The following is a 71600-nucleotide window of genomic DNA, read 5'->3' as shown; positions in this document are numbered from 1 at the left end:
GCTTGCTGGCAAGCTATTCCTCGTTGTGGCAATTCACTCTGTTGGAGGTTCACGCGCTAATTGGCATCACACGCCAAACCCTCAATAGGATGCCACACAACCAACACAAGATGAGGATCACATAAGCCACGAGTAATCCACTAGAGTACCTTTTGGTGCTCCACCGGGGAAAGGTCAAGAACCCCTCATAATCACCACGGTCGGAGCCGGAGACAATCACCACCCTTTGCTCGACGATCCTCGCTGCTCCAAGCCATCTAGGTGGCGGCAACCACCAAGAGTAACAAGCAAATCCCATAGCGAAACACGAACACCAAGTGCCTCTAGATGCAAACACTCACGCAATGCACTTGGATTCTCTCCCAATCTCACAAAGATGTTTAATCTATGATGGAAATGAGTGGGAGGACTTTTGCTAAGCTCACAAGGTTGCTATATCAATGTAAATGCCCAAGAGAGTGAGCTTGAGCCGGCCATGGGGCTTTAAATAGAAGCCCCCAATGAAATAGAGCCGTTGGCTCAATTATTGGGCTGATTGCGCGTCGACCGGACGTAGCACCGGACGCTGCACCGGACGCTGCGTTCGTGAATACCGAACGTGTCCGGTAGGTCGATCGGACGTGTCTGGTCTCTCCCAGACCACCACGTGTCCAGTTCAAGACAAGGTAGCCATTGTAGCCCACACTTTCATGCGATCGGACGCTCAGACCAGACGCAGAACTACAAATGACCGGACGCTGAGCTGCCGAGCCCGGTTGAGTCCAGTAAGCCACCAGGGCCGACCAGACGCATCTATTAGAAACTGACCAGACGCTGAGCCTCAGCGTCAGGTCGAGTATAGTAAGCATCCACGCTCGACCGGACGCGTCCGGTCACTCTGGACCAGACGCTGCCAGCGTCCGATCAACTGCACTACCAAACACCGACCATGCAGATTCATACCAGATGTGTCCGGTCGCACTGTGCAGTTTAGTCCTGAGCCACATACCGGACGTGTCCGATCTCCATACCGGACACGTCCGGTCACTCTGTGACCAGTGTGACTAACACATTTTCAACTCTATCTTCTTCACCCTTGCTCAAATGTGCCAACCACCAAGTGTATCACCTTATGCACATGTGTTAGCATATTTTCACAAACATTTTCAAGGATGTTAGCACTTCACTAGATCCTAAATGCATATGCAATGAGTTAGAGCATCTAGTGGCACTTTGACAACCGCATTTCGATATGAGTTTCACCCCTCTTAATAGTACGACTATCGATCCTAAATGTGATCACACTCGCTAAGTGTCTCGATCACTTAAAACAAAATGGCTCCTACAATTTATACCTTTGCCTTGAGCCTTTTGGTTTTCTCTTTCTTCTTTTCCATTCCAAGCACTTGATCATTACCATGGCATCGCCATCTTCATGTCATGATCTTCATTTGCTTCACCACTTTGAATGTGCTACCTATCTCATGATCCCTTGATAAACTAGGTTAGCACTTAGGGTTTCATCAATTCACCAAAACCAAACTAGAGCTTTCAATCTCCCCCTTTTTGGTAATTAATGACAACTCTTTCACAAAGATATGAATTGAAATTCAATTGAATCCATATTGCTTGTCCAAGCATATTTACTATGTGTAAAAGGGTATGGACAAGTTTCATGAACCCCAAATGGTAGCAATTGCTCCCTCTACATATGTGCTAAGAGTTTGGATAGTAGCTTGCACATATTCTTAGATAGGAAATATAGGAGACAATGTCTACCAAATGATGCTAAGGTATAAAAGATGGACCTTTGAAGCGTGATACCAATCGGAGTGCCCTAATATACCATCCTTAGCACCATGGTTAGCTCAATACCACTTGGAAATATTTGAAAATGAAATCACTAGATATCCTATGCATGCTAGTTTTCATTTCATCATTCAAACCGACAACTAGCATACACCACATAAGCATAGATATTGAATTTTAAAACTTATGCCATTCAAGCAAACATATGAAATGCACATTCAAATGCACCATACAAGTTTATGAGCTTGCTCCCCCTACTTGTGTGCTCAAAATTTTAGTTGATCCCTTTCCTTTGTTATATTTCTCCCCCTGTCATATATCAAGATATCTTTATGTTTCTCTCCCTTTATGATATTTCTCCCCCTTTTTCACTATCTTTACTACTATCTTTGTTTCTCTCCCCCTTTGTCATCAATGACCACAAAGGTTCAAAATATAGATAGTATTACTTGTAGGGTCGAGATTATCAATGTCAATCAATGGGATGAGGATCAAAGTTCCAAATTTGGTTCAAACTAGAATATATGCCAAAGATATTTAACTCGGTTTGATCCAAGGACAAGCTTCTTCACACCTCCAAATAAGGGTTATCTTGTACCATGTTGAGTTAAACACTTATAGCTCATTTTCTAGATTAAACACTAGGTTTACAAGCCCACAAACATGTCATATGCTACCACTAGATCAAAATAAGCATAGAAGCAATAGTGATACCATATAAACATCAAATTCATTTGATTTTCATGAATGAGCCTAATAAAATGGAGAAATGACTAGATGCACTAAATATGTCCTTAGCAAGGATGTATGCCATGCCAATCAACTTTTACCTTGGATTGCTCGAAGGAGAGGCATGTCATATAAGTGGGGGTGCATCAACACATATTTGAGAAATCCAATATGTTCAACTCATTCCTTAGCTTGCAAAACCTTTTCTCATCCAATGGCTTGGTGAATATATCGGCAAGTTGATCTTCGGTGCCTACACTCTCAATGCAAATGTCCCCTTTTTGTTGGTGATCTCTTATGAAATGGTGGCGGACATCAATGTGCTTTGTTCTTGCATGTTGAACCGGATTGTTGGTTAACTTGATTGCACTCTCATTGTCACATAGCAATGGCACTTTCTTGACTTGATTCCAAAATCACTCAAAGTGGCCTTCATCCAAAGTACTTGTGCACAACAACTACCGGTGGATATGTATTCGGCTTCGGCGGTTGATAATGCAACACTATTTTGCTTCTTTGATGACCATGAAACAAGTGATCTTTCTAACAATTGACATGTGCCTGAGGTGCTCTTCCTTTCAACCTTGCATCCTGCATAATCCGAGTTGGAGTAACCAACTAGCTAAACTTTGCTCCTTTAGGATACCACAAACCAACATTTGGTGTATGCTTCAAGTACCTCAATATTCTCTTTGTAGCCTTCAAATGACTTTCTCTTGGTGAGGCTTAAAATCTTGCACACATGCATACACTAAACATGACATCCAGCCTTGATGCGGTCATACAGAGTAGGCTTCCAATCATAGACCGATACAATTTTTGATCCACCATATTGCCACTTGCATCACTATCCAAGTTGCCATTTGTTCCCATTGGTGTGCTAATGACTTTGCTATCACTCATGCCAAACTTCTTGATCATGTCCTTGATGTACTTGCCTTGACTCACAAATGTACCATTTTTCAATTGCTTGATTTGAAGACCAAGGAAGTAACTTAACTCTCCGATCATGTACATTTCAAACTCATTAGCCATCATCTTTCCAAACTCATCACAAAAGTCTTAGTTGGTTGATCCAAATATGATGTCATCAACATAGATTTGCAATACAAATAGATCTTTTCCAATCTTCTTGATGAAAAGAGTGGTGTCAACCTTGCCCATCATGAACCCTTTAGAGAGGAGGAAGTCCCTCAATCTCTCATACCATGCTCTAGGTGCTTGCTTCAAGCCATACAATGCCTTCTTCAACTTGTATACATGGTTGGGCTTCTTATCATCTTCAAAACCGGGAGGTTGCTCAACATATACTTCTTCATTGATGTAACCATTGAGAAATGCACTTTTAACATCCATTTGATAGAGCTTGATGTTGTGGACACAAGCATAGGCTAGCAAGATTCTAATTGCTTCCAATCTAGCAACTGGGTCATATGTTTCTCCAAAGTCAAGACCTTCAACTTGTGTATAGTCTTATGCTACCAATCTTGCTTTGTTCCTTACTACTATCCCATCTTGATTTTGCCTGTTTCTAAAGACCCATTTGGTTCCAATCACATTGTGTCTCTTTGGTCTCTCTACTAATTCCCATACTTGATTTCTTGTAAAGTTATTCAATTCTTCATGCATAGCATTCACCCAATCGACATCCTTCAATGCTTCATCTATCTTCTTTGGTTCAATGGATGACACAAATGAGAAATACTCACAAAATTATACCAATCTTGATCTAGTTTGCACACCTCTTGAAATATCACTAATGATAGTGTCCAATGGATGATCCCTTGCAACATTGGTTGATTGGAGTATTGGAACTTAATTGCTTGCACTTGCTTAATCATTGGGTTGAGATGATGTACTAGCCAATTGATCTTGTTCATTGTCATGAGATCCACTTGTACTAGCTTGATTTGTATCATCTTGCACATTTGAGTTGGAGAGCACTTGTACTTGATCATCTTCATCATCATTCACTTGCCTAGGCTTCAATTCATCAATATCCATGTTCTTCATGGTATTTGAAAGTTGAATGTCTCTAACATCTTCTAAGTTCTCATTCTCTACTTGTGAACCCTTGGTTTCATCAAATTCAACATCATGAACTTCCTCAAGAGTACCACTATCCAAATTCCAAACTCTATATGCTTTGCTTGTAGTGGAATAACCAAGTAGGAATCCATCATCACATTTCTTGTCAAACTTGCCCAATCTAGTGCATTTCTTTAAGATATAGCATTTGCAACCAAAGACCCGAAAATATGCAATGTTGGGCTTTCTACCATTCAAGAGCTCATATGGTGTCTTCTCTTTCAATGGGTGACAATAGAGGTGGTTGCTACAATAGCAAGACATGTTGATAGCTTCGGCCCAAAAAGATTGACTCACATTGTACTCACTAAGCATAGACCTTGCCATATCAATGAGTGTTCTATTCTTTCTCTCAACAAGGCCATTTGATTGAGGTGTGTACTTGGCCGAGAATTGATGTCTAATTCCAAATTCATCACACAACTCATCAATTCTAGTGTTCTTGAACTCACTACCATTGTCACTTCTAACTCTCTTGATGGTTGTTTCAAACTCATTGTGAATGCCCTTGACAAATGATTTGAATCTTGCAAATACATCACTTTTGTCCACTAGAAAGAATACCCATGTGTATCTAGTGTAGTTATCCACTATCACAAAGCCATATTTATTTCCACCAATGCTAGTGTATTGTGTTGGCCCAAATAAATCCATGTGCAATAACTCAAATGATTTACTAGTGCTCATCATGCTTTTCTTAGGATGGGTGTTTCCAACTTGTTTGCTGGCTTGACAAGAGCTACAAAGCTTATTCTTTTCAAACACAACATCTTTCAAGTCTCTAACCAAGTCATGCTTAACTAATCTATTCAATTGTTTCATTCCAACATGACCAAGCCTTCTATGCCATAACCAACCCATGCTAGACTTAGTGAACAAGCATGTAGATAATCTAGCTTCACTAGCATTGAAATCAACCAAGTATAGATTCTCATATCTAAAGCCTTTCAAGATCAAGTTAGAGCCATCTACACTTATGATCTCTACATCATCTACCCCAAATATGCATTTGAATCCAATATCACACAATTGAGCCACGGATAGCAAATTAAAGTTCAAGCTCTCTACTAGCAACACATTGGATATGCTTATGTCATTGGATATTGCAATCTTACCAAGCCCCTTAACCTTGCCCTTGCCATTGTCACCAAATATGATACTATCATAACCATCATTGCCATTTGGTGTTCATTGAGTTGAACATTCTTGCATCACCGGTCATGTATTGAGTGCACCCACTATCAAGAACCCAATGCCTTTCTCCGGCTTTGTAATTGACCTACAAAAGAATATCAATTCTTTTTAGGTACCCAAACTTGCTTGGGTCCTTTAAGGTTAGTCACTAAGCTCTTTGGTACCCAAATGGCTTTCTTCTTTGAGCCCATCCATGGTTTACCAATGAACTTAGCCTTCACACTATTTGTGCCCTTAGTAAGCATATAGCATGAATCAAGCTTAAGGGAGGATACATTAGCATTTTTGCTCTTGTTTTTGCATTCATGCTCTTTATGACCCACTTGCTTGCAACTAATGCAAAACTGACCATTGTTCTTCACAAAACTAGTCTTGTGAGGAGCAAAGGCCGCCTTGCCTTTCTTGGGGGTATAGTCCAATCCCTCTTTGTAGAGAGACGCTCTTTGGCTACCCAAGCACATAAGCAAGCGGTCCTCACCACCATAGGCCTTAGCCAAAGGGTGAGTGAGCTTAGTGACCTCCTTCTTGAGGTTCTCATTCTCAACCATTAGTGAGGCATCACAAGTGAGACCACTACTAGATGAGGCGGAAGTAGATGTACTACAAGAAAGATTAGTAGGAGCAACAATGATAGGTATAGATAGTGATGTATCAATTAAATCACAAGTTACACCTACATCACAAGTTTCAATATGCTTCTTTTTATCTTGTTCATTAAGCAAAGTGGAATGAGCATTTTCAAGCTTTTTGTGAGCCTTGCCAAGCTTCTCATGGGCTTCCTCTAGCTTCTCATGAGCTGCTTTGAGCTCATCAAGGGCTTGCTTAAGGGCTTTTACCTCCTTATTCAAGCTCTTGCATTCCCTTCTCTTAATGTCAAAGTGTTCTTTAGCATCTTCTAGCATGTCAAATAATTCATCCTTAGTAGGTTCATCATTATCACTATCACTATCATTTTCATTTTTATATTCATTATCATCATCATATTCTTCATCACTTTCATTATCACAAGATTGTACCTTAGTGGCCTTAGCCATGAAGCATGATGAAGATTCAAAGAGAGAAGGCTTCTCATTTATAGCAATGCTTGCAAGAACCTTCTTCTTGGTGATCTTGTTGTCATCACTATCATCATCATCACTTGATGAAGCATCACTATCCCAAGTGACTACATATGAACCACCCTTCTTCTTCTTGAAGGCCATCTTATCCTTCTTCTCTTTCTTTTCCTTTTTGTCCTTCTTCTTGTTCTTCTTGTTGTCATCATCATTGTCGCTATTGTATGGGCATTGGGCGACAAGATGATCTTTGCTTTCACACTTGAAGCACCTTCTTGACTCTTCTTTGTTCTTGGATAAAGATTTCTTTCTTCTTGCACGGTAGCCCTTCTTCACCATGAACTTGCCAAATCTTTTGACAAAGAGAGTCATCTTCTCATCATCATCATCCCATGAATCATCCTCTTCACTTGATGTTTCTTGTTTAGCTTTACCCTTGGATGATGTGGCCTTGAATGCCACACTCTTCTTCTTGTCATCCTTCTTCTCATCTTTCTTCTCCCTCTTTTCTTCCTTCTCATCATCATCTCTATAAGCATCATCGGTCATAATATCTCCCAAGATTTGGTTTGGTGTCATTGTGTTCAAACCGGTCCTCACTAGTAAGGTGACCAACATGCCAAATCTTACGGGAAAACATCTCAAGAACTTATTGGAGAAGTACTTGTCCTCTATCTTTTCACCAAGTGCTTTGAGATCATTGACAATCACTTCCATCCAATGGAACATGTCCGGCACACTCTTATCTTCCTTCATCTTGAAGCTTGCAAACTTCTCTTTGAGAATATATGCCTTTGCACCCTTCACGGCTTGAGTGCCCTCAAATAATTCTTCCAATTTCTTCTAAACTTCATGAGCCATCTCAATATTCTTGATTTGCTCAAATGTTCTCACATCAATTGCATCATGAATGGCACTTAGAGCAATGTCATTATTTTAGAGAAGCACTTCTTCGGCCGTGGTGGGATTTTCCGGATCCTCAATCTCAATTTTGATTTCTACCACCTTCCACACCTTTCTATTGATTGACTTGATATTTGTGGTCATCTTTGACTTCCAATAAGAATAATTTGAGCCATCAAATTGGGGTGGCTTCTTGGTGTTGTTGATTTGAGCCATTTTAACACCGAAGGTTGTTAAGCCTCAAATAACGGTGACCTCGGCTCTGATACCACTTGAAAGGTCCTAATGGCTAGAGGGGGTGAATAGCCTAATAAAAATTTCTACAACAACACTTAACAAAAAGAGTTAGACAATTATGAGGTGAAGCAAGTGTTGCACTAGCCTACTCAAAATGCAAGCCACCTATCACAATTCTAGTTTAGGTAGAATCTATTCACACAATAGCTATGACACTACTCTATGTTAGTGTGCTCTCAAAGGCTAACTAAAGAGCTACACCAAGCAAGCAAGCAAGCTCTCACAACTAACTACACTAAAGAGCTTGACAACTAGTTTGCGGTAATATAAAGAGAGTGATCAAGAAATTTATACCGCCGTGTAGATGAAGGAACCAATCAATCATAAGAGTGAATAACAATGAAGACCAATCACCTTGGAATTAAAGGATAAACACAATGATTTTTTACCGAGGTTCACTTGCTTGCTGGCAAGCTACTCCTCGTTGTGGCGATTCACTCACTTGGAGGTTCACGCGCTAATTGGCATCACATGCCAAACCCTCAATAGGGTGCTGCACAACCAACATAAGATGAGGATCACACAGGCCATGAGCGATCCACTAGAGTACCTTTTGGCGCTCCGTCGGGGAAAGGTCAAGAACCCCTCAGAATCACCACAATCAGAGCCGGAGACAATCACCACCCTCCACTCAACAATCCTCACTGCTACAAGCCATCTAGGTGGTGGCAACCACCAAGAGTAACAAGCAAATCCCACAGCGAAACATGAACACCAAGTGCCTCCAGATGCAAACACTCACGCAATGCACTTGGATTCTCTCCTAATCTCACAAAGATGTTTAATCTATGATGGTAATGAGTGGGAGGACTTTTGCTAAGCTCACAAGGTTTCTATATCAATGTAAATGCCCAAGAGAGTGACCTTGAGCCGGCCATGGGGCTTTAAATAGAAGCCCCCACAAAATAGAGCCGTTGGCTCAATTATTGGGCTCACTACGTGTCGATCAGACACTGCACCAGACGCTCCGTTTGTGAATACCAGACGTGTCCGGTAGGTCGACCGGACATGTCCGGTCTCTCCCAGACCGTCATGTGTCTAGTTCAAGACAAGGTAGTCGTTGCAGCCCACACTTTCATGCGATCGGATGCTTAGACCGGACACAGAACTACAAATGACCAGACACTGAGCCGCCGAGTCCGGTCGAGTCCAGTAAGCCACCAGGGCCGACCGGATGCGTCTGTTAGAAACTGACCGGACGCTGAGCCTCAGCGTCAGGTCGAGTACAGTAAGCATCCACGCTCGACCGGACGCGTCTGGTCACTTCGGACCGGACGCTGCCAGCGTCCAATCAACTGCACTACCGAACACCAACCATGCAGATTCATACCGGACGCGTCCGGTGTGGTGACCGAACATGTCCGGTCGCACTGTACAGTTTAGTCCTGAGCCACATACCGGATGTGTCCGATCTCCATACCGGACGCGTCCGGTCACTTTGTGATCAGCACGACTAACTCGTTTTCAACTATATCTTCTTCACCCTTGCTCAAATGTGCCAACCACCAAGTGTATCACCTTGTGCACATGTGTTAGCATATTTTCATAAACATTTTCAAGGATGTTAGCACTTCACTAGATCCTAAATGCATATGCAATGAGTTAGAGCATCTAGTGGCACTTTGACAACCGCATTTCGATATGAGTTTCACCCCTCTTAATAGTACGGCTATCGATCCTAAATGTGATCACACTCGCTAAGTGTCTCGATCACTTAAAACAAAATGGCTCCTACAATTTATACCTTTGCCTTGAGCCTTTTGTTTTTCTCTTTCTTCTTTTCCTTTCCAAGCACTTGATCATTACCATGGCATCGCCATCTTCATGTCATGATCTTTATTTGCTTCACCACTTGGAATGTGCTACCTATCTCATGATCACTTGATAAACTAGGTTAGCACTTAGGGTTTCATCAATTCACCAAAACCAAACTAGAGCTTTCAACACCGCGGCATGCCCTTGCCCCCTGAAAATGTCCCAAAGCTGACGCTCCTAGGAATCCTAGAGGATGAACCACGCCTTTGATGGGTTCTCAGGGCAGGGCCACTCTAGGTCACCCTTCGACGAACCGCCGGAGGGCCCAGCCTCCAACTGGACCACCGCCAGCTCCCGCGGCGATGCTGCCAGCTCCCGCGACGACACCGCCAGCTCTCGCAGCAACACCACCAGCTCCCGCGGTGACACCGATGGCTCCTCCATGACGTTCGCCTCATCATCAGATGGGATCTCCACCACCTAATCTGTGTGGAGCGCTACCAAGCGTCCCAACTCTGTCCTGGCCACCCTTCCCTCTGGCACCTTCGTCTCTAACGACAAGGATAAGCCGTGCGGTCCTCCACCCGATGAGATAGGGAGCTCTCTCTCCCTCATCTCTTCCACCGTGACCGGCAGAGGAGGGGCCGCGAGGGTTACCTCAGACGCAACCCCACCATCAGCACCGGGATCGCTGCCAACACCGCCGTCGCCGCCTTATCAACAGCCGCCCCGGGGGGTGATGAGGACATCGCCATGCTGGACACACCGACGCCATGGTCTTCCCCAAGTTGCAATTCGTTTCCAACTCAGCTGCCACGTCACCCTCGGATTCAGCAGACACGTCGTCACTGTTTCGGTCATAACTTCCTCATACGACGTCGAAACGGGCCGTTCTTGGATGCGTTGGAAAGGGGACGACGACGCCGTCGTTTTGGATCTGGTCCCAGCTCCAGAAGGTCCGTGGATCATTCTGTGTGACCACGACAAGGTGCTGCGTCACCTGTTTGGGCCAACTTGGCCATGTATCGTGTCGGGCCTTAAGCCCAAGTTGTGGGCGCCCAACCCCTGGCCGTCTCCAACCCTAGGTCGAGTCTTAGACTATAAACACAGCCGCCGCCGCTGCTACACAATTGGGTTTTGTTTAGAGTTTAGTTTTCTATCGAGAAACTGAATCGTTCATTGTAACTGTGGTGACAAATCCTTTTACAGTGATCCAGGGCCCCCGTTCTTGATCTCCTCCACTGTGTCGATTAGTCCTTTGGAACCAAGTTCTTGAACCCTCTATTGAATATTCACGTCATTCATATTTGCAATTTCAGATTGCGTGTTTTACCTTCTTGCTTGTGCTCTTCGATTCGCTTGCAGGAAAAGCCTTCTTGGTGAGGTCAATCAAGTTGTGCTTGGTTGATAACCAACGGAGCGGTGGTGTAACGGTTGCAGGGTTCGAATCGTGTCTGATTTGAAGCCGGATCGCCAACGTCGAGATCTCCACAAATCGAACTTACCGGCTACCTCTCGGAAGATCGGGCCTGTACTCATCAATTGGTATCAGATATTTCAGGTTTACCGCGAGGTATAATCTCGTTTGCCTTAGATTCATATTTGTTCATTACCTAGAGTCCACAAAAAGCCCAAAAATATTTCAATTTCCGCTGTCCTATCGCCCTTTGTGCCTTTGCAATTTCGTTTCAGATTCGTGTTGTTGAGTTTGTGTCCGTGGTCGAGTCTTGTTGCTGGTTTAGGATTGTGTTCGTGGTCGTAGTTCAATCGCCCGTTGCTGTGATTTTGTTTTCCGCCGCTATCCCATCCACCGTTCCCACACAACAAGTCGAAGCCACCACATTACTCGACTTGCCCCGCTAGCCGCCTTGTGTAACTTCTCGCCGCCGCGCAAACCCTAGATAGGTTGCCAGCCGCTCTTATTTTGCCTGCATCGTAGCCCTCCTTACATCATCAGGCGAATACCTACTGCTGTGATCGGTGTTAGAGTTTAGGGACGCTTTGCCCTAACTGCCGCCGCCGTGTTGTGCCTCCCGGAAAACATACCTTGAGATACCTTCGGTAAAACAGGCATAACTTTTCGCTCGTTTATCAGAAAAATCTGAAATTTTTTCAGCAGCTTCTTGACACCATTTGGGGCCGACCCAAACTCGGCTTCGCCCTGTTTGGTTTCGTCAAAATTGCCAAAAAAATTCAGGAAAATATAGAAAAAAAATTGTCAAAGTTTTTGCACGCTTTTCAGAGAACGTGCTGAATTTCTGTAGACCACATCCCACCTCAGTTGTAGGTGCCAATTTTTGTGGTTGCATCTTTTGTGATCCTTGTTCAGAGAAAAGTATAAAAAAAATAGTAAGAAAAAAAAATTTTGTTTCCTACTAGTGCCTTTTGGAAAAATCCGGGGAAAAATTCAGGAAAAAGGCGAAATCCGGGCTATTTGCTTGTTCCGTGAGTTCTTTCGATCGTCCTTTGTTTTCACCTTGTTGCGCTACGTCTCGTCACGTCTTAGCCAGCACCTGTGACTTGTACTTTGGATCCGGATTGAACAATCATTACTCTGCACTCGTTAATTGCTAATCCTTGCTGTCATATTGTGTGCCTACCCATAGCTCCACATATTCTTCTGTCAGCACAGGTTCATCTTGCAACTGTTACCCACGCTCGACAACAGATTGCTTCGCCACTTTGGTTTTGCTCCTGTTTGGCGTTGGTAAGAATACAGGCAAGACGGTGGTAAGCCGCTTGTGATTTTGCATTCCACTTTCACCACCATCACCACCACTTGTTTCCTTTTAGTTGATAGGGATAATACTTTGGTGTTGTCTTTTTCTATCTTCTAACCATGGCAGGAACTCCGACGGACTTCAATGAGTGCGTGTCCAAGGGCGAGCTTACAACGTTCATGACTGAACAACGCAATCTTATGACTGAGCTGACGCGTAACGTGAACAATCTGGTCACCCGCATTGAACAGCTTGAGCAACGCCCTCCACCTTATCGTGCTGATGATGAAGATGCGGATGTTTTTCATGATGAAGATGCGTATGCTGACGGTGGTGGCCGTCGCCGCCTCAACTTCAATCGTCGCGGCATGGGAGGTAATAATCATGGTAATAATGATCCTTTTGCTAAAATTAAATTTAGTCTACCTCCTTTTGCTGGTAATGTTGATCCAGAGGCATATTTAGATTGGGAGCTTGCTGTTCAACAAAAATTTGATTCTCATAATGTTCCTCCTGAGCATAGAGTTAGACTTGCTACTAGTGAGTTTACTAATTTTGCTTTGTTCTGGTGGAGTGATCTTTGCAATGCTAATAATGCTGCTGCTGTGCCTCAAACTTGGAATGTTTTAAAGCAACGTATGAAATCTCGTTTTGTTCCTCCTTATTACCAACGTGATTTACGTTTGAAACTACAAACTTTAAAACAAGGTGATAAAGGAGTAGAAGCATACTATCAAGAATTGCTTATTGGTTTAGCACGTTGTGGTATAAATGAAGATGATGATGATGTTAGTGCTAGATTTTTTGGTGGTTTAAACCATGATATACAGAACATACTTGATTACAAAGAATGGCGCAATTTTTCCCAATTGTATCATCTTGCTATTAAGGCAGAACGAGAAGTACAGGGACGCAAACAACACCAGCCTTTCAGGTCTAACAATGGGAGGAATTTTCAGCAGCGTTCCGAGCTGGAGACGCCCAAGCTTCCTGTTGCACCACAGCCATCTACACCTCCATTTTCTTCCGGGGTAAGTAAATTGTCTAATGTGCAGTTTCCACAGCTGAAGAAAGGTGGAACTCCGGGTGCTTCTACTAGCTCCTCCTCGTCCAGCTCTAAAATCATTTGCCACCGATGCAAAGGCATGGGACATGTCATGAAGGAGTGCCCCAGTCGTCGCGCTTTCATTGCTACCGAGGATGGATATGTAAGTGCTAGTGATGTTGAAGATGATTTAGCCCTTGCTGCTAACATTGATGCAGATCCCACCGAGGGCGATCAAGACAAGGAGGCCATCACCATTGACTCCGTGGCTGCTGCCGCGGACTACCCTAGCCTTCTTGTGCAGCGTGTGTTGAGTACACGTGTGGGACATGAAGAAGAGATGAAGATCCAACGCCACAATTTGTTCCACATGTATCTCATTGTGCAGGGTTGTCGTGTTCTCACTATCATTGATGGCGGGAGTTGCAACAACTTGGTGAGTTCAGATTTGGTTGACAAGCTTGGCTTGACCACACGACAACATTCGTATCCATATAAACTTCAATGGTTCAATAATAGTGGTAAGACTAAGGTAACTAAATCCGCACGCATTAGCTTTTTCACAGGCTCTTATCATGATACTGCTGATTTTGATGTTGTCCCTATGCAAGCTTGTTCCATTTTGTTAGGTCGACCATGGGAATTTGATAATGATGCTTTACACCATGGTAGAACTAATACATACACTATCATACATAAGGACAAGAAAATTACATTGCTGCCTTTGTCTCCTACGGATATTATTAAACATGCTAATGAGATCAAAAATAAACCTCCAACAAACATTGCTAAAAATAATGGGATTAAGTTAAAAGGAGGTGCTTTTCTTGCTACAACTCCAGCTACTGCTGAGTTATGTGATAATCCTGATGCACCATGTTATACTATGTTTTGTCAACCTTTTATGTCTGGTGCATTGCCTGCTGTCACTAACCTTTTGCAGGAGTTCGCTGATGATGGGATGGAGTCGAGGACGACTCCAATTCTACAAGGAGGGGATGATGAGGACATCGCCAAGATGGAGTCGAGGACGACTCCAATTCGAGAAGGGGAGGATGATGAGGACATCGCCATGCTGGACACACCGACGCCATGGTCTTCCCCAAGTTGCAATTCGTTTCCAACTCAGCTGCCACGTCACCCTCGGATTCAGCAGACACGTCATCACTGTTTCGGTCATAACTTCCTCATACGACGTCGAAACGGGCCGTTCTTGGATGCGTTGGAAAGGGGACGACGACGCCGTCGTTTTGGATCTGGTCCCAGCTCCAGAAGGTCCGTGGATCATTCTGTGTGACCACGACAAGGTGCTGCGTCACCTGTTTGGGCCAACTTGGCCATGTATCGTGTCGGGCCTTAAGCCCAAGTTGTGGGCGCCCAACCCCTGGCCGTCCCCAACCCTAGGTCGAGTCTTAGACTATAAACACAGCCGCCGCTGCTGCTACACAATTGGGTTTTGTTTAGAGTTTAGTTTTCTATCGAGAAACTGAATCGTTCATTGTAACTGTGGTGACAAATCCTTTTACAGTGATCCAGGGCCCCCGTTCTTGATCTCCTCCACTGTGTCGATTAGTCCTTTGGAACCGAGTTCTTGAACCCTCTATTGAATATTCACGTCATTCATATTTGCAATTTCAGATTGCGTGTTTTACCTTCTTGCTTGTGCTCTTCGATTCGCTTGCAGGAAAAGCCTTCTTGGCGAGGTCAATCAAGTTGTGCTTGGTTGATAACCAACGGAGCGGTGGTGTAACGGTTGCAGGGTTCGAATCGTGTCTGATTTGAAGCCGGATCGCCAACGTCGAGATCTCCACAAATCGAACTTACCGGCTACCTCTCGGAAGATCGGGCCTATACTCATCAGGGGGCACCACCCCCGGGAGGGAACACTGTAGGGTAGGCCTCCAAGTCTCCTGCACGGGGGTCGGAGCAGTGCTCAACCCCAGCATTCCCCGACCGCTGACAAAAATTATAGATGGGTCACACTCCAAAAGGACTCAACTAGCAAAAGATCGAAGGGCTACAAAAGGGAAACATACCAGGAGGTGAGCGGCATGACCCTAAAGGCAGGTCCTGACAGCAACAGACCTACAGGATGAGGGCCGCTTCTAGACTATGACCCACGCCCCCTCACTTCAGACGGAGGCAGAGTCATCCCGACCAGCTCGTGCCCAGCCTGTGGGTCACTACGACCGCCGGCTCGGGACTCTCCGACCGGAGTAGCGGACGGAGCATCCTCCGACCGCAAGTCACGCGTCACTCGGGCACTAGTCTTCTCCTTAGACCACCTAGACTGCTCCACCACACCCATGACAGGCAGGGCCTCCTCCGGTTGTGAGCCAGGCATTGGCACCGGTCCCACCGACACATGAGTGCCAGTCCACTCCTCGGACCACCCGGCTCACTCGGCCTCGTCCGCCATAGGCGACGACGGAACTAGTGACGCCACCGAGGGGCGTGGTGACTGCGTTCGCTTCACCGCCCGCTCGCCGACGATGTTCACACTCGTAGCACGCTTCCTCAATGCAGGAACCTCCGTACGCCACGCGGCCTCCTACTCCTTGCCAGCGGCCGCCGCCGCAGGGTCACAACGCTCCACCGAGGTCATGGTGACCTCCCGACTCTCCTCCTCATCTGAGAAGACCATGTCATCCAAGTCCGTAGGATCATCCGACATGAGTTCCGACTTGACATCGCTCCTACGTTCTCCGACCCTCACGCGCCGGGTGACCTCCTTCTTCTTCTCTTCCTTCCGCCGAACCTCCCTGGTTCTCTTCTTCTTCCGGGCGTCTACCGCCTCCTTCTAGGCGGCTTGCCGGGCCCTTCCTTCTGGTCCCCTAGGAAGGTGTGGTTGGGACTTGTACCTTTCAAGCCCCTATGGAACGGATGCCCCAGGATCAAGAAACAGCAAAAGCAGAGGAAGAAACACGAACAAAATAAAGGATCATACCAGGTTAGACACGACCGAGGCATTAAACGGTATGGGTTTCCCCACAACCGTGTCCTTGGGCCTCAGCTGTAGCACCCAGCCAAGGCAACTCTAGACCTCGTCGTCTGGTAGGTCCTCCGATGACACATGGTCTGGGTCCGACCAGCCACCGTACATCCACATTGGCCGCATCCTATTCGCCAACGGTGCAACCCGGTGGCGGAAGAGGGTGTGGAACACCCTTACATCATCGAGGCCGAGCCTTACAAGCTTCCATAACTCCTCCTCGATGACATCCACCTTGTGCCTCTCCGTGCGGGCGCAGCCCCACGACCAACTTTTCTGCTTCGCCGGCCTCCCATCGGTGAACGCCGGAAACGGCACCTCCGTCGAATTCTGGATGTAAAACCATTCCCCATGCCATCCTCGGATGGACTCACATGGGGAGTACACGGGATACACACCTCCCGCACTCAGCTTCTTCTGTAGGGCGAACCCTCCCATCGGTGCGGTCTTGGCCAAATTCCCCACCGTCATAGCCCTCTCAGAGAAGAAGAGTCGAAAGAGATCCACGTGCAGCTCCATCCCAAGGAAAGCCTCGTAGACAGTGATGAAACCAGTGATGTGCAGCACCCCCATCGAATTGAGGTGCTATAGCTCCAGACCCCACTCGTTGAGGAGCCCGTGCAGGAACCAGTGCGCGGGATATCCTATTCTGTGCTCATGGAAGGTGAGGAAAGAAACCACCTTGTTCGGACGAGGTTGCGGAAAATCCTTCCTAGGGACCCTATAGTGCGCCACCTCCTGCGGCGGCAGAAACCCCTTCATGATGAAAGCTTCCAGCACCGACAGCCTCACGGTGGATGACCTCCAGTCCGACATTTCGGTGACCTCCTCTCTTCTCCCCCGCTCTCTCCCCTTCCTAGAAACCTCCGCGGCTCTCAGGAACACTCACGGCAAAAAGGAAGAGAGAAGGCGGCGGTAGATGAAGAACAGGCAAAAGAATAGAACAAAAATCCTCTCCCCTCTCCTACTTAAGGAAAAGGGAGCAGCGATTACGAAAGGACGCAGCGATCAGGGAAGCCAGAACAACAGGGCGAGAACTTCTCTCTTTTTCATTTAATGCAGATAGGACATGCCCTGACTGATGAGACGTGCTTAGCCCGATAGAACAGCTCCTGATTAGAAGGGACATGGCCTGGCCATGGCCCACCACTACCGCACGATCAACCACTACCACATGATGGGCATAGGAACTGAAGCACCATCGCACGCAGGCAGCTCTTCGCTTCCCTAGGCCGGACCTAGAAGAACCCAAATGACAGGTAAGGATAGACACCGAATGACAGGAAAGGAAGCGAAGGGGCACCCCCTGTAGGCCATGCCGACTCCATCACGAACGACGAACGTGGGTCCTAGTCGGACTATTCCGACTAAAGCTCTCCGAACCCCGTCACTCAGGTCATCAAGGTTCTGGTCAGACATTTCTGACTAAAGCCCTCCGAACCCCATTGCTTTAATCGTCAAGGTAAACACTATCAAACCCCCTCTATTTCCTTATAAATCATTTCATACATCCATACGTGCACTTCATTCCATACGCCCGCACCTCTCGGACGATTTGGGCCTAGAATCGCTCAGGGGCTCAGGAACTAAGCATCGCACGTGCAGCGAAATGCACCAGAACGCTCTGTGTTGCGTCATGAAGCGGTGGTTGCCTCATTTGACATGAGCAAACAACAGAGTTAGAGGAGAAAACCATAGATGAGCACCGTGCGGCCTTCTCTCGGTCTAACAAACTAGGTCATCTCAACCTTCTTGTTCGATCCTGAACCTCTCGCCAAGCCCACAGAATCTCCATCGAGAGGAGGCCATTAGGCCACCTAGGTCGGTCTCCGAAATGACCTAAGTATCTGCCGGGCTACAAGTAAAGGAGTAGTGGAATGTCACAAGAGGGCTATACCGACCCCGTCACGAACGATGGACCCAGATTCCACTCGATCACACCCGTTAGCGAGCTCACCGAGCTAGTCTTCGAGCCCGAGCGATCGGGATAGGCGACGAAACTTAGCCCCTCCGGTTGTGAGGAACCGGATGGGGTAACGCAAAAACAACTCACACGGACCCCCATGAAGGCCTAACAAGGCTCGAGGGCTCAAATGCCAAAAACCTTGGGACCGCGACTCTGAACTCGCGTAATGGCTTCATTTCTGACTGCACTCCAAAGAAATCCAGGGACCACGACCCCGAACTCACATCGATAGGATCTACAACATCCAACTATGGCTTGGGACCGCAACTCTAAACTCGCGTAACAGCATCATTTCTGACTGCACTCCAAAGAAATCTAGGGATTGTGACCCTGAACTCACGTCGACAGGATCTACGACATCTGGCTACGGCTTGGGACTGCGACTCCGAACTCGCATATGCTCCAAAAATCAAGGGACCACGACTCCGAACTCACGTGAAAACTAACTAAACTAACTACCTCGGCTATCCAGGCTACGTCGAGGCTAGGGATCCACGACACCAGGACCCACAGGCACGGTCACATCCGTCCCCTAAACTAACCATTTCAAAACCACGGCGCACACCAACGCCAGGATCAGAGAGCTCTCTAACTACCGAACTAACTCCCTCACCCGATCCACGGCGCACATCAACGTCGGGATCAGTAAGTTGAAAAACACCTCGGCTGCACAACGATGCCTTCGTCAAATTCTGTCTCGAACAAAAAACACGCACACACGCATGCTAAAGCAAACACCCCCCAGACGGTTCAAGGGCTACACCCATGGGTGCGCTCGCGCGCACCCACCAACAAGACAAAAATCCCCTAGACGATTCTACCCGAATCACCTGGGGGCTCGGGAGCTCCTGTCGGGTTCATAAACCCAGGGTCCCTCGGGGACCGACTTCTACGCCAAGGCTCGGCCCAAGAGTCTAAAAACAACAAGGCAAAGGAACGGTCCAGCAACCGACCGGAAGGCCAGGCTGAAAGCTCTAGTTTGGTTTTGGTTAATTGATGAAACCCTAAGTGCTATCCTAGTTTATCAAAGTGATTATGAGATAGGTAGCACTACTCCAAGTGATGAAGCAATGACGAAGATCATGACAAAGGTGATGGCATGGTGATGATCAAATGCTTGAACTTGGAAAAGAAGAAAGAGAAAAACAAAAGGCTCAAGGCAAAGGTATAAAATGTAGGAGCCATTTTGTTTTAGTGATCAAGACACTTGGTGAGTGTGATCACATTTAGGATAGATAGCCGTACTATTAAGAGGAGTGAAACTCGTATCGGAATGTGTCGATGAAATATGGTCGGCAGTCCACCGAGGGGGGGGTGCCCGTGGTGGTAGATTATCGGTAGGATGCGTGTGATCAGGAACCAGATGGTGACACAAGGCACAGAGACAGCGATTTAGACAGGTTCGGGCCGTCTGGTCGACGTAATACCCTACGTCCTGTGTCTTTGGTGTATTGTATTGAGATGTATATAGATTAACCTACCCTCTAGGGGACCCTTGTCTCTCCTTATATACTCTGAAGAGACAAGGTTATAAGTAAAGTATCCTATTTGGTACTATTACAATATCTAGTACAGCTTGTAGCCTTGCGATGTACAACTTGATCTTGTGGGCCGGGTTACCTCCGGTGGTGCGGCCCATGTATACCCATGAGGGTATAGGGGGTCTATCCCCCACAGCTAGTCCCCGAGCGCCTTGTATCCTTCGAGTAGCGCCGTCTTGAGCTTGCCAGAAGGATGTAAGGGGCTCAAGATAAAATTTGAAAAATATTTCCCCCGAAGTGTGCCCACTTGTATTTCTGAAAAGAAATGTAAGTGCGTCTTGAAGCGTAGCGTCTTTGATCATCAGATCGAGCACATTCACCGCAAGGTGAAGTGTGCCCACTTAGTCCCCGAGCTTGCTGGAAGGCGAGGTATGAGCCTTGTAGCAAGGTCTAAATGAGAAAGAATATCCCCAACTGTATGCAAGTTGCCTGTCGCATGTAGTCGAGACGCAAAGTCCCCGAGCCGTGGTCGGAGAGTGGTCGAGGCAGTCCCCGAGCATAGGTCGAGGAGCGAGCGACGAAGTCCCCGAGCCGTGGTCGAGGCAGTCCCCGAGCACAGGTCGAGGAGCGAGCGACGAAGTCCCCGAGCCGTGGTCGGAGAGTGATCGAGGCAGTCCCCGAGCACAGGTCGAGGAGCGAGCGACGAAGTCCCTGAGCACAGGTCGAGGAGCGAGCGACGAAGTCCCCGAGCCGTGGTCGGAGAGTGATCGAGGCAGTCCCCGAGCACAGGTCGAGGAGCGACCGACGAAGTCCCCGAGACATGGTCGGAGCTCAGCGAAACTGCTCGAGATGTGATCGACATGGTCGGAGCTCGAAGTGGTCTGGCGAGAAGTCCCAGAGCACGGAGTGGTCTGGCGAGTCCCCGAGCACGAGCGTGGTCTAGCCAGAGTCCCTGAGCACGAGCGTGGTCTGGCCAGAGTCCTCGAGCACCGTAGTGGTCTTGGCAAACCCTGAAGCATGAGCTCGCTGACCGAACTGTGTTCCTGAAAAATAAACACGGAGAGCGGTAGTACATGATGGTGTACGAAATATATTGACCTCTCTATAGGAGGTGAAGTAAACGCTTGGTGTTCGGTTGGCGATGAATTATACTTGGTGTAATATTCGAAAAATAACATTAGCTGTTTTTAGCCCTTTTGTTATGTAGAGGCGTAGCGCGATGTATTAACCTGTCCTGAAGAATGCGCCAGCCCTGGGCTGACCAACATCTCGTAGCACGAGGTACAGAACGCTACCGCGCGTAGAGTGCCAGTGTTACCAGGGAGCGACTGCCGACTACCCATAGCGCAGAGGGCGGACTCTCATGCACGCGTGGGGTGGAGCCGGAGACAGTGCCGGCTCTGGGATTCTCAAGCAGGAAGGAAAACGTATCGGCGAACCGTTGTAAAAACTTATACATGTTTTGGACTGTATGTATGGAGAAAATTTGACGCGGAGCGCACCCTAAGGATGGTCGGCGGAGGTGTATGATGATCGAAGAAATTTTCAATTAAAAATAATACTTAGCTTTATTGACGACCGGTGGGTGTAGTCGGTGTGTTGCGATGTTCGAGAGATGGCTTGACGTGTCGTTGGCGATGAAGTTGTCTAGTCCTCGAGCTTTTCGGCCTGTCGTCATGACTGTGGTCGGGGTTGTCGTAGCGCCGTTCTTCGCGGCGATCATCATTGCGACGTAGTCTTGCGGTCGAGGTGGTCGGAGCTCGGCGGAGCTGCTCGGGACGTGGTCGACGTGGTCGCGGTCGACATGGTCGGAGCTCGGTGGAGCTGCTCGGGACGTGGTCGACGTGGTCGCGGTCGACGTGGTCGGAGCTCGATGGAGCCATTTGGCATGGCTCGCTAGTTGGCTCGGCGTGGTCGACGTGGCTCGCTTGATGGCTCGGCATGGTCGATGTGGCTCGCTTGTGGCTCGGCGTGGCTCGCTTGATGGCTCGACGTGTTCTGCATGGTGTCCATGTAGATGAACAGCTAGAACGGCCGGTGCATGCTCACGTGAGCTCCAAAATCTCGATTATTTCTAGACGGACACGTTGATTGGTGTTGATTCAGTAACTTCCTTTATTTGCATGCGGCCAAGATGCACGTACAGATGCAAATCCGTTGGATTAAGCACAGATGCGGTGCCCAGCTTATGCTCGTCAGCTCTGCGACTGGGAACGAAGAACAGAGGCAGCGGCACAGCGCAGAAGATAGCAGTGCCGACCCCTGCGCAGCCTTGTCCTTCACGCCTATCGTCGAGCGGATCGGGACCAGCGCCGGCTCTTGCTTGCTTATAGTTGCAACTTCCCAACGACAAGTCGTATGAGCAATTGGATGCACGGAACCTTATCGTCGAGAACGTGTTGTTGATGTTGAAGTCCATCTGCTTCACCACGGATCAGCGCGCATGACCCCTAAAGGGGGCCCCTACCTGGCGCGCCACTGTTGACGAAATATGGTCGACAGTCCACCGAGGGGGGTGCCCGTGGTGGTAGATTATCGGTAGGATGCATGTGATCAGGAACCAGATGGTGACACAAGGCGCAGAGATAGCGATTTAGACAGGTTCGGGCCGTCTGGTCGACGTAATACCCAACGTCCTGTGTCTTTGGTGTATTGTATTGAGATGTATATAGATTAACCTACCCTCTAGGGGACCCTTGTCTCTCCTTATATACTCTGAAGAGACAAGGTTACAAGTAAAGTATCCTATTTGGTACTATTACAATATCTAGTACAGCTTGTAGCCTTGCGATGTACAACTTGATCTTGCGGACCGGGTTACCTCCGGTGGTGCGGCCCATGTATACCCATGAGGGTATAGGGGGTCTATCCCCTACAGAATGCGGTTATCAAAGTGCCACTAGATGCTCTAACTCATTGCATATGCATTTAGGATCTAGTGGAGTGCTAACACCCTTGAAAATATTTGTGAAAATATGCTAACACATGTGCACAAGGTGATACACTTGGTAGTTGGCACATTGGAGCAAGGGTGAAGAAGTTAGAAGTGAAAACGAGTTGGTCGCGAAGATGCGGGCGTCGGTCAACTGACCGGACGCTGGGTCTAAAAGCACCGGACGCTGGCAGCTTGCGTCCAGTAGAACTGGTCAGTCGACATAGTACCTAGGGTATTGCACCAGACGCTGATATGTGTCCGGTCAAGGTGGACCGGACGCGTCCGGTCGAAGAAATACGCCTCGGGGAGCTTACTGGAAACGACCGGACGCTGGGGCTTCAGCGTCCGGTCAGTTTTGCCGGTGTGTCCGGTCAGTTTCATAGCCGTTGGAATCTGACGAACAGCGTTTGAAGCAAGTGGCACGTGGTGTCCATCGGGCGACCGGACGCTGAGTCTAGGGTCCGGTCAGTATGACCGAAGCATCCGGTCAGAGCGTGTTTTGCCCAGTGAAGGGGTATAACGGCTCTATTTGATTGGGGCTCTACTTATAGCCCCATGGCTGGCTCAAGGAAGCGCTCTTGCACATTTTCATTGACATAGCAACCTTGTGAGCTTAGCCAAAGCACTCCCACTCATCTCCATCATTGATCCATCATCATTGTGAGATTGGGAGAGAATCCAAGTGCATTGCTTGAGTGATTGCATCTAGAGGCACTTGGTATTCATGTTGCGCTGTGGATTTCGCTTGTTACTCTTGGTGGTTGCCACCACTTAGACGGTTGGAGCAGCGGTGAAGGATCGGCACGAGTTGGTGATTGTTTGTGGCCACCTTCAGTGATTGTAAGGGGAGTTGTACCTTCCCCAGCGGAGTGCCAAAAGGCAACTCTAGTAAATTGCTCATGTCATTGAGTTACCTCACTTGTGGGTCGGTTCTTGCGGTGTCCTATCGTGTGGACGAGGTTTGTGAAACACCTCTTAGCCGTCGAACCACCAAGTGTTGGTCGACACAATGGGGACGTAGCGTGTTGGCAAGCACGTGAACCTCGGGAGAAAATCGATTGTCTCTTGTCTTTTGCATTCTCCCAGTGATTGGCTTGATCTTCATCTTGTGATTGGTTCATCCCCTACACGGCGGTATAATCACCCTACTTACTTGATTACATTCTTGCAAACTAGTTGATACAAGCTCTTTAGTGCAATTAGAATTGAGAGCTTGCTTTATTGTTTACATTCATCTAGTTGAGCTCTTTAGAGTAGCAAGTTTGTGTGCCTAAGTAACCATTGCAACTAGAATTGTTGGATAGGTGGCTTGCAACCCTTGTAGAGCTAGTGCAAGTTTGCATTACGCTATTTGTCATACTAATCAAATTGCTCTAGTTGATTTGTAGATTTTTAAATAGGCTATTCACCCCCCCCTCTAGCCATATTAGGACCTTTCAAGTGGTATCAGAGCTGTGGTCACCATTTGACTAAAGGCTTAACAACCTCGGTGTCAAATTATGGCTCAAGTTGTGTTCAACCATGTGGGGGGCAAACCACCGTTCTTTGATGGCACATGCTATGGTTATTGGAAGAGAAAGATGAGGATGTATCTTGGTTCAATCAATGATCAAGTATGGGAAGTGACCGAGAATGACTATGCTATCATTGATCCTGATGATCCAACCAATCAAGATAAGATCAACAAGCAATGCAATACAATGGCTCTCAACACCATATACAATGCCATTGATTCCAAGGTGTTTGAGCAAATCAAGGATTGTGATAGAGCAAATGAGGTGTGGAAGAGATTAGAGGAAACATATGAGGGCACACCGGCGGTGAAGAGTGCCAAGTTGTATATCCTCAAGGATAAATTGACAAGCTTCAAGATGAAGGAAGATGAGAGCATTCCGGAGATGTTCCATCGATTGCAAGTCATTGTCAATGACTTGAAGGTATTGGGAGAGAAGATCAAGGATGATGATGTCTCCCATCGATTCTTGATGTGCTTACCTCCAAGATTTGAGATGTTAAGATTGCTCATCATAAGAGGAGGATTGAAGGACATTACCCCCAACCAAGTACTAGGTGATGTCATAACACAAGAAACATACCGTGTGGAAAGGGAGGGGGATGACAAGGAGGACAAGAAGGAAGAATAGGACAAGAAGAAGAAAAGCATAGCATTCAAGGCTAGTTCATCATCATACAAAAACAAGGGCAAGTCCAAGAAAGAATCAAGTGATGATGAAGATCTAAGTGATATTGATGATGAGGCTATGGCTCTCTTTATGCGTAAGATGGGCAAGTTCATGAAGAAGAAGGGCTATGGTGCAAGAAAGAGAAAATATCACACCAAGAAGAAAGAGTATGTGAGAAGATGCTACAATTACAAGAGCCCCGATCATTTAGTAGCAAATTGTCCATACAATAGTGACAATGATTAGGATGAGAAGAAAAAGCACAAGGAGGATAAGAAAGAAAAGAAGGAGAAGAAGGAGAAGAGAATGACCTTTCAAAAGAAGAAGGGTGGAGGCTATGTAGTCACTTGGGATAGTGATGGCTCATCGGATAGTGATGACTCTAGTGATGATGGCAAGAAGTCTATCAAGAGAGCACTAGCAAGCATCGCCATCAACGACAAGCCCTCTATCTTTGACACTCCATCAACATGCCTCATGGCAAAGCCTACCAAGGTAAAATATGATGAGAGTGATGATGATGAATGTGAAAGTGACTCTTGTAGGAATGATAATGATGATGAGGAATACTCCAAGGAGGAGCTCTTGGACATATGTGAGCAAGTGCACGCTTGCAATGAGATGAAGAGAAAAGAGTGCAAAGAATTACGCAAGAAGCTAAAATCTCTTGAGCAATCCTTTGATGAGCTTAATGCCACTCATGAGAGGCTAATGGAAGCCCATGAGAAGCTTGGCAAAACTCACTCTAAGCTTGAAAAGGCTCACTCCTCTCTCATTGAGCAAGTCAAAGTGAAGGAAGCCAAGAAGGAGCAAGTGACCATATCATGTGATGTGGGACTAACATGTGATCTTATTGATGAATCTATTTTTGTTGCTCCCACTAATACTTCTTATAGCAAAATCATTACTACTCCACCTATGAATGATACATCACTAATGGTGGAAAATGAGAACCTCAAGAAGAAGGTAAATGAGCTCACTCGTGCCTTAGGCAATGCCTATGGTGGAGAAGCCCACTTGCTAAAGTGCTTGGGTAGCCAAAGGTTTTCTCTTAACAAAGAGGGATTAGGCTATACCCCCAAGAAAGGCAAGGCGGCCTTTGTCACTCACAAAGCTAGCTTTGTGAAGGGCAATGGTCGGTTTTGCAATAGATGCAAGCAAGTTGGGCATATAGAGCAAAATTGCAAGACTAACAAGAATAAGCTACCTAATGTATCCTCAATCAAATTTGATTCTTGTTACATGCTTTATAAGGGTGCCAATGGTGTGAAAGCTAAGTTCATTGGTACACCAATTGTGGGCCCAAAGAAGAAGGCCATTTGGGTACCAAAGATCTTGGTGACTAACCTACGAGGACCCAAGCAAGTTTGGGTACCTAAAAGAAATTGATCTTCTTTTGTAGGTCAATTATAAAGCCGGAGGAAGGCATTGGGTGCTTGATAGTGGGTGCACACAACACATGACCGGTGATTCAAGAATGTTCAATTCAATCAATGAAAGTAAGAGCAATGGGATTGATAGTATCACATTTGGTGACAATGGCAAAGGCAAGGTCAAAGGGCTTGGTAAGATTGCAATATCCAATGATTTGAGCATTTCCAATGTGCTACTAGTAGAGAGCTTGAACTTCAACCTATTGTCGGTAGCTCAATTGTGTGATCTTGGTTTCAAGTGCATATTTGGTGTGGATGATGTAGAGATCATAAGTGTAGATGGCTCTAACTTGATATTCAAAGAATTTAGATATGAGAATCTATACTTAGTTGATTTCAATGCTAGAGAAGCTCAATTGTCAACATGTTTGATCACTAAGTCTAGCATGGGTTGGTTATGGCATAGAAGGCTTGGTCATGTTAGAATGAAACAATTGAACAAATTGATTAAGCATGACTTAGTTAGAGGCTTGAAAGATGTAACATTTGAGAAGGATAAGTTATGTAGTGCATGTCAAGCCGGAAAACAAGTTGGTAATACACATCCTAAAAAGAGAATGATGAGCACATCAAAGGCATTTGAGTTGATGCACATGGACTTGTTTGGACCAACCACATACACTAACATTGGTGGAAACAAATATGGATTTGTGATTGTGGATGATTTCACTAGATACACATGGGTGTTCTTTCTTGTTGATAAGAGTGATGTGTTTGCAACATTCAAATCATTTGTCAAAGGCATTCACAATGAGTTTGAAACCACAATCAAGAAAGTTAGAAGTGACAATGGTAGTGAATTCAAGAACACTAGAGTTGATGAGTTGTATGATGAATTTGGAATTAGACATCAATTCTCGGCCAAGTATACTCCTCAATCAAATGGGCTAGTTGAAAGAAAGAATAGAACCTTGATTGATATGGCAAGATCAATGTTGAGTGAGTACAATGTGAGTCATTCATTTTGGGCCAAAGCAATCAACATGGCTTGCTACTATAGCAACCGACTCTATTGTCACCCCATGATGAAGAAGACACCTTATGAGCTATTGAATGGAAGAAAGCCCAACATAGCATACTTTCGGGTTTTTGGTTGTAAATGCTATATATTGAAGAAAGGCACTAGATTGAGCAAGTTTGAAAAGAAATGTGACGAAGGTTTCTTGCTTGGTTACTCCACTACTAGCAAGGCTTATAGAGTTTGGAATTTGGCTAGTGGTACTCTTGAGGAGGTTCATGATGTGGAGTTTGATGAAACAAATGGTTCCCAAGAGGAAGATGAGAATCTAGATGATGTAAGAGGCACTCAATTGGTCAATACAATGAAGAACATGGACATTGGTGAGTTAAGGCCTAGAGAGGTGATTGATGTTGAAGATGACAAGAATCAAGTGCTCTCTAACTCAAATGTGCAAGCTAGTGGTTCTCATGATCAAATCCAAGCAAGCACTAGTAATGGCAATGTGCAAGATCAACAAATGGCTAGTTCATCATCTCAACCAAGTGATCAATCAAATGCTAGCAATCAAGTGCAAATGCTTCAACCAACCAATGTTGCAAGAGATCATCCATTTGACACTATCATTGGTGATATTTCAAGAGGTGTGCAAATAAGATCAAGATTGGCTTCATTTTGTGAGCATTTCTCATTTGTGTCATCCATTGAATCTAAGAAGATAGATGAAGCTTTGAGGGATGTTGATTGGATAAATGCTATGCATGAAGAGCTAAACAACTTCACAAGAAACCAAGTATGGGATTTAGTTGAGAGGCCTAAGGATCATAATGTGATTGGAATCAAGTGGATCTTTCGGAACAAGCAAGATCAAGATGGGATAGTAATAAGAAACAAAGCAAGATTAGTGGCTCAAGGTTACACTCAAATTGAAGGTCTTGACTTTGGAGAAACATATGCCTCAGTTGCAAGATTGGAAGCAATTAGGATCTTGCTAGCTTATGCTTGTACCCACAACATCAAGTTGTACCAAATGGATGTGAAAAGCGCATTTCTCAATGGGTACATCAATGAGCTTGTGTATGTTGAGCAACCTCCTGGTTTTGAAGATGAGAAGAAACCCAACCATATCTACAAGTTGAGAAAGGCTTTGTATGGATTGAAACAAGCACCTAGAGCATGGTATGAGAGATTGAGGGATTTCCTACTCTCTAAGGGATTCAAGATGGGAAAGGTTGACACCACTCTCTTCACTAAGAAGCTTGAAAATGACTTGTTTGTAATACAAATCTATGTTGATGATATCATCTTTGGATCAACAAATCAAGAATTTTGTGAGGAGTTTGGCAAGATGATGGCAAGTGAGTTCGAGATGTCTATGATTGGAGAGCTTAGTTACTTCCTTGGTCTTCAAATCAAGCAAATGAAGAATGGCACATTTGTGAGTCAAGGCAAGTATATCAAGGACATGCTCAAGAAGTTTGAAATGGATGAGAGTAAAGCTATTAGTACACCAATGGGGACAAGTGGAAGCTTGGATAGTGATGCTAGTGACAACATGGTGGATCAAAAGATGTATCGGTCTATGATTGGAAGCCTACTCTATGTGACCGCATCAAGGCCGGATGTGATGTTTAGTGTATGCATGTGTGCTAGATTTTAAGCCTCACCAAGAGAAAGTCATTTGAAGGCAACTAAGAGAATATTGAGGTATTTGAAGTATACACAACATGTTGGATTATGGTATCCCAAAGGAGCAAGATTTGAGTTGATTGGATATTCGGACTCTGATTATGCGGGATGCAAAGTTGAGAGAAAGAGCACATCGGGCACATGTCAACTATTGGGAAGATCACTTGTATCTTGGTCATCAAAGAAGCAAAATAGTGTAGCACTTTCAACCACCGAAGCGGAGTACATTTCGGCCGGTAGTTGTTGTGCTCAATTACTTTGGATGAAGGCTACTTTGAGTGACTTTGGAATCAAGTTCAAGCAAGTGCCATTGCTATGTGACAATAAAGTGCCATAAAGCTCACCAACAATCCGGTTCAACACTCAAGAACAAAGCATATAGATGTCCGTCATCACTTCATAAGAGATCACCAACAAAAAGGGGACATTTGCATAGAGAGTGTGGGCACCGAAGATCAACTTGCCGACATATTCACCAAGCCACTTGATGAAAAGAGATTTTGCAAGCTAAGGAATGAATTGAACATACTTGACTTCTCCAATATGTGTTGATGCACCCCCACTATATGACATGCCTCTCCTTCGAGAAATCCAAGGTAAAGGTTGATTGGCATGGCATACATCTTTACTAAGGACATGATTAGTGCATCTAGACATATTTCACATTTGAATAGGCTCATTCATGAAAATCAAATGAATTTGATGCTTGTATGGTACCACCATTGCTTGTATGTTTAAAATGATCTAGTGGTAGCATATGACATATTTGTGGGCTTGTAAACCTAGTGTTTGATTTAGAAAATAAGCTATAAGTGTTTAACTCAATATGGTACAAGATAACCCTTATTTGGAGGTGTGAAGAAGCTTGTCCTTGGATCAAACCAAGTTAAATATCTTTTGCAAGTAATCTAGATTGAACCAAATTAGGAAAATGATCCGCATTTCACATGGTTTCACCCCAATCTATCTATAATTTGAACCTATCTCTTCAAGCCTTTGTGGTCATTGATGACAAAGGGGGAGAGAAAACAAAGATATGAGTGATAGGGGAGTATTTGACATAGGGGGAGAGAGATGATAAAACAAAGGGATCAATTAATTAAAATTTTGAGCATACAAATAGGGGGAGCAAGCTCATAAACTTGTATGGTGCATTTGAATGAGCATTACATATGTTTGCTTGCATGGCATAAGTTTTAAATGTCAAAAATCCATGCTTGTGTGGTGTATGCTAGTTGTAGGTTTGAATGTTGAAATGAAAAACTAGCATGCATAGGCAAAAGTAACTAGACCTATGTTCATTCCATGACAACTAGACCCTTATTTGTAATATTGATCTCATGGGGTATTCTAGTTTTTATGTAAGTCTAGTTACTAATGGTGCTGAGGATGGTATAATGGTGCACTCCGATTGGTATCACGCTTCAAAGGTCCATCTCTTATACCTTAGCATCATTTGGTAGAAATTGACTCCTATATTTCCTATCTAAGCATATGTGCAAGCTTAAATCTAAACTCTTAGCACATATGTAGGGGGAGCAATTGCTACCATTTGGAGTTCATGAAACTTGTCCATAACCTTTACACATGGTAAATATGCTTGGGCAAGCAACATGGATTCGATTAAACTTTAATTCATATCTTTGTATAAGGGTTGTCATCAATTACCAAAAAGGAGGAGATTGTGGCAGAACCTCCTAAGGAATTGGGCCCACATGCACCTATCGTTGTCTTAACAGACCTCGGATAGCGTACACGAGTTCCCAACAACTCAACAGGTCTGTCGGGTGTCCTAGGGAAACCCGAATCATCCACGATTCTCTTTTCAAACAGGATCCCAATCACAGTCATTGCAGATTACAACAGTTTATTCAAATATATACCAGAGTAAAAGATAGCGGAAGTCTTAAGATAACATAATTACAAACCGGTTGTTTTCAAACTTACAATACCAAAAGTGTCATACAACCATAGTAGTGGGATAATATTACATTAACTTTATTTATCATACAAACTAGTGCCTTGTCCAAAGGCCATTCATTACTCCTCATCATCATCGTTGACTTCAAACACTGACATGCAGCAGGGACCAAAACAAGCCTGCGCATGCGACTCACCTGCAACAAGGGTTAACAAACCCTGAGTACAAAGGTACTCAACAAGACTAATCCGACGTAACGGGGTGTAAGACTTTAGAGATGCAGGGATTTGGGGCAAGGTAAGGATGTAGCAGGGTTCAAAAGTTCTTTGCCAAAAGCTTACTATCCTTCATTCTATTTTCAAGTTTACCACTAAGTTCTTTTAGTTCATTATCTCAACTAAATATACATTTCCCATATTCCATTCCTTCTCATTCCATTCTTTTTCTCATATTTTAGTAATTCACCAGTACTACATTGCTTCTGTAATGAATCGAGTCTCCATATCCGCGGAGCACCGGCAATTCGAATTGATTCAAGTCCCAGCTGGGGATTCCTTATCACACGACATATGTAGAACTTAATCTTGCATATATCAACCTCGCTATCGGATCTTCCTATACTAAGCCATCTCCACGCCACCCGAGAGTACAGCACACCTCAAATCCGGCCACATTCCAGCCACAAGGGTACACGCTACTCCCGCCATCTCTCCACTCCCAGTGCACGGGCATTCGTCTTAGTATCGGATTAGCCGAAGTAGGCTTACCGGAGTATGTGACCAGTACTACAAAGTGTCTCGTTCAGAAGATCCACAATGAGTGGCCTTTAAGCGACATAGTCGGCAACATTACCCAACGTTCAAGATAAGTCACCCGACTAGTCTCTAGTTCATTCTACCTTCTTTCTTTCTTTGGCCAGTATGCCATCTTTGATTGTATCAAAACTTTTGCTTTGAAAGCCTATCATAAAGCATACTAAGCATTCTACGCCTTGGTAAATAAAAACATCTTCAAGGATGGTAAACAATTATCAAGGTAGGTAATGCATCAAGTAGGTAATATTTGAATTAAACAACTTAATGCAATAAATAACATAGGTGATAACTTTTCAAAGTAAACAAGGTACGGGCTTAATGCATAAACCGGGGCTTGCCTTCGTTGACGATTTCCGGTTCCGAATTAGTACCACAATTATCAAATCCCGTGACAACCGGGGATTCTTCCAGAACTTGCTCAACTAGAATCGTTTTGTTCTCGGGTTCTACACGAAATAATAACATATGCTTTAACATGATGATAATGTAAACATGATGCTTTCATGGCACATGAAATGTAAAAACACCCGCAACCGATTTGATTTCACGGTACAGTTGCAAGCCAACAAAACCAACCTGTAACCCTATCATTAAGAACCACACATGTGACTTGACCTAATGGATCTTGGAACCCTACTAGTCATAAAACATGACCAAAACAAGATCCAACACTAATCAAACACTTAGGGTTTGGTTTTATCTATTTTTGAATTAATTTGAAATTAAGCCCAAAAATAAACTTGTTCCAAATGACCTGAAAATTTTATGTAAGCTTTCTTATGACAAATTAGTGTACCAAAACAAATTTCATAATTTTTGGAATTATACAGTGACCTACAAAAATCATGGAAATTGCATTTTTCAATTAATGGACTAAATATTTGAACATTCAAAATTTATCCAAATTTCAAATTTCAAATTTTTAAATCATACTAGAACATGTACAGAAGCTACACAAAAATTTTCAGAATTTTTGGATGTGTAAATAAATTCCTACAAAATTGCAAAATTGCTGCACTATTCAAAATCAGAAAATAACCAAAGCTTACTATTCTTCTTCCTCAGCATCACTGACAGCCTGACCCCACGCGTCAGCGACAGTGGGCAAGACGCGGCGGCGCGGCCAGCTCCGGCCAGCAAAACGCGCCGGTGGTGACTCTCCGGCGACACGGACTGCTCCTACATGATCTACATCAAGTCGCGCATCTATCCCAAGCCTCAGATCAGAAAAGGACACACCGGATGGAACTCGACGCCGGCCATGGCGGCTCGGACCCGACGGCGGTCGATGTAACTAGGGCTACGGCGTGGTAGAGTCAAAGGAAGAGTGAGCAACACGCTCAGGAGCTCACAGTGATCACGATGATGTGCTTGGAGCAGTCGGAGATGGTCTGGAGCAGCCTGGCCATGGTGAGGGCAGTCGCGGCGGAGCTCTGACCGGTCACGGGGAAGACGGGTTGCGCCGGGCGATTCTGGCCAACACCAGCGACGAGAGCAAGTCGAGGAGGAGCGCAAGACCAATGCGATCACGATGACGTAGCTGGGAATGACTGACGAGGCCTACGGCGAGCGGCGGAGCTACACGGTGGCGGAGCAGAGCAGAGGGGAAGAATGGGAGCGACGGCGGCTACTGTGGCTATTTATAGCCGGGATGAGCTCGCCCGGCTGCGACAGCGCACAACGGAGACGCCACGGCGACGGTGACGTGCCTGCGCGCGGGAAAGCGGCGAAAAATGATCGGCGGTGACCCCCCCGCGTGGCGCCGGCGGCAAGCAGTGAGGTGGAGATGATTTTTGAAATAATTACAGAACTGCCACTGCATTCATTTCTCAAATTACTCAGAAATTTTCTAAAGAAGTTGAAAATCTCCAAAAATGAAAGTTGTTCAATTTTTCCAGTACTACAACTTTGGTTTAAGAAACAATTTCAAATTCTGCCTCCATTTTGAAATTCAAATTTGGGGTACATTTAAAGATTTGAATCATTTCAAAATTACTCCAAATTTTATATGTAAACTTGAAAAACTTTGAATACCAAAGTTGATCCTCATAAAATAATCTCCAACTTTGCTTTTTGCCTCAACCCCAAATTCCTCATGGATTTTAAATTAGTTAAAAGGGGCAAAAAGGACTTTTATAATTTGAATTTGAATTCAAATTTGATTTGTCTTTCTTTCACTTAGATTTTGATTTTTGACCAGTAACATGGCCCATTAGGGTTATTTGAGTCAAATGACACATGGTCTCACATGATCACATGAAATTTGACCCTTGTGGTCATGATCTTTGTTTAAGGTTTTTGAAACACATTACATGAAATAACAACATTATGAAATAAAGATTATATAGTGAATGCATTCAAAATTTTCTACTATATGAATGCTTTGCAATGCACATGATGACATGTCAAATTTTAGTATTAGGTCAAAACACCAGAGGTGTTACAGAGATTGAAAGCTCTAGTTTGGTTTTAGTTAATTGATGAAACCCTAAGTGCTAACCTAGTTTATCAAAGTGATTATGAGATAGGTAGCACTACTCCAAGTGATGAAGCAATGACGAAGATCATGACAAAGGTGATGGCATGGTGATGATCAAATGCTTGAACTTGGAAAAGAAGAAAGAGAAAAACAAAAGGCTCAAGGCAAAGGTATAAAATGTAGGAGCCATTTTGTTTTAGTGATCAAGACACTTGGTGAGTGTGATCACATTTAGGATAGATAGTCATACTATTAAGAGGAGTGAAACTCGTATTGGAATGCGGTTATCAAAGTGCCACTAGATGCTCTAACTCATTGCATATGTATTTAGGATCTAGTGGAGTGCTAACACCCTTGAAAATGTTTGTGAAAATATGCTAACACATGTGCACAAGGTGATACACTTGGTAGTTGGCACATTGGAGCAAGGGTGAAGAAGTTAGAAGTGAAAACGAGTTGGTCGCGAAGATGCTGGTGTCGGTCAACTGACCGGACGCTGGGTCTGAAAGCACCGGACGCTGGCAGCTTGCGTCCGGTCGAACTGGTCAGTCGGCATAGTACCTAGGCTATTGCACCGGATGCTGATATGTGTCCGGTCAAGGTGGACCGGATGCGTCCGGTCGAAGAAATACACCTCGGGGAGCTTACTAGAAACGATCGGATGCTGGGGCTTCAGCGTCCGGTCAGTTTTGCCGGTGCGTCCGGTCAGTTTCATAGCTGTTGGAATCTGATGAACAGCGTTTGAAGCAAGTGATGCGTGGCGTCCATCGGGCGACCGGACGCTGAGTCCAGGGTCCGATCAGTATGACCGGAGCGTCCAGTCAGAGCGCTTTTTGCCCGGTGAAGGGGTATAACGGCTCTATTTGATTGGGGCTCTATTTATAGCCCCATGGCCGGCTCAAGGAAGCGCTCTTGCACATTTTCATTGACATAGCAACCTTGTGAGCTTAGCCAAAGCACTCCCACTCATCTCCATCATTGATCCATCATCATTGTGAGATTGGGAGAGAATCCAAGTGCATTGCTTGAGTGATTGCATCTAGAGGCACTTGGTATTCGTGTTGCGCTGTGGATTTTGCTTGTTACTCTTGGTGGTTGCCACCACCTAGACGGTTGGAGCAGCGGTGAATGATCGGCACGAGTTGGTGATTGTTTGTGGCCACCTTCGGTGATTGTAAGGGGAGTTGTACCTTCCCCGGCGGAGTTCCGAAAGGTAACTCTAGTAAATTGCTCGTGTCATTGAGTTACCTCACTTGTGGGTTGGTTCTTGCGGTGTCCTATCGTGTGGACGAGGTTTGTGAAACACCTCTTAGCCGCCGAACCACCAAGTGTTGGTCGACACAACGGGGACGTAGCGTGTTGGCAAGCACGTGAACCTTAGGAGAAAATTGATTGTCTCTTGTCTTTTGCATTCTCTCGGTGATTGGCTTGATTTTCATCTTGTGATTGATTCATCCCCTACACGGCGGTATAATCACCTTACTTACTTGATTACATTCTTGCAAACTAGTTGATACAAGCTCTTTAGTGCAATTAGAATTAAGAGCTTGCTTTATTGTTTACATTCATCTAGTTGAGCTCTTTAGAGTAGCAAGTTTGTGTGCCTAAGTAACCATTGCAACTAGAATTATTGGATAGGTGGCTTGCAACCCTTGTAGAGCTAGAGCAAGTTTGCATTACGCTATTTGTCATACTAATCAAATTGCTCTGGTTGATTTGTAGATTTTTAAATAGGCTATTCACCCCCCCCCTCTAGCCATATTAGGACCTTTCACAGGCCCAAGAAGAGCAACACCCGCTCATCAGCTACTTCGGCCCACCTCTCTGACCAGAGCACTCAGTTCGGGCTACAGCCGCCTTCGGATGGCCTCTCCGATCGGAAGGCCTGCCCTAAGCCCTACTTCCGACTCCGACCCCGTGTCCCTCCGACCGGGGCTCGTAGGAACCCTGCTCACCGCTTTTCTCCGACCGGCGCACTCAGAGCCGACTGGAGCCATCCGATCGGGGACACCCGCTCAGAAGGAACCAGAAGGAGTGCGGAGAAAGGCAAGGCAAGGCTCACAAGTCAAACCCACTATACCAGGGACCATACCCTGCACGGAACAGCACTCTGCGGCCACCCTGACACAAATAGTATTGTAGGCGCCGACGTCTCCCACTACAGTATTGTAGGGGCCGCTAAAACTCCCATACGGTAAAAAAACCCCGTGTGTTCCTAGACATCGATAGCGGTATGGGCACCAGGATTCACCGTATCGGGCGAACATAGCGAGGCTCCTCACATACCTCTAGGTATCAAACAGTTTTTTACAGGTACTAACGTCAACCCTTCCTAAAGAAGATAGCGCCATCTCCCACGTGCACCTGACATTCTACAGTGACATCAACAGCGTTGTGGGGGCCTACCACTATCTGATCCTCGTCAGCGTGGGCAACAAGGCTTAAAAACATCCGTACCCTCTCCTTCTTACCTATAAAGACATCCCCTTCATCTATAAAAGGGGATGGACTCCCTCCAACAGAGGGGACCGAATGATCGAAGACCGGTTCCAGTAGGCCAGAGTTCCTTAGATCGATAGCTCATAACCACAGAACCACCAAGTTCCGACCGCAAGCACACACTTGAACTCCTAGCTCATAGTGAAATTCCTATCACTCTCGGCCCTTCCGGTCGGAGCCAACCGGGCCTCTTGTAAACCTCATCTTTCTCCTTCTCGTTTGTAACCCCATTACAAACTTCGAGCACCTGGGCTCGGGAATAAAGTCACCGACCGACCTCGACTGGACGTAGGGCACGTTGCCTGAACCAGTATAAATCCTGTGTCATTGAGTGCTAGGCCACCTCCGATCACAACGTACATCAAAACTATAAATATTTACTAGTTGGTCACATTCTGCACCGACATGAGGTGTTCACAATTAATTTATTAGTCGGTGAGGGGTACTAAACAGGGACGGATATGTGCGGGGGCTGCAGCTCTCAGCTTGGTCTAATTTTATTAGGGATAAGTATCTAGAGCAGTCCATATGTAGCCTCTTTTTTTTTCTCACCCGAAGTATAGCCCATTCTGCGTTTCTCCTTCGTCGCCTCATGCTCGCCACCCCTCTGCACCAAGCTCCATGTCTAACGACTCCGCAAGTCGCCAAGGCTCCGTTGCACGGGACTGCGACACGGTCACTTGCCGACTCGTGCCAAGCTACGGTGGGCCAAAGCCGAAGGCACTCCTCGTCCCTTGCCGGCTCACCGTCCCTCATCTCCACGACTTTTGGTTACGCTCTTTATTGATATTTTTCTATCTTTTGGTGTTCTACGTATTGCTTAACCACTTTGAATGTGTATCATTATGTGTGCTCTTTGTTATATCCATTATATCTATTAGTTTACGGCTAGTAAAAATTTTAACCTTCTATTATTTGGTCCGTCTGGTCTGTATTTAGATACACCAACGGATATCCAACTATACCTATTAGCACGAACTAATAGTTAAACTAGCTAATAATTAGTAGCATTTAGCTATTAGCTACTTAATTATTAGAACTAGTAAATCCAAACAGGCCTAATCCATAGTCTTCGCCATGTTCGTTTGGGCTGGTTTGACTTATAAGTTATGGCTGAAAGTACTATTGTTTGATTTGGTGTGAAAGAAAAATACTGTTCATTGACTGATAAATCATAACTTATAAGCCAGATACGAGCAAGCAAACTGACTGCTTATTGTTGTTGATTCATCGTACTTACTGGACAAGTGTCTCTCTAATAAGTGCAGAACTCTTGAACCTAGACCCTCTACTTACTGCACAGCCTACAACAATGTGAAATGCACCAATTCGTGTTTTTTTTAAAGCTCATCAATCCGTAAACCATGTTCAGTCTGACCGTGTGTGATTCCTTTGGCTGCCACTGCGGCCGTATGGTATGCAAGTTACAACAAGAAATACTATTTTGTTAGTTCATCCATAAGGGAGACGAGCTTCGGCTCGACTGGTCAGGCGGTGAGGCTTGAGGCCTCAACCTGCCGACCGGAGTTCAAGGCCCGACGAGGGCAGAATTTCCGGTACCCATTAAAAAAATCCCCTCACCTGTTTCGAGTTTCCCAAAGCACAGGCAACGGACCGGCCCACTCACAGGGTAACGGGCCCCTGTGTAAGGGCGGGACACGGTGTTCGGGGGTTTTCTCGGCCTGCGTGAGAAGGTCTTCTTCCTTAAGCACAAAGTTGCGGGGGCTGTCTGCCCACCGTAGGCCGAGTTTTTTTTTTAGTTCATCCATAAAAAAAAGTGATATTTTGTGATTTAAAATTTATCCCACAAAAAATAATATTACGAGCTTTAGACATAATTTTGATCCACAGGAGAATCTGCATGTGCAATAAATCTGACATTTCATTAATCGAACACATGCAGCCAGGTTTATTCCCCTTTCGCGTGTAACCTCGTCTTTGCCATCGCTTCTCTTCCTCCACGTCATCTCTTCCTAACCGAGCGGCCTCTCCTGCACATGGTGAGCAATCGTGGCCATGAGCATTGGAGGGGTCGGATCCACATCCATGTGCATCTCAAAGGGGACCTCGGATACATGCGCGGTACTCATCATTGCCTCCCCTCGAAGGTCTACATGCTGTTAATTAGACAAGTAAAGCACGAGATATCCCCTGTATTAAGGGCAGTCCCAATGAAAGAAACTAGTAGTTTCTATGATATAGGATACCGCACCAAAAAAGTATTGTTTTCCAACCCATGGTTTCTATGAGTAATAATTATTTTCTCTTTCTCTCTCCTAACTCTATCTTTTTTCTCCAATGGGAGTGCGACACGAGCTCCCTAGAAACTGGTGGTTTCTCCCCAATGACGATTTCATGGTTTCTTGGTGCATTGGGTCAAGAGTAGACCTGGTTTCTTCATGAAGAAACCATTTCTATGATTTTTGCTCTCTTTCTTCATTAATTACGTTGCCATGTCAGCGTTTTGCCTACGTGGCAAGTCATTTAATGAGGATAGAAACCATCATCAATGCACCATTGAGACTGCCCTAAGGGAATCAAGTTCAACAAACCAAGGGTTTAGAAACATTTCTCTTCTCAACTAATCTATCTGAAAAATCATACATAATTTTTTTTTACGCAGGGAGTATTTGCAGACCACGGGCCCACAGCTGAGTAAACCCGTTGATTACTCTTTTTTGTGGGTGAATTACCCGGGACGGCGGGACGGCTAAGCCGGGAAGCGGCGCTATCTGCCAGGCTAGGCAGCTACTTGGGGCCACACGGGCCACACCTCACCAAGGCTCCTCGGGGCCCACAAGAACAGGAGACAAAAGGCACAACGGCACGTGAAACGTGATGCGACTTGCGAGCAGCAGGGCAGCAGCACGCTGTTTTTTTTTCTCTCCAAGGCCTTGTTTAGATTACAAGTTTTTTCACTTTCTCTCCGTTACATCAAATCTTTGGATACATGCATGAAGTATTAAATATAAATAAAAAAATAACTAATTACATAGTTTGATTGTAAATTACGAGACGAATCTTTTAAGCCTAGTTAGACAATAATTGGATAATAATTATTAAATACAAACGAAAGTACTACCATACCAAATACTGATTCCTAACCCTAATATATACGAGGCCTCAGGCGAAAAGGGCGCAAAAAGAAAGACGAAAAGAGTAGGAAAAGCGGGGGCTGGTGGCCGCCCCTTTGCGCTCCGCTTTTTCGCAAGATTCGCACCCCCCGAGAGCTGACGTCACACGCGCGGCCTCCCAGCCACGAAAACTCGTGGCTGACGGGCGCCCGCGCCGCTGACCTGGACGCCAGCTGTCACTCCTCCCGCGCACGGCGTCTCCCGGTCGCAAACCGCCAGACCGGGTTGTGCGCTGCGGTCCTTTTTGCGTTGCGTCGTGCCCCCAGAGAAACTGCCGACTCGCATATACACCCTTGGACAACGGGTGGGTTCTCTTTTATTTGCTCTTGTTTTAAAATATAAGGACTCTTTTATTAGATGTTGTTGGATACTAGAATAATGCCTCACGTGTTGCTACAAGAATCGTAGATAAAATTATACTACTTATATCATAATGTGCATGATTTTTAGCATTGTCATGTAGATAGCTAAATATATGTTAATAAATGAGTGATTTGCTAATGTAAATAGTTTGAATGAAGGCATAACGGCATGTGCTTGTTGGATGTGCTAATGAATGCTAATCAGATACTTTGCATAACGAGATAATTGCATGTGCTAGTGGATGCTGATGTAAACATGTTGCATGGCGAGATAGATTACTAGTGGAGATTGAAAATATAAGATACATACATACATATATATATATAGTACATATACAGATATAAATACAGATATAGATATATATAGATATAAATTTAGATATAGATATAGATATAGATATAGATATAGATATAGATATAGATGGGTAGTACGATGACAAAACTATTAATGGTTGATCGACGGTAAACCTAGGGTATAGGAAATCCTCGTCATTTGATTCAGATTTACCCAACCCTCCGTGAGGTCATTTTGGATTTGTCTTGAGTTTAACTTTTGTAACTTCTATATTTTTAGAAAAAAGATACATTTTTTTTAAAAAAAATGTCCATTAAACATGTTGACATATTTTTTGAAAAGTTTAACTAAAGTTTAGAAGAGATAGTGTTAAGCAAGTGCATAAATAAAAACAAGCATAAAATTCACTTTTCAACCATTGATTATCGTGATAATCTAATTTTTAATTGTAGACTACAAAACCAGACATTAAAAATGCTTACTAACTATTGAAACCAAACAAAACCACAATTCCTCAATAATTCAACCTTGGTATTCATTCCATGTGGCATATTTTTAAATATTAAAATTTGGAAACTATTAGGGCATATTTGGATGCATATGTATTTACTTTAATCCGTTGAAGTGGTTTGGAGTAGAAACTAAACTAAAATTCTATCCTCAATTTATTCCAACACACATGAATCGAGTTGAATATATTTGCGTCCAAACAAAGACCTTAGCTGTGTCAACCACTTCATAGGCGCCACATGAGATGAGAACCACGGCAATATTGTGGTGCCTGTGGGGTTGTGTTTTGTCTAGCTTCAATATTTTAGTAGTAAATCACTCTTTGGTTTTATAATTTAAGGTTGAAAACCGAACTATCACGAGAGATGAAAGGTCAAAAAATAGATATTATCTAAAAAAATAAAGGAATCATAAAATTTGAGCTATGGTTAAATCTGAATGGAAAACTGTTTAAGCGGCTATGTTCGTTTGAACTTATCAGTCTGGCTTATCAGGGTATGGTATAGTGTTTTTTTCTCACAATAAATAAGCGAACAATACTTCTCAGTCTGACTTTTCAGCGAAGCGAGCATGGTAGATTCAGGTAGATTTGAAAGGATCATTTACCTCTCGCACGATGTCAGTATTAAAACACACACATACCATTTTTTGCATTCTGTGGGGATGTATTTGCAACTCCTCGCGAACTTTTGGTTTGGATGACACGCTTTTAAGAGCGAGGCCCCCATCCTCAAATTCCTCTGTTTTTTTCCTCAATTCCACAACACCCCGTTCCCACGTAGAGTAAGAGCCTCAGCCTCTCTCTCCTCCAGCTTGGTTCCTCTCTCTCTCTCCGCTTCGAGAGCGCGTAAGCAGCAGCAGCAGCGGCGGCTTGCGTTCCTGCCGGTCTCGCGTGCAGGAGCAGAGCAGGACGAGGATGTCGGATCAGAAGGATCCTGGGATCAAGCTCTTCGGCCGGGTGATCCCGTTGGGGCCGGAACCCGCGCCGGGAACCACGGAAGCGGAGGACCTGCCGCCCCGCCACGACCAGCCGCCGGATGAGCTGCTGCAGCCACGGGCGCCGGAGGTTGCGGCGGCGGCGGATGAGGTCAGTATATATGATCTCTTTCACGTTGTCACTCCAGCGAGTGGCAGAGTTGTCATGTCACTACCGTTGTGGATGGAAGGAAGGATGAGGAGATGCGATTTTTGTGATCGTTCTCGTGGTTCAATTTATGTTTACGCGCCCTTTTCAACTTTATTTTTCCGTTCGCGATTTAATTTTCATGTCGTCAGTCTCATCTGAGGTTATTTAGAATTTGGAAGTACAAGTCTCCAAGGTCCAAGCTAAGTAAGAACAGGGCGCTACGACGTGCAGGCCGATCAAGACCAGCGTGAAATTCGATTTGGATTTACGAGTAGATGGATAGGCATAGGCCTAAAAAGACCAGGAATAGGTTGGAATAGCGTCCAAAAAAGTGAACTCCCGTACACAGTTTGTGCCTGGAATTCTGGACCACATTTTTCCCCTTCCTTTCGAAGTGAGGGCACCAAGGTTAGTTCCCAAAATTTTTCAAGATTCCTCGTTACATCGAATCTTTGACGTAAGCATGAAGCATTAAATATAAATAAAAAATAAAACTAATTACACAGTTTAGACAAAATTCACGAGACGAATCTTTTAAGCCTAATTAGACTATGATTGGACACTAATTGCCAAATAACAACGAAAGTGCTACAGTACTATTTTTTTAAAAAAATCGCCAACTAAACAAGCCCCAACTTGAGGGCACCACCAATGAGGGCAGGACTCTAATGTCCTGTTTGCTTGGCTGATAAGCCATGGCTGAAAGTATTGTTGGCTGATTTGTTGTGAGAGAAAAATATTATTCGTTGACTGAAGAAGTACGGCTTATAAACCAAGCGAGCAAGACGTAAGTGAGTCTAGTATAGATAAAGTGATTCACGTAGACTCAACAATGTTATGACTATTATTCACATAATGCAAACTATCATTATATATGGTTTGTAAAGAATTTTTTCTTTTCATCATACCTCACCTTTATTTTCTCTCCCTCTTCTTTTTTTTAGCATGGACCACCTTCTCTTTTTCTAAGTATATGTAGCTTCTACAAGTCACTGTGGCAATCGTAGAATATCTATTTTTTATCTGATTCTACGTGATAATTGGGGCTATCAGTAAAAAAAACAGCGTTAGGAAGGCCTGAATGGATGGATACATTAGAGGCAGCAGTGCAGTTCCTGCACTCTGCATAAACCGGCAAATGCAAAGTTCCCTTGTTTCTGAAGGGGGCAGCGGCACCTTGATGGCTTGATCCCAGACTCCCAGTCTCAGTTCGAGTACAAGCTTTTGTGTAGACCTGTTCGTTTGAGCTTATTCCGAACTATTTTTCAGCTATGAAACAATATTTTCCTTTCACAATATTTCAACCTAAATATCAGCGTAAGTCAAATTTCAGCATCAGCGAACAGGATCCAGCCACAAAGAGCTGTAGCTGTAGCTGTAGGCTTCCTAGGGGTGCAGATGGGGCAACCCATGCTACAGTAGCAATAGGCATACGCTTCGTTTGGGCTTATTTGGTTGATAAGCCATGGTTGAAAGTACTATTTGACTGATTTGGTGTGAGAGAAAAATATTGTTCGTTAACCGAAAAAGTATAACTTATAAGCTAAATAAGTCCAAACGAATATGGCGTCCTCCTCGCCTTGCTTCCTCAAAGTAGTTATTGCTGAGGAATCCAAAGGTAGAAATCAGTGCAAGGTGTAGCTCCCTTTTGTGGTGGAGTGGTCCTTCCATTCCATGGATCAGGATCATGGCATTCTTCCTGTTCGTTTTGCTTATAAGCTTTAGTAAGAAATAATATTTTTCTATCACAATAAATTAGTCAACGGTAGCAAACATGACACTTGTCACTCAGCCTGTTCGGTTGGCTGGTTCGTATCGTTGCTGGTTCGTGAAAAAAGTACTGTTAACTGATTTGTATGAGAGAAAAATACTGTTCTGAGTGAAAATTTACTATCATTTAGCCAAACGAACAGCCTGGCTGTCCAAGAGTGGCAGCTTAGGGCAGTACACCGGTTGTCTTGCACGGAGGTTGAAGCAGTAGGTTGTCCAACGCAGTCTTGTCTTGTCACTATATCATGATGGTACATGTTGCAGCTTTTGGATGGAGAAAGTTTGGCGCCGGTCTTTGCATGTGTGGAGAGAGAACGCGGAAGACAGACGTGGTCCCAATCAACCAACCAACAGTCTCACGCCCAAGGTTTTCATTTTCGAAAATAAAAATTTATCGGAAGCGACGAATAAATAGGATAAGCAAGATATATTGGAAATATCGAACTAAATTCAAAAAAAATTCAAATTGTTTTGAAAAATTTCCATAGAATTTGACTTGAAACTATTCCTAAGCTATCAAACATCACTTGTTCACAGATAAAAACAAAAATAAAACATTATAGTGTGGGATTGTCGCATGGCTGAATTTGAGTTGTCTATGTGGAAGCAGGAAATAAGGGAAAAATTTGGCCGATGTTAAATTTTATCGGACCCGGTGGATAGAAAGGAAATTTCGAAAATTTCCGTGAATTTCGGCCGATAAAAAAAACCTTGCCTCACGCCACAACGCTGCTGCCTCGCTCTTTTGTCAGATGGGCAGCACTGCTACATCTGAGTTGTAGGGCTATGTATATAGATTTGTATGATCAGGAAAGTGACACAGGCCGCCTAGGAGTGCGTGAGAAACAGGATTAAGGGAGGAGGTTTTAATCATCCCTTATTTCAGTTCATCGATGCTTGGGTGTCCATTTTTCTCCGCTTCATGTACCATTTCATTGTGTATGGAAGAGGCCACACTGCTACAGCCGATAGAATTTGTATACGAGCTGCTGCAGTTGAAGAACATTGTGGATTTATGCGGAATTTTCTATTCCATCTGACTTAATTTGAACTGCATGGCATGTTCATTGCAGATTAGTTAGTGATTTGATGCTTCCATGCTTTCTGTTCCTTGATTAACAAAATGAAATTCCCTTTCAGGAAAATTCATAAACTTCATAAAATTTGATGCTTCCATGCTTTCTGCCACTATGACTGTCTATATCTGCTGGTAGCCTTTTTCTTTGGCCTGCTGCTACACTGCGCTATTGAAAATCTTGGATAAGAGTTTCTTGCTCTAATCTTGTAGGATCAACACAATGAGAAAGAAGAGAAACATGCTAATGAAATGGTTGACGTGCCACAAGAGAAGGGTAAAGAAATCAAGGTTGACACACCACAAGAGGAGAAGGATAACGAAATGAAGGTTGATGTGCCACAAAAGGAACATGATGATGAAATGAAAATTGACGCACAACAAGAGAAAAAAGATGAACAAATGGAAGTCAATGCATCACAAATGCATGAAAATATCGAACCAGCCAATTTACCTCCCTCAGAGCATAAGAAACAAGACGATGGCCTGATGAACAGTACTGAAGATAAAGCAGCATCAGATCCAAAGGGGGAGAATGAGAAGACATCAAATGAGGAATCAGTCCAGGACAAGGCACTTAAGAAGCCAGATAAGATTCTACCTTGTCCTCGGTGCAACAGCATTGATACAAAGTTCTGCTATTACAACAATTACAATGTTAATCAACCAAGGCACTTCTGTAAGAATTGCCAGCGGTACTGGACTGCAGGGGGCACTATGAGGAATGTACCTGTTGGTGCTGGGCGGCGCAAAAGTAAGAATGCATCATTGCACTACCGTCAATTACTTATGGCCCCTGATTGTATGCTGGGGTCTACAGTGGACATATCAAAGTCAGTGCTCCCTGATGCTCTTGTATCTCCACCTGCCCCGATACAGCCAACCAGTCGAAATGAAACAGTTCTAAAATTTGGGCCTGAGGTGCCACTTTGTGAATCAATGGTGTCAACACTGAACATTGATGAGCAGAATGTAAACAACCCTGGATCAGCACCAAGAGGTGAAAATAGGGAAGATAACCCTGGATCTGGCACATCATACAATGGTGTGCCTGAAAACATGGTTCACATCGATAAGAACGGAGCACCAGTTCATTGTAACGGAGTTGCCCCAGTGCCTCAATATTACCTTGGAACCCCTTTCATGTACCCTTGGAATGTAGGATGGAACAATCTCCCTGTGATGGTGCCAGGCAAAAGTATGCCCGAATCTGCTTCTGCTTCAGAGAGCTGCAGTACTAGTTCAGCTCAATGGATGAACTCTCCAATGATGCCAGCCTCAAGACTTCCTAGTCCTGCATTTCCATACCCACTTGTGCCACCTGCGCTTTGGGGCTGTTTGTCTGGATGGCCAGCCACGACTTGGAACATACCATGGATCAGAACTAACGGTTGCATGTCCCCGTCGTCATCAAGCAACAGCAGCTGCTCGGGCAATGGGTCTCCTACTCTGGGTAAACATTCCAGGGACTCTAATCCACTGAAAGAGAAGAGAGAGAAATCACTGTGGGTTCCCAAGACACTACGGATCGATGATCCTGATGAAGCTGCAAAGAGTTCAATATGGGCCACCCTTGGCATCAAACCCGGAGACCCTGGCACTTTCAAGCCTTTCCAGTCCAAGGTCGAGAGCAAGGGACAGAGATCAGATGCTGCTCAGGTTTTTCAGGCGAATCCAGCAGCATTATCACGCTCGCAATCGTTCCAGGAGAGCTCTTGACTTCATACCTACAGTCTATCTTATAGTTTTGGTACTGTAATCCTTACATGCTAGTAGAATTTTGCGGTATGTGAAAAGATCAGCAGAGAGCTGCTTGTATAGCCACCTAGTGGCTCTTGCAAAGAGCTTCCATAGAACTCCTTTCGACATATGTATGTATTGTAAATACTTGACATACTGGTGTTGTATATTCAGTATTAAGTCGACTAAGGAATAGACTCACCTCTCACCTGGTTTGGCTCTGGTTTATGCTGTAAACAGTTAACATGTATAGTAGATAATGTTGCAGTGAATGAACTAAATATACTATCAAATGAATCGTTTTAACAGTCAGATTGTGTTTTGTTTCACTGTATTCACTGAGTTGAGCATATTCAAATTTCACCCCTATGTAGGAAATGGTAGCAAGTGATCAACATTAATTATGCCAGTTCCTTAATGCAAATCGAGTATATATCAGCAGGAATTACATTGCTGCACTGATTCTGTAACGCCTCAAATGATACAGGCCTTGTTTGGATCTCATGCATATTTTAAGAATCTTGATTGATAGTGGCTATAGATTATAAGCATTGATTGTGTCTATGATCCTGTTTGGTAAAGCTCTAGAGTTAGCTAGTTAGGTATTTGTAGTTATAAAAAATCTTGGATCCGAAAATAGAGATATGTTGGGAGCACTTAGGTGATTCATTTGATTTTTTGTTTGGCAAGATATAATTATTTAAACCCCTCTAATTTAATCTGCAAATTACAGACCCAACATTGGAGCTAGAGCTATAGCAAACATGCCCAAAAGCTAAGTGAAATCAGATAGCAGAATTATAAGAATCTAGGTGGACCGATTGTATAACCTGTACAAGAATCTGGGTTGTTTGGACCAGCTCTGGATTTTTTTAAAATTTGAATTAATCTGTAGGTTAATCTGGGCAAGAGCGTAGAAGATCAACTACCTAAGCAATCAGTAACGTTTCTGTACGTAAGTCACCTGATGGGTAGCACACATTCCGGAAAAAGAACACTGTTTTACATAGAAAGACTGTTGTACACGTACTTTGTCAGTGACAATGTCAGAAACATCCTGTGCTATCTAAATAGTCTGGGGTCCAATATTAGAAGTCTAATCAGCTAGCCATCATAGGAAGAACATCCAATGTGATAGGCCTCTTGAAGATCTGGTCCAACATTAGAAGTCTGGTGATAGGGGCGGTGGACGGGAGGCAATAGCAAAGCCAAGGACTTGTCCATCATCAGAAGCCGTCCGCATTTGCTGCACGCATATTAATCCAAGAATTGCTTATTAGACCAGCAGAAATGCAAATAATGCTATGGGAATGGAGTTTGACATCTAGGAGTAGTACCTGCAAACCTTTGTAAACAGAGTCTGATAGCTGGCAATCCAACGCTGCAAGACAATAAAATGTTTTTAGTAACAGAAAATTGTCTGAAATGACAAACAACAAAAGTGTAGAACTATGATAGCATCGATCAAAGCTTTTGCAATGATTTCCCCCATAAAAAAAATCTCAATGACTAGTTCGAGGAAAAATCTCAATGACTGGATTACTAATGTGAAGGAACTGGAAATTCTTGCAACGTACCAAAAGCAGAGAAAGTGCTTTACTCGGCTCCACACTGATGAAGTACTGCAAGGCCTTGTCAGCATGCTCCTTCATAATCAAAACATTCTATTAATCTCACCCACCTTTTTGCTTCTAGGGCTTGTTTGCTTTAAGGCCTGCCAGACAGCAATCTCCACCCTAGGCTCACAAAATCCAATGCCTGGGAATGCATGGAGAGCCAGGCAAATCTGGCTAGGTTCAAAGCAAACAGGCTCCTAGTGCCTCTTATGAGAACAAAATTTAAAATAAAAATATAAAAACACACACTTGCCTTTACATGCTTAAACACATGATGCACCGACGTGCCTCTTGCATGAAGATAGCTTCCTCCCTAGCAAAATATTCACATAATGTGTCAAAAAGGATATCTACCAAATTTATCAACTGGGCGACTGAGTTTGCTCATTAAGAGTATCATAGAAACATGCTACAACAATGAAGTGATCTTGGTACGTAAGAAACTAATAATCAGACATACTGTGAAACATCAGCGCATGGCTGCATAGCTGCTCATGCAATGTTCACAACTGAGGTGGACAGAGTCAACATTTAGAAAAAAGTCATTACCTCAGTGGGAGAGAAGAATGCCACTGCATCAGGATCAGTAGATCCAGCAGGATGCAATGACACTACAGCTCTAAATATTGAAGGAACCAGCAATTCAATTACTGCAACTTGGTCTATGGGAGTTGTCAGAACACCAGATCTCGATTTGCCCATATTTTGCAGGTTCAGCTCTTTAGATGGACCCACAAAGTCATCATCCATCAGAGATGCTAATGATGAAGCTCTTTTTGACCAATCCAGATGCCAGTATGTGAATATTTTCATGTTAGGTACTTCATTTTCTAAATTTTTCAGTATTTCAGATAAAGATTTTTCCTCTAGATCTCCGTTGCTGGCAATCAACTTTGGCTTTTTGGTGACACCAGGTTCACCATCATGGAGATGGCTAAGGACTTCGTCTTCTAGATGAGGAAAGAATCTTCTTTTCTGGTCAGTGAAGGCCTTGAGAGCTAACCTGAAAACAACATGGGTAAGCTCAAAATCGTAAAAAAAATTGAGCGTATCTTAAATGAATAATGCAAAACTACAGAATCATTTCTCCAGTTTTCTGCCAAGTCTCCAAGATAGTAGGAGATGATTGGGTGGCATCCAAAATCGCCACACACACCACCGCTATTCATCACAGTGGCAATTTTTTACTTTTTCGCCTTTTTTTGAAAGTTTCTCACAAATAGACCCCTGGAGGAAAGATTTCAGAATCTGGACCCTTAGCTCGGCGCCATCGATGCTGGCGCCGAGCTAACACGTCTCGGCGCCAACGTCCCTGGCGCCGAGCTCTTGGGCTCGATGCTGACGTGGCGCCAGCTCGGCGCCGTAGACGCTGGCACCGAGCTTGGCGCCAGGATGTATGGCGCCGTGTGTGGGGTGAGCGCGTCGCTGCCTGTGCCTGCGTGCACGCGTTGCACGGCTCGCCCAGCACGGCACCATGTGCTAGCTACACAGTACTGCTAGCAGAGACTTGGATAGCAGTAGACACAGCAAAGTCGTCGGGCACATGGCCTGCTATATATATAGTATGGTGCTATATGAAGTGCCGTGGCCGTATGCACAGCTGTGCTGCCCGGTGCCCCGTGCGTGGTGCCTGAGGGACATGTGGACACACTGGGTGCCAAGCGCGGAGCCGAGACGTGATGCCTGAGGTGACGTGTACGTGCGGCGTGCGGCCATGCTCTGTGCTGCGCCCACGTGCTCTGCCCGTCCCGTCTGCGCTCTGAACGGATAACGTTAAAAGAAGAGAAGGTTTGGATAAGAACAAACAACAGTGAATGAGTTAAATATTTTTATGTGAGACACCATAGAGTTTTCCATCTTTTGACAAACAACAGATCCTACGTGCCAGAAACAATTAAAATGGTAAATTTGATTTGTAATCACATAAATGTTTTTAAACTATATGTTAGCAAATTAATCTGCCACACATTACTATTCTGTTTTAGTCCTATCTTGCTAATCACGGCTGCTCTCCGTGCTTGTTTATTCCTGTCTTGCTCCCGCCATGGAACAATCACATGTCTATTAATTATATTAAATTGTTACTATTTTCCTTTACTCCTTGCAAAAAAAACTTTACACATATATTTATTTGTTAATTAAAATTTGATGTTGTAATGACAAATATTTTAATAATAAAACAGGTATTCATCTCTTTTAATCATACCTCATGTTTTTTTTTTGTTCCAAACAGGCCCACAGAAGAACCAAACATGATGTAAGAGCGAGGAGGAGATGGCCGGGGAGCATGCAAAGCACGGTGGGTGGTACGTGTGACTGACGTTCATGGGTACATATAGGCCGGATGGATGGAGGGACAGCGACGCCGAATTGAAGCAGCCACAGTGCCTTTACATAGAGGAGCAGGCCTGAGCTAGCCGGCCTAGGTGCATGCGTGGTAGCGGCGAGCGCGAGGGCGCAAGTGAATGCGCCAACAACCCAACAAAGAGGAGGTTGGAGAATTGAAGTGCCACATTGAATTGAACAGATTTGCGTGCTTATTGCAATGAACAAACGATTGCGTGATTATTGCGTCTCCTAGAAAATGTATACAAAATTACTGCTACTACGTACATTCCAATGAACAAACGATTTGCGTGCTAGTAGTAGTGGCCACACGCACTGACGCACATTGCATGTGGAGCCTACGTGTTTCGTAGCTGACATTCTTACAACACATGGCAAAGTCAGGGTGCTAAGCTCGGCGCCAGCGTCTACGGCGCCGAGCTGGCGCCACGTCAGCGTCGAGCCCAAGAGCTCGGCGCCAGCATCGATGGCGCCGAGCGAAGGGTCCAGATTCTGAAATCTTTCCTCCAGGGGTCTATTTGTAAGAAACTTTCAAAAAAAGGGCTAAAAAGTAAAAAATTCGGCGTCACAGCCAGTAGGGATGGCTGGAGGCCATGATTGTGATAGGAGGACCACCCAGATAGGACACCAGTTCCACAAAACCCTCTAAAAGACACCATTGGGGGGTGTGTATGTGCGTGCGTGCGTGTGTGTGTGTTGGGTAGAGGGGTGGCAGTGGTCACTGCCTCACTGGGGTGTTAATTGATTAATTGTTTTCATTTGGTTGATGGAATCAAAATTAAACAAAAAGTGATAGTTGAGAGACGTAACCTGTAATTTTTCCTTATCCCAAAATGGAATAACCATAAATGGTGTATAATTTCTAGATACTTTTAGTTTGCTATACAAAAGTGAACAGGAACACACTTGTGCTGAATTCTTGTCCTCTCCCTATAGACTGGTGGGTGATTGCAAGCACCACAAAGTACTAACATCCAAACATGCTTCAACAACAACAACAACAAAGCCTTTAATTCCCAAACAAGTTGGGGTAGGCTAGAGTTGAAACCCAACAGAAGCAATCAAGGTTCAGGCACGTGAATAGCTGTCTTCCAAGCACTCCTATCTAAGGCTAAGTCTTTGGGTATATTCCATCCTTTCAAGTCTCCTTTTATTGCCTCTACCCAAGTCAACTTCGGTCTTCCTCTGCCTCTCTTCACGTTACTATCCTGATTTAGGATTCCACTACGCACCGGTGCATCTGGAGGTCTCCGTTGCACATGTCCAAACCATCTCAACCGGTGTTGGACAAGCTTTTCTTCAATTGGCGCTACCCCTAATCTCTCACGTATATCATCGTTCCGAACTCGATCCCTTCTTGTATAACCGCAAATCCAACGCAACATACGCATTTCCGCGACACTTAGCTGTTGAATATGTCGTCTTTTCGTAGGCCAACATTCTGCACCATACAACATAGCAGGTCTAATCGTCGTCCTATAAAACTTGCCTTTTAGCTTCTGTGGTACCCTTTTGTCACATAGGACACCAGACGCTTGCCGCCACTTCATCCACCCTGCTTTGATTCTATGGCTAACATCTTCATCAATATCCCCGTCCCTCTGTAGCATTGATCCTAAATATCGAAAGGTATCCTTCCTAGGCACTACTTGACCTTCCAAACTAACATCTTCCTCCTCCCGAGTAGTAGTGCCGAAATCACATCTCATATACTCAGTTTTAGTTCTACTAAGTCTAAAACCTTTGGACTCCAAAGTCTCCCGCCATAACTCCAGTTTCTGATTCACTCCTGTCTGGCTTTCATCAACTAGCACTACATCGTCCGCGAAAAGCATACACCAAGGGATGTCCCCTTGTATGTCCCTTGTGACCTCATCCATCACTAAAGCAAACAAATAAGGGCTCAAAGCTGACCCTTGATGTAGTCCTATCCTAATCGGGAAGTCATCCGTGTCTCCATCACTTGTTCGAACTCTAGTCACAACATTGCTGTACATGTCCTTAATGAGCCCGACGTACTTCGTTGGGACTTTATGTTTGTCCAAAGCCCACCACATAACATTCCTTGGTATTTTATCATAAGCCTTCTCCAAGTCAATAAAAACCATGTGTAGGTCCTTCTTCTTCTCCCTATACCGCTCCATAACTTGTCTTATTAAGAAAATGGCTTCCATGGTTGACCTTCCGGGCATGAAACCAAATTGGTTCATAGAGACCCGCGTTATTGCTCTCAAGCGATGCTCGATAACTCTCTCCCATAGCTTCATAGTATGGCTCATCAACTTAATTCCCCGGTAATTTGTACAACTTTGAATATCCCCTTTATTCTTGTAGATCGGTACCAATATACTTCTCCTCCACTCATCAGGCATCTTGTTCGATCGAAAAATATGGTTGAACAGCTTGGTTAACCATACTACAGCTATGTCCCCGAGGCATCTCCACACCTCGATTGGGATACCATCCGGTCAGGTGCCATTCTAAGTCAGGTGCATTTGAAAAAGGATGAATTCTGTTCAGCACAGTAATTAAAAATGACCCCGATTGAAAAGACAAAAGTAGTGGTTTTAGATGAATGAGGAAGACAAATTCTTGCAGATGGAGCGAAAATTCTCAATTAGAGAAAGCAAGGTTCAAAACAAAAACACAAATGAGAAAAGGGAGGAACAGGCCATAGATTTTCTCATAAAATTCAGCCAGGAAAGCACTTATGCACTTGCAAGTCATAGTGATGTCCAGAACTGAATATGACTGTGATTGCACAAATTCAGCTGTCACAAAGAATTACCATGAAATAAACATTACGAAACCGCATTCTGTTAACATAGGCTAGTGAAAATGTCACAAAGAAAAGTAAGTTCATAGGGAGAAGCACATTATTTGGAGTATTAACTAAACAAGACAACACAATATACCAAGTAATGAATTTTACCTAGTCCTGTCCACAGCAGATGCACCAGCCTGACCTGCCAGTTGACGCTTCCAAGCATAAGCTACAACAGCACCATCTGGACAAACGAGTGGCATGTGCAATCCCCATGAATTGCCTCGAGCTTTAAGGGCCCCATTAAGGACTCCAGACTCCTCTAATTGCCTTCCTAACATTAAAACAAGGAATTATTCACAGATGAAAAAGAATGGCTAAAAGGAAGACAAGATATTTGTTAGTCTACATCTACACTAAAAAAACCTGAGAAAGTTTGAGAATTCAAATGCTTAGCCTGATTAATGATAATAAAGAAATAGTTCCATTCTACATGAAGGTTTTAAAAACGAAAACTAAGTTCTACACATGCATAAAATCTACAAATAGAGTAGTGAAAAATTAAAAGTGAGAGTATAATAAAACTGCAAAGCTACAATTTATCCATGGACCAAAAAGTGAAAAATGATGCCATTCAGCATCTTAATTCTGAAGCTACTTCCTCTGATCACAACTAACATCCATCTAGGTTTTTCCTAAGACATTTTTTAGCTTTTACTAGCAATATTTACAAAATATAATTATATTATATGAAAAGGGTTATATACGCAAACGAACCACTAGCTGAGTTGGTTAGGTGGTGCTAGTAACACTCCTCAAGTCCTGGGTTGGACTCTTCGTGGGAGCAAATTTTAGGCTGGGTTAAAAAAAATCCCATCGTTTATCGCAAGTCAAACCACAGGTCTAAGGCCCGGCCCCGGTCATGGTCGTTCTCACATGGACTACGGTGCCGCCGTGTATGGGTGGGCTAGGGGTTCGGGGGTTTTCTCGATCTGCGTGAGGTCTTCTTAATACAATGCCCAGGGGCTGTCTTAACACCCCCCTCCCCCCCCCCCCCCCCCCCCCCCCCCCCGTGCGCGCGCAGGTCGAGTTTTTTTAAAGGGCTATATACTACGAAAGTATTTTCATAATAAATCTGGTAATGTCAATCTTGTGAAGTGCATATACATATATAAAAATATTATATTGATGGTCACAGTTAAAAATATTGACTTAGAACAAACCTAGATGGATCTATATATACAATCTGAGGAAGTAGTTTACTAGGAGAATAATGGCAAAAAAGGCAACTTATGCGTTTCTAATGTTGTGCTCAACTGAATTCAATATGGCTGAAGATTTCTTCATGGCTTCAAAATATCCTGAGTCATGGTTAGTATGGTGTACTAGCCTAGCCATAACTAGTAAGTTCTTCCCCCCCCCAAGAAAAAACCCTAGTAAGTCCAGTTTTTTTTTTTCCCAAAACTTAAGTTGCTGGAATATTTCATCAGCTTTATAGACTTCAAAGTTCTGTAGTTCTGTTGACATGTAACATGAGTTCCAGAAATGCAAAATAGAACCAAGTTCACCCATCTTGGCAAAATATATTTTGCAAAAGATATTCATCCAACAAGTCCAAATTACAGGTACACACTCAACACGACAGCATGTGTAAATAGAACCACTGATGTCCAATCTTCACAGTACCTCAACAGTTGAAAGCCTAAGTAATGTATAAGACAACAGTAAGCCCCAAGACTAAGAACAACCACAAAGTGGTCCAAGTTCCGACATAACACTAGTAAAGTCGGCATAACTGAAAAAAACTATGAAATATTTTAGTGTGTGAGTGACCAACCCAAGACCTAAAGCAAAGCAATTCCGAACTACAGTTACCAATTTCCTGAATATCTGTTAGACAATATCAGATGTGCTACGTTGAATCTCTCATCAGCAGAAGAAGTGTTAGTGTTCTTTTCAGTAAAATTTTACATTTACCTGCAGTCAGTAAAACGCACCCGAGTTTTCTGTATAGAAAGCCAGGTGAACTGTACCTAATCTCCCGGATCGAGAGGGAAGGGAGAACAGAGGTGTTAGGGCAGGAGGAGATGCTGGGGGCTGGTACCTGCCGAGGGCGCGGAGGTCCTGGAAGTGGAGGCGCATGGCGGCCTCCTCCTTGACGATAACGCGCTCCATCCTGTCGACGTGCTGGTGCACACTGTACGGGGGAGCGCCGCCGGCGACGAAGAGGGCCTCGAGGAGGCGGTCCGCGCCGAGCCGGATGTCCGCGATGAGCCGGCCCGCACGGCCCAGCCGCTCCATCGCCTGAGCCACCTGCTTCGGCGGCGCGTCCCCGCCCGCCGGATCCTGCGGGTGAGCCACCGTCGGCGCCACCGCCGACGCCGACGGCGCCACCGCAAGTGCCGACGCGTGCGCCTGAGGCTGCTGCATCATGATTCCTGGGCCTCCGAATGCCAGAGCTGCGGGAGTGTTGCCGGCCGGCCCCGTAGTAATTAAAGTAGTAGGCCGTATAGGCCCATGATCGACGCCGATTTGTTTTTGTTGGGCTGACCTCGGCCCCCTAAATAAATAATCCAAACCGTCAAAAATAGAATAAACTCCTTTCAGAAAGGAATTCACTCCCCTTCGCGCACAGCACACTCAGCATTTCAGCTTCCACTCAAAAAAAAAAAAAAAAAACTCAGCATTTCAGCACCGGCGTTTCGAAAGTTCCACACCCCCGCCCGGCCGGCCTGCGGCCATGTCCCTCCCCGGCGGCAACGGCGAGCCCCCTCCCCCTCCACCGCCGTTCCCCTCACTCATCAAGCTCGGCCGCGCGGTCACCGCGCGACACGTTGACCGCCTCCTGACAGTGCTCCTCCGCCGCCGCAGGCACCGCCTCCTCGCCGCGCTCGCCTCCCAGGCGTTTGCCAACGCCATCGCCCCTACTCCGCGCACGCACCTCCTTGCCGCCTCCGCCCTGCTCGACTCCGCGCGGCCGCGGGACGCCGCACAGCGCCTCGCGCTTGCCTCCCGCACCGCCAGTCGCCGTCTCTGGGATGCACTGCTCCGCCGGGCCTGCGCCGGGGGCGGCGACCCGCGCCACGCACTGGAGCTACTCTCCGCTGCCATCGAAGACCACGGCATGGTGCTGTCGCCTTCCACGTACTGCGAGATGGTGGTGTTGCTGTGTGCCCACGGGGAGGTGGATTGCGCGCTTAGGGTGTTCGACTTAATGACCAGGAGGGGGTGTCAGGTAGAGGATCGCGTTTGCAGCTCGATCGTTTCTGGGTTCTCCAGAACTGGGAAGGCCGGAGCAGGGCTGGATTTCTATGAGAAGGTGAAGAAGGTGAAGAGTCAGTTCAGGGGATTTGATCCGGGCCTTGTGACACTGACATCAGTTGTCCATGCTCTTGGGTTGGAGGGGAGAACTGGTGAGATGGCGGAGCTTATGCGGGAGATGGAGTGTAAAGGCATGAATGCTGATGCTGTGTTTTACGGCAGCATGGTTCATGGATACATGAGTCGTGGGTTCTTGATGGAAGGTCTTCGGGAGCATCGATCCATGCTAGAGAAGGGAATCGAAGCCGATATGATTAACTATACTACTGTTATTGATGGACTCTGCAGAGAAGGTAGCGTGGAGAAAGTAATGGGGTTCTTGGATGAGATGGAGCGAGTGGATGCTAAGCCAAATTTGATTACTTATACATCACTGGTTGGTGGCTTCTGTAAGAGAGACAGGTTGGAAGATGCTTTCTCTATCGTGAGGAAACTGGAACAAACAGGCGTGGTGGTGGACGAGTATGTATATTCGATTTTGATTGACAGTTTGTGCAAAATGGAAGATTTAGACAGGGCTTTCTCGTTGCTCACGGAGATGGAGAATAAGGGAATAAAGGCTAGCATCATAACATACAACGCGATAATAAATGGTCTGTGTAAAGCTGGTCACACTGAAAAGGCTCTTGAAATTTCTGAAGGTGTTGCTGCTGATAATTTCACATATAGCACACTGTTACATGTTTACATCAAAAGAGGTGACATAACCGGTGTTATGGCAATAAAGGATAGGCTTGAAGGTAGTGGTATTTCTATGGATGTTGTCACATGCAATGTTCTTATCAAAGCATTGTTTATGATTAACAAGGTGAATGATGCCTGGAGCTTGTTTCATAAAATGCCTGAGATGGGCTTAAGACCTAATACTATCACCTACCATACAATCATAGACAAACTGTGTAAAGCTGAGGAAGTTGACAAGGCACTGGAGTTGTTTGATGAATACAGGAAAGATTCAGGATTCTCCACTGCAGTTGTTCATGAGTGCCTGATTAAAGCACTGTGTAATGGAGGAAAAGTTGACATGGCTGACCAAATATTTTATGATCTTGTTCAGAAAAAAATAAGGCTCAATTTCTTTAACTGCAGGAAGTTGATTCATGCACACTTCAAAAGACACGGTGAACATGGTGTGCTGGATTTCATTTGTAAGGTTGGTGAATTAGATATTGACTTATTTTCATCTGTTTGTAATTATGCTTCTGCTTTCTTAAGCAACAGAAATTGTTGGCAAGCAGCAATGGATGCTTACAAGTTACTCAGAGTGCAAGCCATTGCTGTAACTAGTAAAACATGCTACAAGCTGCTCAAGAGCTTATACCGAAATGGAAGTGAAGAGGTCATACAGCCATTGCTATGTGATTTCATTAAAATTCATGGCCTTCTTGATCCGACAATGATAAATATGATGTCTTGTTATCTCAGCAAAAAATGTGTTAGCAAAGCTATTTGGTTTTCTAATTACATGGACAAAGGCAGTGTTCCTGTCAGTGTTCTGAGAGGAGCTGTCTTTGCCCTAAAGAAGCAAGGTGAACTTCTAGATGCATGTAACTTTTTGAAGGTAGCTGAACAAAGTGGGTTTTCAGTAGATCTAGCCATGTACTCCATAGTGGTGGATGGCCTTTGTAAGGGTGGGTATCTTGGAAAAGCACTGGACCTTTGTGAAAGCATGAAAAAAGAGGGATTTCATCCGAACATTATCATTCATAACTCAGTTCTCAATGGTTTGTGTCATCAAGGATGCCTTACTGAAGCTTTCAGGCTCTTTGACTACATAGAAAACAGCAAGATGCTTCCAACGATAATCACCTATACCATTCTTATAGGTGCTTTGTGCAGAGAAGGTTTGTTGGATGATGCGGATCAGTTATTCCAAAAAATGTCCACCAAGGGTATCAAACCTACTACCCGTGTTTACAACTTGCTGATAAGTGGTTATTGTAACTTTGGATTAACTGAAAAGGCCCTTGAACTTATGTCTCATTTGGAGGAAATCTTTCTTTTGCCAGATTGTTTTACACTTGGTGCAATTATCAATGGACTCTGTCTGAAAGGTGAGACTGAAGCTGCATTAGGCTTCTTTAATGAATACTGTCATAGGGATATGGAACCTGATTTCGTTGGTTTCATGAGCCTTGTCAAAGGACTCTATGCAAAAGGAAGGATGGAAGAATCCAGGGGCATCTTGAGGGAGATGTTTCAGTGCAAAGAAGTCGTGGAGTTAATAAACAGTGTTGGAGATAAGATTGAAGCGGAGCCTCTTGTTGATCTCCTATCTTCTGCATGTGATCAAGGGAGGATTGATGAGGTTGTAACTATCCTAGATGAAGTGGGACTCATGCTTTTATCCTCTTCAAATTCTGTCAGCTATGATGCGCTTGCCCACCTCAAGAAGGTACAGAAACCTGAGGATGCTTATGATTCCATGACAAATTCAGGACAAGCAAGTCCAGTCGCTTATGATATTTCTAGCAATAGTCTCCTTAGGATTTCTGATGGCATAGTTCAACCCATGATAGATGGAGATGATAGTTTATCAAAACTGAGTGGTGACACTGATATTGACTACCAAAATTTGCTTGGAAAGTCTTTCAATGATGATTTCGAGTCATACTATGCTGCTATTGCTTCACTTTGCTCGAAAGGGGAGGTTCTTAAGGCCAACAAGGCAGTGGAAGCAATGATTCAGAATTGTGGTTAAATTTGGTGACCTGTCCAACTTGTTAGGGAAACCTTTCTTGCTGCAGTATCAACATCTGCAAACATGTTAACTCGTAAGTACATGTTTTTTTTTTTTTTTTTTTTTTTTTTATACAGTTGAGACTTGATGAAGGGCGGGCCTGGTGCAAGCGGTAGAGTCTTACCGCCTGTGACCGGAAGGTCCCGGGTTCGAGTCGCGGTCTCCTCGCATTGCACATGCGAGGGTAAGGCTTGCCACTGACACCCTTCCCCAGACCCCGCACAGAGCGGGAGCTCTCTGCACTGGGTACGCCCAGTTGAGACTTGATGTCACAGCATTGGGGTTCACAAAAGTTGTAATTACCTTTTTTTTGCATTTTAGCCTGTCTTGTTTAGAAAAACAAAACTGTGCTTTGGGTTCATCACACAACCATCACACGATCTCATGCACTCTTTATTATAACTTTTTTGTCTCTTCTTTTTCTTCCTGAAACAGACGCCATATCAAAACAGATCCCACTTTCCACAGGAGTTGATACAGCGTCTTCTGGTTGACCCATGGCACCCACCCATATGGTTGTGAATATTTGATCTTCAATATGGTTTAAGGTTCTGAAAGTCCTTGAGGTTGAGGATACATGTTGTTAGATTCAACCAGTTTACACCCCAGCTGATATCCTTTGTCTTTTAGGTATGTTTTCTGCTGGATGAGTTCCAGTGATTTCTTTTTGTTTTCAATCTTCCCTGCATTGACTGACCATATTCTTCTAGACATTTACCAGGCCTCTGGTGTAAATGTTGAACTGTAGGACATGAGGAAAAGAGAAAACCAATACAGCAGCGGGTTCTGCAAGTAAATAGCTTCTTTAACTCGTACTTTATTACTTATTTTCTCACTATTAGCCCCATTTCCATGTGTAATTGCTTTCTGGATCCTTGAACTGTATTTATCTTCCATTTCAGATGCTTGTTCTTTAAATACATGAAAGCAGAAGCTGTGCTATGATTTTGCTCATATCTCTGTTCAAGAATCTGAATAACACCAACAGATATGAGGCTGACACAACCAGGTACCTTCTAGTGTTGCATGTGAAATAGCATCCATTGATATTGATGTTGTTATGCCATTTGAATGCTTGCATGGGAACCCTAAAGATTTCTATTAGGCATGGCAACCTGACTACATAGGTCGCATGAATGTATCTTTGGACCTTTCGTATGATGATTGAAGTTTTTCCTTTACAAACCACTTCTCTGATTCCATGTGTTGGTACTAGATTTGTGCATATGAATTAAGAAAGTAGATCAAATGACCTTGGTGCCCTTCGTGTATCATGTATTGAAAAGATGACACATTCATTTGTGAGAGTGGTAGCATTTATTAAGTAGGGGCAAGGACGGAAGAAAAGGGTAAAGATGCATGGAACGACCTACATTTGGAGAAAAGTTGAAAAGTCTAAAGAGACCAAAATTTGGAATCTGGGGGAGTAACTTTTGTCCATACTTGATTCCAATATGGTAGGAGAGCTAGGGTTAAGGGGGAGCGAGATTGCTGACCAGGGACCTCTGCCCACTGCCGAGCAAGAAGAAGAATTTTCCTTCTTAATTCCTGCTTAATTCAATCAATAACACGCCTGGTATTACATAGCCTGGCCTTAGTACACGATCTACTAACGAACCAATCAGCAAACTAACATTCTTATTCTTATGTAACCAACCTGATCTGATAATTAATAATTAACAAACTAATGCAAGTAGATGGGTTATCCTTGAACCCTGGATGCCAAGCTAGCAACACCATGCCTGCGTCCATAACACTTCATCCCGCCTTGATAAGCAGCTTGCTCTCAGCAAGAGGCAGCAACTTACCAGTGTGGCAACAAGAGGCGTGGTGCGACAGAACCAAAGGCATTGATCTCGACGTCATCTCAGGATAAGCTCAAGATCTTGTTAACGATTTGTTAGCTATTTCCCAGCAGATTAGTTGATTTGTTACCTCATTTTGTTAGGCCTCTAGATTTGGACAATTGTTATCATTTGGTTTTAAGCAAGACAATAGGAAGTTGTTGCATCTTCCACTTGGCCACTCACACCTTTCATCTCTCACCATGTTACACAGCACAGCGCCGCCGCAACGCTGTTATTGAGTTGTGATTTTGGTCTTTGGAGTCAAAACATGACAAGTCAAGTAAGCATATCTATGGCAACCAAAGAATGAACTCATCTTATATTGAGTTATTAATAGATACATTTTACAATGTGTTTAAATAAAACACAAAAGATCGAACATATGATAAAATCACAGCCATGCTTACTTATTTAAACAAAACACGCCACCAACATCACGTACAATTCAGCACATAAAGTGACCTCAGTGGCCGTTGTTGAGCTTCCTGCAGTTCTTCCTGATCTCACCTTGTGACCCTGTCAGTGGTGAGATGCTGCCCATATTCACCATTGACTGCGCAAAGTGCTGGAAGAAGAGATTGACATCAGCAGCATATGCCTTCACGAGGGCCGCTGTCTCAGCACTCTTAGTTAACAGAACCTCATCAGAGCTTAGAAGGCCCTTTCTGGCCAGGAGGTTCTTGTAGTAAAAATTGTCAAACTTGGCTGGGGTAACAAAGTCCAAGGGGAAAAGGTTATTGTCACCACCAGAGCGGGGACACCCCTGCCTCAGCTGCGCGGCGTAGGATACATCCAGAGTGCTGTCAGCCATGCCATTGCCTGTCTGGTTGTACAGCCTTTGCCGGAAACTAGTGCACCGAGACATACCTATGGTGTGACCACCTGTATATGCACATGATATTGTATCCATTTTGTGTAATATGAGTGTGCGTTAAGTTGGTCAATAACGAAGGACAGATGATACTAAGAAATACACGAAAAGTCACCTGAGAGGGCAACAACATCAACAACATTGAGGCCCTGGCGCTTGAACTTGGTGATGATAGTGGGGAGTGTGTTGTTGGGGGCTGGGATGTCATTGTTGGAGCCCTGGATGCTTGCGCCGAGCGAGTCCCTCCGGCCAAGTGGCACGTCCCAGTATGGGCCACCAACCTGCAGGTTAGAGTTCAGAAAAATCTAACTTTGCCAAAGCTATCGCTATATATACAAATATCATGTCTCTTCCTTAAGGTTGGACAGGGTTGTTGATAGTGGAACGTACCAGGGCAGTGGAATCACGAGCCGCGAGGGCAAGAATGTCGGCACAGGAGACAGTGCCTGGGCAGGCAGCCTCTAGAGCAGCCTTAATCTGGTCGACCACCTCAAACCCTCTGAGGGAGTTCCTGTTCGGGTTGGACCCTTTCTCACTAACTATGCTGCTGCTGTTGTCCAACAGCACCGAAGCATCGCAGCCCTACACATGTAACAATGTTATAAAAGATTGGTAATTACTAGCCACATGGAATAGTTTAGAGATTAGGCACATGCTACAGAGTAGTGGTGACAGTAGATTCATCGGGCACATGCATTGAGTAAGAGATGACAAACGTTGCACAGAGAGCTTCAATCATTGTGCACTAGAGTTAAGTAAACATCTTCTCGTGTGGCTCACAAAAAAAAGACTATCTTATATAGCACTCAAAAAAGGAGAACAATAGAGTTAATCAATCATAGTACTGGCTCGATCATGTCACCAGGACATAAAGTAGTGCTGGCATGGGCAATGGTAGGCTTTCTCATCAATCAATAGTAATTAAAGAAGTTAGCCAAAATAATATAGATTCTCCCATGCTAACTTTTCTAATACTTAGGCACGCATGTTGCACAAGCGCATTTCAAGTTATTGGTTTATACAGCCAAAGCTAGTAATGAATTCATCCATTTACCTTTGCTTTTCATGTTTGTTGGCAACACCTTTATATGGATTACTCATAATCTTATTGTACCAACATATAGTTAAAAGACTTGAAGTACAAAACTTGTATCGCTAACTTGTTATAGTGTACTGCAGTATCAAGTGTCATAGCTGTGTCGGAGCATGTAACAAAGAACATAACAGAGGAAGCAGAGTTTACCTTGACAAAGCAGTCATGGAAATGCATTCTGACCAAGGATGCCGCCATCCTGGTCTCCTTGGCCACAGCCTGTGCCACAATGGACTGCACAATCTCTTTTGCCTTGGGGCACGAATGGTCATAGAACTGTGGGAACAAGCCACCCCATGGGTGGCCAAGGACGACACTGGGAAGGAGGAGGGGAGAAACAAGGCAGAGCAAGACGAGAGAACCCATGGAAGTTGCCATGTGAGTAACCTTTGCTGTACTAGTTATAAGAGAAGAGAGTGTTGCTACTTGCTTGTTTCTCTTCTTCTCTTGTGGATGGTTTCATAAGATGGGCATATGGTGGTATATATAGCTGCAGGAAGTGGCTGTAGTGCATGTAAGGAAAAGGAGGGTTGGTTTGGAGCAGGGGACGGTGGGATCAGATGCAGCAGGCAGCTGGGTTGTTAGGGTGATGCGTATAGAATAAGCGAGCTTAGCTAGACACTGTGGCAACTGCTATAGTAATTCCATCAAGTTACAATTCAGCTCTAAGTAACGTTCTTAGTTGCTGTTTGGTGCTTCAGTTTTAGCTCAAAGTGACAGAGATTAAAATTTTGGTCCTAGACAAGCATATGTGGAGTGAAAACAACTCTGCCACTTATTAAACAACAAGCATTGCTGCTGTTTTCCCAAAGGACTGGAATAGTGCGAAAGAGGGAAACTGAAATGAGGAGTCTATGATTAATTGATGATTATGCTGCTCATATGTGCATATGCATTATGCAACTCGTCCTTTGAACAAAACTACCTAAACAGTACAACAAAATGCAATTTTATTGTGAATAATTGCATTATGTAACAGCATCATATCCTGGATCTGGAGTCTTCCAGGAATGGACTTAAACTACCTCAATAGGACAGGTGTAGCAGGTAGATCAGTCATTGTTCTAACTTTATCCTAGTTGTATCAAGTTCGGGCTAGGCCCACCCATAACAAGTACTAATAGTAATATATTTGTCCAACCATATTTAACCTTACACAGCACATGACAATATAGCATACACTGTATGAACTCAGGTAACCAAAGTACAAAAAGCTTAGCTAAAAGTGAGATTTTGCTTCTGAAATAATCCAACTACTTTTCTCATACTTAAGTGTCGTTACAGGTCGTTTGGTATTTTTATTGATGAAGACTACATGTGGCAGGATTATCTGGAGGGAGGGTTCTTTTATCGAACATGGATTCGTATCCCTGTCTTTGGGGACAAAAGTATATATGATGCTACAGCAGCGCGCCTTTTTTTGCACAAGCTTCATATCAATAGGTAACGTCTAAGATTTATGGGTCATCTCGTGGTTTCACACCTTAAAATTAGGGTCCTTTGGCTATATCAGTGCATTGATCAATACGAAAGTCCGGATGATTCATCAAACGGCTGGAGCGCGTGCCTGCCTAACATGACTGGCTTCTGCTGCTGTCCAATGCAGGAAACCGACTAGCCGGTTCCGCAGCCAACACACATGCATCCGATCAGGTCAAGCGCGACGTGTGATGTCCCAACGGTCCAACGCCTAGTATACGGCACGTGATGATTCGTGTTAGGTGCTTGCATGGCCTACATTCGTATCACGAGCTGGTTCCTCGAAGGAGCGTTTTGGAAAGCTTCCACACGTACTGACACTGGTACCGGTAGGAGCTGCTTATTTGTTCATTTGCACACCACATATCAGTGGCCGTTTCTTGAAGGAAACATCAGCGTTCGGTTGGTACTGTCAAATATTTCAAATAAACAAAAAAGGTTCATGCTGAGAATAAGCGGCCTGTTCGGGAGGCCGTAAATGATCGTGGATTATTTACTGCTGGCTGGTTTGGTGTGAGAGAAAAACACTGTTGCTGGCTGAAAATTTACGATCGTTTACGAGCAAGCGAACATGCTAAAGGAAATAATTGGAAATGTGAAATTATTTATACAATGTCATATCATAACACAGTTAAAAGAGGAGGAAACAACACTACAACAGAGAGAATTCATGGAGGAAGTTAGCTAGTGGTGTACAACGGTGATTTATCTATGTATATTTTTGCTAGACAAATATACCTCTGTATTGCGATGTTTGTCCACTCTACACACCTAGGCTAGGAGGCACAAATGTTTAGCGAATTTTTACGTGATTGGATCATTAGTATTGTATTCATTAGAGTCACCACCTAGTAGGTACATGAACAGGAAAAACATTTGTGAAATGGGGCAGGTACTGAGCATACTGATAGCTTACTATATATTTCCATCAAACATTATTGGTTCCTGCATTATTCCATCATGTTCTTTCATAGGTAAAAACGCAAAAACTATACAATATAGCCCTTGCAACCAACAAGAGCCCCACATGCCTCGAAAGAGAAATCAAACTTTGGCATCCCTACTGCTCTCACCTGGGGGAGACAAAAAGCGACATGTGCAAGACAGCCAAAGTACCTGCTCTTGACTTCTGATGTGCCTCCGGATTCATTATTTTCCTACTGTTCCTCTCCTCCTAATTGTACTCCTATAACTGCAATTCACACTTAACTACACTTCAATCATGCTTCCTGTGGAGGAAAAAGCCAAAGTTTGAATAGGCCTCCACATGACTTCCAAGTTAACCAACACTAGTTTTTTCTAATGCAGCTGAAAAATAATTTATCAATGATTTCGTGAGTCAGCAAGAGTTGGCACGAATAATTAAATGACACATTTATATAACTGATCAGAGAGCTGATTCATGTATTATTTTGGTGTTGCTTTCACCAACCCTGATGTGGTGTCCAGATTTTGAGCATCCTTCATGTGGATTTGCTGGTGATTTGTAAGCAAGAATCAATTCAAAAAAAGGTTTTAGGAGGCAAAAGGCATTTTTAATTACCATGCGTGGTCGCCCAGGATAATTTAGGTTAATGTTATTACTTTTACAAGGTCAAATCTTACCGTTGTTTTGTCTGTTGATTGAATGATGTTTATTTTGTGATGCCTGGAAGATTCCTAAGTTATAACCTTATCAATTTACCATGAGTAGAATTAGCGAGTACTTAATGAACTCCCTTAGCATAGAAGGCTAGACAGATTAAGCTAACAACAATTGATTAGACATAATAATTAACAAACGTCATGATCCCAGTTATACTTAGCTGATCGTGGAAGGGAGAACTACAAGCCGACCGCTGCTTTATTGACTGTTGGAGACTGCGCTTAGCTTCCAAGAGATGACTGTTTACTAGGACTCTAGGAGTACTGTGTTTGCTGCTGCAGCTGAAGCCAAGGTCAGACTTCAGAGGTGCTTGTTTCTACGCTTCTGGAAAACTAACCTCACTTTACGTAATATAAGCTGACGTGTGATGGACAAATATACATGAAACCGTGCTTTTAAGCTAGGTAGCTAGCTAGGATGAATGAAACAGCGACATAAAACGACATGGGTTCGACCTCACTAGCCTTATAACAAAACCAAAGGCATTTCTTTTGCAATAATATGACATGCAAGATCGAGGAGGAAGGGGCATATATATGCATGCACACTCACCCCTACGATCACATTGTTCTAAGCTACAAATGCACATCTTCAATGGAAACATACTATTCTAAGCTACAAATGCACATCTACAGATGAACAACTCGATTAATATGGATACCTTGTTTTTAAGCAGATTTATGTGCAGTAAGGAAAAATAGAGTTCAAGCTTACATAAATAGAGTTCAAGGGAAAAATAGAGGCTCAAGCTTACATAACAGTAGAAACCCGAAGATCAATCACTCTTTCATTATATATATTGCTAACAAATATCCTTAATCAGAATTATTTATGCCAGTAATTAATTGTCCTCACGGCTTGGGTGCAACAACACAGACCAGCGGTTTTGCTTTTTTGTATCTCAGTCAATCCCTACTCCAATTTGTTAAAACTGAAAGAAATGCAAGACATACTCAAAACATTATTGAGCCAGGAAGACAGGTGGGCTAATCTCATCATCATAATTAATTAGTAACATCACATCTAGCTAGCTAGCTACTCCATATACACAATAAATCCAAAATTTCCACAGCCCTAAATTTCGGAATGAAGTATTTTTTAGGTACACAATCATGTAAAGCTCAAAGAGTGAAAGGGGTGGTCTATATAGAAGTATGTATATATAAGCATATCAGTGTACCAACTACATACATGCATGTGGCCTGACTATCATATATAACCAACCTGTGCGTCTGCTTCCGTCTGGCTGGTACGGTCTTTTTTACCTGCTCCACCGCCAACTGATGAGCATTGGCCATGGAATCTGGGTGACCACGCTTGACGTCTGAGACTCTGATCGAGGTGGGCGTCAATCATGTACTGTATCTACATATGACCCAGACCTAGCTTAGCTTAGCTTAGCTAGGGGTATACTTGCATGTCTCCCACATTATCTTAGGTCCATCTTATCTTGTTCAGCTCTTCCTAATCTGATCTTACCCATTTCACGTCCGCATGAGAAAGTCACTTTCTGCAAACAATGGCTGAAAGATGCGCATGACATTATGAATGGAAAGTAGCAAGTCAACATCTCGTTGGTTAATAACATAGCATGTAACCAGAATGAGCTAAGCATGCACTTCTCGGTTGCTAGTAGGTTTTGTGTAGTACTCCTACCTTTAAACTGTGTAGAGTAGCATCTTTATGTTTTCCCCCCTTTTAATGAGCGCCAAATATAGTTGGTGGTCGTCGTCTTCTTATTCTTCTTCTTTTTCCATATGTAAATATAACAAAGATCATTGATTCAATTGTCCAAAGATGAGATGACTTGTGACAACGTCTCTAAAGGCCTGTTTGGATCCTATAAAAACCAATATCTAGAAAGTGCTTCTCATCTTATTATTAGATTACTGTATATATAATTCCTCTCAATTTCTGGGAACCAAACAGGACTTAAAAGTTAATGCATTTACCCTTCATTTCGTTTTGCAACAAATCTCTACTACCCAGAAATTCATGGCCCCACGGGCCACACATGAAAGTGCTTCAAATGCTAATCCAATGCATGCCATACTGATCGTGCATAGGAAAACTGGGTATGTTACATTCTCTCTCTCAAAAAAAAAAAAAAACTGGGTATTTTACGAGTAGGGAGAGGAGCACATCATTTACTTTGCAGAGGGCTGGAGCTAGGCCAGGTCATGACGATATAACACTACCGGAAACCGGCGATTTGCTGAGTGCCGGAGGCTTTACCGAGTGTATTTTATTGGGCACTCGGCAAAGACCGTGTTTGCCGAGTGCCAAATAAAATACACTCGGCAAACAAAAACACACGGCAAAATATGTCTTTACCGAGTGTTTTTTCTGGCACTCGGCAAAGATGTATTTTGCCGAGTGCCTTTGTTTTGGCACTCGGCAAAGAGGCTTTTTGCTGTGTGCATTTTTTTTCCTCGGCAAATCAGTTTTTCGAAGCAATTTTTGAGGCCCTAAATGAATTCAAATGAAAAACTTTTCAACTACAAAGTTGTATAACTTCTCAAGATCTACAAAGTTTATTTTGGTCATTTCTTCATTTGACAAAGCGACAATAACGTTGTTCATAAAATCTACATCTCTCATCTCTCTCATATTAGTTTCATGAAAGTAGAAGACAAATATATAAGATTTGTGAACAATGTTACTACCACTATGTTGGATGAACAAATGACCAAAATAAACTTTGTAGATCTTGAGAAGTTATGAAATTTTGTAGTTGGCAACATTTTGATTTGAAATCATTTTGTCATGCAAAAACGACGTTTGAATTTGAAAATTTTAAAATTTGAATTTTTCAAAAGACCTCGGATGGAAAAACTTCCTAAATAAAAATTATAGATCTCCAAAAGTTATGAAACATTGTAGTTTGCAACTTTTTGATTTGAAAACATCTTGTCATGCAAAACTGCGTTTGAATTTTAAAATTCAAATTTTATAAACGACCTCGGATGGAAAAACAACCAAAATAAACTCTGTAAATCTCGAAAAGTTATGAAACACTGTAGTTGGCAACTTTTTGATTTGAAAACATCTTGTCATGCAAAACTGCGTTTGAATTTCCAAATTTTAAAATTAAAATTTTGTAAACGACCTCGAATGGAAAAACTTCCTAAACTAAAAGTGTAGATCTCGAAAAGTTACGAAACTTTGTAGTTCACAACTTTTTTATTTGAATTCGTTTAGGGCCTCAAACAAACAATTTACACTTGATTTAGTATAATATATTGGGAACTAAAACGGAATCCAGACACAAGTGATAGTGTGGTGTAGTGGTAGAGGAGGTTTGTGCGTAGCGGGAGGTCTCGGGTTCGAATCCCGTCGGCCACGTAGCCGTGAGATTTACACGAAAAAAGCCGGAGATGGATGGGTGCTGACCGGTGGGGTCCTCCACCAATTAAAAAAATCATTTTTTTGGGTAAAAATTCCCATTTTTTCGGGTTTTTTTTTCGGTTCCAACTTTGCCGGCTTTGCCGAGTGCCCGACAAAAGACACTCGGCAAAGACGTCTTTGCCGACTCATTTTTTACCGAGTGGTCTTTGCCGAGTGCAGCACTCGGCAAAGCCTTTACCGAGTGCAAATTGGGCTTTGCCGAGTGCCCTAAGCACTCGGCAAATTCAGTGAGTCCGGTAGTGTAATGACCTAGCTGCGAGAGCCATAGCCTTTCTTTAGTACGTATTTGGTGATTCCTCAGCATTATGACGGTGGTTATGTTAAGCTTGCTGATCAGCTCGATCCATGGATGGATGAAGTCATGAAGAGACACAACCGCGTTCATACTGCTAGCTGGCTATAAGCTATTGCCTTTCTTTTGACAGCGATCGACGCACGGCCGGCCACGAACCACCTAGCTACCATCAGTGATGATCGATTGACCAAAGGTGACCCATCACTAGCTATAGTCTCTGCTGTGTTCGTTACATATATAGTACTCCGTACATGATAACTAACTGCCTAGCCTAACCAACCAGCTTTAACCAGCTGGAGTTGGAGTTGGATGGTTGTCGATATATTTGACCTTTTCCATTCCACGGCCAGACGCTGCGATGGATTAAGCTGGTGCATGCATGTGTAGACATTTTCTAAAACATACACTCTTGCTCCTATGAACAATGGTAGAGCTTGGAACTAAAGCCATTAGGGGCCAATCATTAATGAACACGGATAACCTTTAATTTATTATCAAGCCAAATGGCTGTAAACAATGGAGTTTTACAAAAGTATAGGGGGGTTGTGGCGCCTATTGGCCTGTGTGAAGCTCCGCCACTACCTATAAATGCATATCCGTATACCCTATCTCTAGGATGACCTTTGAAAGAGTGAACGACAAATATTGAGATTGACAAATCACCATAATCGTCTTTCTACTGATGAGCACGTTGCTTATCACTGAAATAGTACCATTGTTAAATCCTGGTACGTGGACGGATTCTACCGTAAGAAAGCAAATTGGAATAACAAAATCTTCATTTACAATATATATAATAAGCGTCTCTATACCAACAAGCACATCGTTTATCACTGAAATAGTAGCATTGTTAAATCCTAGTGGATGGATTCTACCATAAGAAATCTAACTGGATTCAGAAAGTCTTCATTTACAATATATAATTACACATTGTTGTTCCTATATTGCAAAAATAATTGTATGTGATATTATTGTTTCATATAGAACCTAGACAAAATACTTTAACAGTTTCACAGCAATAAGTTTTTACATAATTTAGTAACAATATAAACTTTGAGTTTCAATCAGATATGTTTCCTACTCCCTCCATTCCAAATTGTATGTTGCTTTGTCTTTTCTAGATACATGATTTACTATATATCTAATCATAATATATATCTAAATACATAACAGAAGCTATGTATCTAGAAAAACTAAAACCACTTACAGTTTGGAACAAAGGAAGTACTTTTCTCCCA

General features: G+C 44.0%; 4 protein-coding genes across 9 annotated transcripts; 2 read left to right on the top strand and 2 right to left on the bottom strand.

Moving 5' to 3' along the window:
• Nucleotides 1-41908: 41908 nt before the first annotated feature.
• Nucleotides 41909-47234, top strand: LOC136449773 (cyclic dof factor 1-like). 2 transcript variants are annotated; one of them, XM_066449957.1, is made up of 2 exons: nt 41909-42313; nt 45411-47234. In XM_066449957.1, the coding sequence occupies exons 1-2, from the start codon at nt 42143-42145 to the stop codon at nt 46914-46916; spliced, it is 1677 nt and encodes a 558-aa protein (XP_066306054.1). In that variant the 5' UTR covers nt 41909-42142; the 3' UTR covers nt 46917-47234. The 2 variants fall into 2 exon arrangements, with proteins under 2 accessions (XP_066306054.1, XP_066306055.1); XM_066449958.1 differs by lacking the exon at nt 41909-42313 and adding an exon at nt 42600-42760.
• A 691-nt stretch (nt 47235-47925) lies between these two features.
• Nucleotides 47926-56131, bottom strand: LOC136449775 (mediator of RNA polymerase II transcription subunit 27-like). Its single transcript, XM_066449965.1, has 7 exons — nt 55768-56131; nt 53832-53993; nt 49103-49556; nt 48807-48866; nt 48515-48583; nt 48275-48318; nt 47926-48183 (listed from the first exon to the last, which is right to left on the bottom strand). The coding sequence occupies exons 1-7, from the start codon at nt 56094-56096 to the stop codon at nt 48042-48044; spliced, it is 1260 nt and encodes a 419-aa protein (XP_066306062.1). The 5' UTR covers nt 56097-56131; the 3' UTR covers nt 47926-48041.
• Nucleotides 56132-56365: 234 nt separating this feature from the next.
• On the top strand, nt 56366-65907 carry LOC136449774 (pentatricopeptide repeat-containing protein At5g57250, mitochondrial-like). Of its 5 annotated transcripts, XM_066449960.1 has the most exons (6): nt 56366-59758; nt 60160-60354; nt 60435-60516; nt 60627-60733; nt 64860-64978; nt 65142-65907. In XM_066449960.1, the coding sequence occupies exon 1, from the start codon at nt 56404-56406 to the stop codon at nt 59683-59685; it is 3282 nt and encodes a 1093-aa protein (XP_066306057.1). In that variant the 5' UTR covers nt 56366-56403; the 3' UTR covers nt 59686-59758; nt 60160-60354; nt 60435-60516; nt 60627-60733; nt 64860-64978; nt 65142-65907. The 5 variants fall into 5 exon arrangements, with proteins under 5 accessions (XP_066306057.1, XP_066306061.1, XP_066306058.1 ...); XM_066449964.1 differs by lacking the exons at nt 64860-64978; nt 65142-65907 and adding an exon at nt 63622-63751 and having other exon boundaries at nt 60473-60516; XM_066449961.1 differs by lacking the exons at nt 64860-64978; nt 65142-65907 and adding an exon at nt 63622-63751 and having other exon boundaries at nt 60446-60516.
• Nucleotides 61861-64001, bottom strand: LOC136449776 (peroxidase 72-like). Its single transcript, XM_066449966.1, has 4 exons — nt 63686-64001; nt 62833-63024; nt 62558-62723; nt 61861-62453 (listed from the first exon to the last, which is right to left on the bottom strand). Exons 1-4 carry the CDS (start codon nt 63911-63913, stop codon nt 62035-62037), a joined length of 1005 nt encoding a protein of 334 aa, XP_066306063.1. The 5' UTR covers nt 63914-64001; the 3' UTR covers nt 61861-62034.
• Nucleotides 65908-71600: the final 5693 nt, after the last annotated feature.

Source organism: Miscanthus floridulus, chromosome 5 (assembly GCF_019320115.1).
Source record: "Miscanthus floridulus cultivar M001 chromosome 5, ASM1932011v1, whole genome shotgun sequence".
Classification (NCBI taxonomy): Eukaryota; Viridiplantae; Streptophyta; class Magnoliopsida; order Poales; family Poaceae; genus Miscanthus; species Miscanthus floridulus.
This window is presented reverse-complemented; position numbering and strand designations above follow the sequence as displayed.

Excerpts from the sequence above, each read along its gene's own strand:
- LOC136449773 (XM_066449957.1), top strand. The coding sequence starts at position 42,143 with ATGTCGGATCAGAAGGATCCTGGGATCAAGCTCTTCGGCCGGGTGATC. Across the intron at positions 42,314-45,410 it reads TTGCGGCGGCGGCGGATGAG|GATCAACACAATGAGAAAGA; the intron begins GTCAGTATATAT and ends CTAATCTTGTAG.
- LOC136449775 (XM_066449965.1), bottom strand. The coding sequence starts at position 56,096 with ATGATGCAGCAGCCTCAGGCGCACGCGTCGGCACTTGCGGTGGCGCCG. Across the intron at positions 48,867-49,102 it reads CATTCTTCTCTCCCACTGAG|GGAGGAAGCTATCTTCATGC; the intron begins GTAATGACTTTT and ends ATATTTTGCTAG. Across the intron at positions 48,184-48,274 it reads CTGTTTACAAAGGTTTGCAG|CAAATGCGGACGGCTTCTGA; the intron begins GTACTACTCCTA and ends ATATGCGTGCAG.
- LOC136449774 (XM_066449960.1), top strand. The coding sequence starts at position 56,404 with ATGTCCCTCCCCGGCGGCAACGGCGAGCCCCCTCCCCCTCCACCGCCG.
- LOC136449776 (XM_066449966.1), bottom strand. The coding sequence starts at position 63,913 with ATGGCAACTTCCATGGGTTCTCTCGTCTTGCTCTGCCTTGTTTCTCCC. Across the intron at positions 63,025-63,685 it reads TCCATGACTGCTTTGTCAAG|GGCTGCGATGCTTCGGTGCT; the intron begins GTAAACTCTGCT and ends TTACATGTGTAG. Across the intron at positions 62,454-62,557 it reads TGATGTTGTTGCCCTCTCAG|GTGGTCACACCATAGGTATG; the intron begins GTGACTTTTCGT and ends GTGCATATACAG.